General features: G+C 33.6%; 4 protein-coding genes across 10 annotated transcripts; 2 read left to right on the forward strand and 2 right to left on the reverse strand.

Annotated features, from left to right (window-relative positions):
* Positions 1-1,494: 1,494 nt before the first annotated feature.
* On the reverse strand, positions 1,495-4,947 carry LOC132803918 (uncharacterized). 2 transcript variants are annotated; one of them, XM_060817755.1, is made up of 7 exons: positions 4,673-4,946; positions 4,253-4,291; positions 3,970-4,107; positions 3,559-3,698; positions 3,346-3,455; positions 2,886-3,001; positions 1,495-2,209 (listed from the first exon to the last, which is right to left on the reverse strand). In XM_060817755.1, the coding sequence occupies exons 1-7, from the start codon at positions 4,817-4,819 to the stop codon at positions 1,835-1,837; spliced, it is 1,065 nt and encodes a 354-aa protein (XP_060673738.1). In that variant the 5' UTR covers positions 4,820-4,946; the 3' UTR covers positions 1,495-1,834. The 2 variants fall into 2 exon arrangements, with proteins under 2 accessions (XP_060673738.1, XP_060673739.1); XM_060817756.1 differs by lacking the exon at positions 3,970-4,107 and having other exon boundaries at positions 4,673-4,947.
* Positions 4,948-6,457: 1,510 nt separating this feature from the next.
* On the forward strand, positions 6,458-25,805 carry LOC132803738 (glycine--tRNA ligase, chloroplastic/mitochondrial 2). 6 transcript variants are annotated; one of them, XM_060817204.1, is made up of 36 exons: positions 6,484-6,960; positions 7,666-7,716; positions 7,860-7,927; positions 8,406-8,487; positions 8,584-8,647; positions 9,298-9,353; positions 9,446-9,523; positions 9,611-9,685; positions 9,760-9,830; positions 10,501-10,617; positions 10,723-10,824; positions 11,748-11,874; positions 12,568-12,651; positions 14,086-14,172; positions 15,061-15,162; positions 15,559-15,622; positions 15,989-16,044; positions 16,335-16,406; positions 16,850-16,932; positions 17,639-17,687; positions 18,678-18,740; positions 18,892-18,981; positions 19,117-19,203; positions 19,285-19,356; positions 19,461-19,519; positions 19,983-20,076; positions 20,306-20,524; positions 20,631-20,725; positions 21,658-21,748; positions 21,821-21,925; positions 22,385-22,423; positions 22,708-22,797; positions 23,322-23,423; positions 24,535-24,616; positions 24,780-24,865; positions 25,472-25,805. In XM_060817204.1, the coding sequence occupies exons 1-36, from the start codon at positions 6,706-6,708 to the stop codon at positions 25,568-25,570; spliced, it is 3,216 nt and encodes a 1,071-aa protein (XP_060673187.1). In that variant the 5' UTR covers positions 6,484-6,705; the 3' UTR covers positions 25,571-25,805. The 6 variants fall into 6 exon arrangements, 5 of the variants coding, with proteins under 5 accessions (XP_060673190.1, XP_060673188.1, XP_060673187.1 ...); XM_060817206.1 differs by having other exon boundaries at positions 6,931-6,960; positions 7,860-7,937; XM_060817205.1 differs by lacking the exon at positions 10,501-10,617 and having other exon boundaries at positions 6,480-6,960.
* Positions 25,806-27,625: 1,820 nt separating this feature from the next.
* LOC132803807 (RGG repeats nuclear RNA binding protein A-like) lies at positions 27,626-32,663 on the forward strand. Its single transcript, XM_060817356.1, has 7 exons — positions 27,626-28,186; positions 29,261-29,561; positions 29,647-29,712; positions 29,804-29,936; positions 30,698-30,853; positions 30,964-31,020; positions 32,126-32,663. The coding sequence occupies exons 1-7, from the start codon at positions 27,967-27,969 to the stop codon at positions 32,327-32,329; spliced, it is 1,137 nt and encodes a 378-aa protein (XP_060673339.1). The 5' UTR covers positions 27,626-27,966; the 3' UTR covers positions 32,330-32,663.
* Positions 32,664-42,912: 10,249 nt separating this feature from the next.
* LOC132803792 (flavanone 3-dioxygenase 3-like) lies at positions 42,913-44,668 on the reverse strand. Its single transcript, XM_060817335.1, has 3 exons — positions 44,379-44,668; positions 43,791-44,038; positions 42,913-43,486 (listed from the first exon to the last, which is right to left on the reverse strand). Exons 1-3 carry the CDS (start codon positions 44,634-44,636, stop codon positions 42,913-42,915), a joined length of 1,080 nt encoding a protein of 359 aa, XP_060673318.1. The 5' UTR covers positions 44,637-44,668.
* Positions 44,669-72,089: the final 27,421 nt, after the last annotated feature.

Genomic DNA, 72,089 nt, shown 5'->3' on the forward strand with positions numbered 1-72,089 from the left:
GTTTTTAATTGTACATTTGTTAATATATATAAAGTGGAAAAACGAAAAGAGGAACAAAAAAAATCTAAACTACCATCATGCACTTACAAAAATATATGCTTAGTGGCAAAAATTTAATCATTAAATAAAATAATAATTAATACTTAAATTTAAATCTAGAATTCTAAGTATAAATATACCTTAGTACTTGTTACATAATAATCCTTTGTATTCTAGATGAGGGAATATAACTAGAAAATACATTAGGTGACTTATTCTGTACTTATTCGAAGCACCATGCAAAGATGGTGAGTGATTTTGACCAATGTGAAACTAAATAATTGAAAAAGATGAGCCTTTTTTTTTTTTTCTCTTCTACATTTTAGTCTAAACTTACTAGTATGAACTATATGTATATACGGTTGTTTCTTTAACCTTAAAGGATAAGTACTGCTTCAAATTTTGAAGTAGTCAATATGAAAAACCACCAACAATTTTCCCATGTGATTCATCTTGGTGTCAAAATATTAATTAATTTTTAGCTTTATATGCGGTTAATTTATTAATTTAATCACCTAGAACCTTGTTTTCCTAAGGGGACTATTATCAATTAATTTCAACCCAATAAGTATGAACAAGTTAGCTTCGCTTAAGAATCAATTAATCATACATGTCAACTGATCTTAACTTTCTTCCTTTTCTAGATTTCTCTTTCACTTTTTTATCTTTATCTTTATGTTTTGTCCCCCCACCCCCCACAAATATATATTATTATTACTATTATTATTATTATTTTTTTTACCATGTAGTTTTATCTATTGAAAGAAAATTATGTAAAGATTCTGTTAATTACATCGTAATATATAGGTGATAATATATTGTATATATGCCTGAGTATAGCTAATTATTAACTATACATAGAAAAAAAAAAACTAATTAGTAATTATAGAGTGTATATATATGTGCCTTTTAGCAACAATTAGAGTGGACCCTTTGGAATTTGATATTGGTGTACTTCAGACATTGTGGTTGTATAGAAAGTGTTTTAAAAATTGAAAATAGTAGCTCAATGGAAGAAAACCACTCAGCATTCACATTTGTGAATCCGAAAATTAAAGTTCGAGTCTTGGCAACTTTTATTATAACATCCGATGATCTCATGTCTCAATACATTTTGATGGTTTTATTCTGTAATGCTGCATGGCATAGGAGTATGATCTAATACCTGTAATACTAAAAAGAGGCGTGTTTTTTTCTTCAGGAAAAAAAAAAATAAAACAAGTGATTATGGGTAGCTAAGTTTGTTTCTTATCTAATATAAGGAAAGCAAAACGCCCCTTAGGCCCCTGCTTTTTAATAACACCAGTACCGATACTGACAAAGTACTCGAAACATATGTGAATCTTTATTTTATTTTATTTTTTGGGTTCGTTAAGTTAAAAAAATTGTAGACACTCAAGGCCCATTGGATCTTCAAGAAACATGAACCCAACTTTGGGGTTCGTTTGAGAAATATCAGCTACAAGACGTTTTCATTAATAGTTTCACTAAATATCGGCTCAAAGTGTCTTTAACTGAGCTCAGTCCCAATCTTTTTCTTATTACAAAACTTTCAACCAAAAAAAATGAAAAAGTGTATTGCAAGAGGATAAAAAATTAAAAATCATTATGATAACAACGAGTAAGAGGCACCCCTTTTTTTTTTTTTTTTTTTTTGCTATTCTATAATTTTTATTCAATTTTTTTTTTTTCTTTCTGTTTCTATGGACTTATATTTGTTCAAATAGCATCCTCGATTACCACATAAATGCAGAGGGGGAAAGAATAAAAACTCCCAAATAGCCAAATCAAGTGCTCACTCTGCTCTAGCATTTTCTTTCCTAATCCACTGTTTAACTGGTCTTCTAAAATTTTGAACTTTCTGCTTCCTCGTGCCAGAATTCCTCCGAATGCTAGTGTTAGGCCTTGCTGAGGAATCACCCATATGCATTTCAGAGGTGTCTGGGGAGTCTCGCTGTTGTTGCTCATCGTATGCTTTGTTTGTCACAGTATCATTCGATGTTACTGGTAGTGGAGCAAACATACCAGGCGAAACACTAAGATGTCTTTTAGGTTCAATTAGACCACTGTTATCTTGCTGTAACTTCAATATGGCCTCAAACCTTTGTCTTCTAGTATTCTCCAAACTCGAATGAAGAAGCTCTTTGCCATCATGGATTTCATCACAATTCTAAATTCAATAGACAATGGTCATTAACTTCAGCAACTTAAAATGAAAAGAAAACAAAGATGTGCCACGTCAAACTAATAAGACATATAGCAACAAGAGTTTAAAACATCAAACTGGATACTACAAAGTTATCAATATATTTTCTGTTCCATACTTAACTGGCATAATTTTTTTGCAATAAAGGTTTATCTGTACATATAAGTCCTAAATTCAGGAGATTCAACTCTTTATCATAACTCTTCTTAATGGCTTCTCACTTGCATTTTCAAATGTTACCACAACCAGGCCACAAGAAAATCGAAATTCCCAAACAGATTGAGGCATTGACTTTTAATCATTTATTGTTTTTTATTAGTTTGTTATAACTCGGTGCAATTATAAAAATGGGTAATTTATATATGCATAGGACAGGATACAAATTATTTATATATTTGCTTTCGCTCAAGAACTAATAGGGATCACTTGAAAGCTTATAATGAACTATTTCTTCTTTTCACTTTCTTTTTTCTCTTCTCAAGGGATGAGGCATGGTTCCATGACTTAAACAACAGGATAAAACACAGTAACATGATCAACTTAAATCAAGTTAATGCACGATCTAACGTGAAAAAAGTACATTATACCATTGCATTGGATTTATCCCTTGAATTCTTTGTTGACAAATTAGATAACATACCAATTGAGAGGAATGAGATCCAACCAGGTCAAGCACATGTTCAAAGTCCCTGGTGTGAAAAACCTTGCGACAAACTGGGCAGCTTCCCATAATTTCTTCCATGGCGCCATAAGCGTCTAACAAAAAAGAATAAACTACTCATGAGAAATTAATATTTTGCAGAAGAATAGAACTGCAAAAATGTACTAGATATCACAAGTATTACAGATAACATTGCACCTCAAGCCATATATTGCATTTTATTTAAAACAACATTAGCACTATTCTTCACCATTTGAAGGAAAGCTATGTAAGTACGTATAGATAGTTGATTACCAATTAACTGCATGTATGCAATTGAAAGAAAACAGAATTGCTACTCTTCAAGAATATGAAGTTAAATACCATGCCAAAAAGTGATAAAAACAAAACACCAAATTTCATATTCATCATTGCAAAAGCATTGCCTTCACAAGCATACCTTCTTTATTTTCCATGTCTCTTATAGGATGTGTAGTTGCGGCTGATGAATCACTAGAATTGGTTTTTTGTTCTGTTTGAAGCCAGTTCCACCACCTAACAATGCACTCACTGCCACAATTCAAAAACAAAAAGGCAAAAGTGAAACTTACATGCTCAGTGCATGCAACTTCTATAAGATGAAAGCATATTAAAATTATGCGAATAGAACTACCTGTGAAAGCAATGAAAGCAAGACAGCAACTTCATAAATGGCAAGGTATTATTCTGCTCATCTTCTGCGACCAAAGGATACAAACACAATGGACAATCACCATCAGGGTGATTCATAAGGGTGAGCTTCTCCACAGCTTCCTAAAAATATAATTTGGAATTTCAATCAATTATCTTCGATGCATAAGACAGAGTGCACCCAGTAGGTGCCCAAGAATGTCAAATACTAGAACTTCACTTTTCATTCAAATACACAATAGAAACTTCTATGCATCCAGATGATTATCCAAGTCAAATTCTTCCACCCAGTAGGCAATGTTCAAAGAAAGAAAAAATAAAAAGAACAACGAATGTGCTTGCAGATTTTGGTAATAATTCAAGAATTTGCTAAGTTAAAGAGAAAAACAGTTACCTCACAAAGGGCTACAAGCATTAAACAAGAGGATAGTTCACACGCTTTTTCTTGAATATAAGATATTAAAAGCTTTTTTCTCTGTTCATCAAGACCCTTTGAATCAACAAGATCAATCCGAGGCTGTTCTATGGGATACTATCACCACAACAAACATAGAAATATAAATTCAATGGTAAAGCACAAATTACAAAAGAAATACTAAACTGTAGAATATTTTCTATATGCATAAATATGCCATATTTGAATTTCAAATACACAAAAGAAAAATGCTATAGGGTACCTGAAAACCTGCTTGGATACCAATAACAGCTTCCACAAACTACAAAGAAAAATAAAAATAAGTTAAAAAAAAATATGACGAAAATATCCAAAAACAATTTGTTTTTATTATGCAAAATCACGGCCATCGAAGCTTTTAGAGTAACACTTTCATATCGGATTCACATTTTATGTTATTAAAAAATAAATAAAGAAACAGGAAAAAAAAAAAAACCTAACTTTCTGTTTGGCTGCTGGGAAAAAATTACCAAAGAAAAAGATTTATTTTTATTTTTAAAATTTTTGTTCATGGTCGAATTAGAATTTCTAGGTAGGCAAACATGCTAAATGATAAGAAATTTGGGAAAGTATGAAAACAAAAAAGAAAAAAAAAAAATATATATATATATATATATATATATAAGATGGAGAAAGAAAAAACCTGTTTGGAAATGTCATCGGCGGTTCGAGGCTTGATGTGAAGGTGGATATGAGGCGGATACGAATCGAGAACCCAGCAATCTTCGCCGTACACTGATCGTAAAGCTTCCACTTCAGCCACCACCTCTTCTTCTTCTTCGGCCGCCATTATTTATTTATTTATTTTTTTTTCAAATCCTCGAAGAAGAAGGAAAAAAAAAATATATATCGAAGCAGAACCAGAGAGGAGGCAAAAGGAGAAGAAATAGAAGCTATCCTTTGCCGCTTCACTCTGGAACCATTTATTATTATTATTATTAAAAGATACAAATATTTGGGAAAAAAAAATTTAATTATTAAAATCGCATCATATTACGTCAGCCTATAACCTTGTCCCTTTTGACTTAAGGGAGAAAATGTAATAAATCATTTTCAACTATTTATTTTTTACTCCTTTAAAAAAAAAAACACTCTTATTTCTAATATAATTTATCTATAAGTATTTAAATTTATTTATTTTAAAATTGTTATAAATATTTAAGTTACAAAATATTTTAAAGATTTTTATAGCTTCTATGCCCCTTAGTTATTAGACTTGTGCTTTTGTTCTTTGGTTTTTCTTAGCACATTGGTGTCTAAGATTTAGTTTCTAATTTATTGTTAATTTTCAAATTATTATTTGTTTAGTTTTCAACGGATTTGAATGAAATGCATTTACACCTATAACAAAGACATTATGAATTTAAAATAGGAGATATAGGAAATTTTATGATTGATTAAAAAAAAGAATGAAATTTATTAGATATAAAAAAGAAAAACATAAATTTAACATAAATTTTAATTGTGTTTTACTTTTTTATTTATATTACTTTTTAAAATATTTTATAATTAATAAAGATATTTAAGTATCATCAATTAACTTTAATAAACTATTAAAAAATAAACTATAAGTAATTTAAAACAAAAGATAACAATAAAAAGTAAAAATAAGTATATTATATAAACGAGACCTAACAAGGGCATTATGAATTTAAAATAGGAGATAAAGGAAATTTAAAAAAAATGAAGTTCATTAAAAAAAAATGAAGTTCATTTATTGTAATAATAAAACAAAAATGAATTGCGAAATTAGAACCTAAAAGATGCTTGTGCATGTTGAATAAAAAGTGTTGCCTCAAATCTATAAGAAAAATAATTCAAAATTACAATGGTTTATTAATATCAATTTATGATTATTGAAGTTTATTAGACATAAAAAAACCAAAACAAAAAATTAATATAAAATTTAATTGTGTTTTTATTTTTTATATTTTATAATTAATAAAGATATTTAAGTATAGTCTATTAACATTAATAAACTATTAAAAAAAAACTACAAGTAATTTAAAATGAAAGATAACGTTAAAAAGTAAAAAATAAATATATTATCAAACGAGATTTAGAATGTATCAAAAATTTAATTTTAAAAATTAAAATGTTAAAAAAAAATCAAAGATCAAATGCAAAAAACTTAATAATTAGAGGAACATGGATCCTAAATAATCTATTTTATAAATAAATTATTTATTTATAAGGAAAAAAAAAAAAAAAAAAAAGGGTAAAGAGACCGTTGAAACCCATCTAGTTCCAAATTCCTCCGAACAGGCTAAGCCAAGTCTCAATTTTTCCAAACGATAAGCCGGAAAAAAAAAATAATAATAAAATTGGTAAAGAGACCGTTAAACCCTATCTAATTCTAAAATCCTCCAAAGTGGCTCAGCCAAGTCTCAATTTTTCCAAACGATAAGAGTGCAAAAACTTAATAATTAGAGGAGCATATGCCAAATAATCTATTTTTTATCACCAATTTTATTATTTTACTCTTATTTTTAAATAAATTATTCATTTATAAGTTAAAAAAAAAAAAAAGGAGGAAGAAAAAATGGTAAAGAGACCGTTAAACCCATCTGATTCTAAAATCCTCCAAACTGGCTAAGCCAAGTCACAATTTTTCCAAACGATAAGAGTGCGAAAGGAAGGGGATAGCGCGAGCCGGCTCAATCAGTAAAATCAGGCATGTCCATTCTGGCGATTCCCTTAGTCATCTCTGTTCTCAAGCCTCATGCCTCCCGCTTCACCTTCTTCCGCGCCGCCAAGCCGATCCCTAGCCACTTCTGCAAGCCGCTCTGCGTCCGCCGCCGGTACTCCTCCGGAACTTCCGTCTCCGCAATTAGCACCTCCTCTGCTCCACACCATTCGTCGACGGAACCGAATTCCGAGCCTCAGAAAAGCTCCATCCTCACTTTCCAGCAAGCCATTCAGCGCCTTCAGGTCTCTATTCTACTATTTCAATTTCAGTTTTTTTTTTTTTTTTTTTTTTTTCCTTCTGTTACTGTGTTTGAATTCTATTCCAACTTGTTTCTATCCTTGTATGAGAGACTGATTTTGATAACTTTCTGTGGAACTTTGAGTTTTTGGGTAAAATTTGAAATATCAATGAAACAGAAGAGATTTATGAAACTTGAATGGAGAACTAAACAAAATTTTCAAGTTCTTTGGTTGTTAGAAGTTGGCTCTAAGTTTTCAGTTTTGAAAACACTTCAATTTGGGGTTATAAGAGGAATGCCAAGGTGGTCATTTGCCCACAATCTATGGTTTTGAACATTATCGATGCTTTAGTAAGTCTTGCAAAGTTTGATTGTGTTTTTCATATTTAAAGTTGAAGGAATTTAAGAATAAACTTATATGCGTGTTTATATATGTTCTTTGTGCATTAATATATTAGTTTTACACCCTTAATGCTGTATGTATTTAATCAACCTCGGAGAGATATACATTTCTACTTAAGTTGCTGATTTTTTTCTGTCTGCAATGTTGAGTGAGACATAAAAGATTTTATTTTTATTTTCCATTTTCCATTTTCCATTTTCATTATTAGTGGTATTCATCATATTTAGACTTCTTATTAAAGTGAGAAATAAGTTGCTTGTTTCCTCATTTTTATATTTTATTGATGCCTATTTATTAATGGTGTAGGAATATTGGGCTTCAGTTGGATGCGCCATAATGCAATGCAGCAATACGGAGGTAATGTGGTGTTAAATCTGTGTTGTGTCTTCTACTTATTGAAACGGTTTTAGGCATTAAGTTTATTGGTTTTAATTTTCCATGTTTTTAGATTTATGCCAATGTCTCATTTGTCTTACTGGAGTTTTGGTTATATTGATCAGGTTGGTGCTGGGACTATGAATCCTTTGACATTCTTAAGGGTTCTTGGTCCAGAACCGTGGAATGTTGCGTAAGTATGCGTAAGTTTGTAGTAATTTATGTGTTAGTAATAATATTCAGTAGATTTTATATTGATTCCATTGAAGGCTTATTTTGCAGTTTATTAATTATCTTCTGGAAAAACACCAGTTTAAATGAATGTGTCGACAAGCTGTTTTTCAGGGAAATAAAAATTCAATGTAAACTAGAAAAAGAAAGAAACAAAGTACTAGAAACATGAAGTATTACATGAATGTTTCGAATGCTATTTGCTCAAGAAGGAAAAAAACAAAGTGAAGTTATGTTTTATTACCATAATAAATAATCTGGGATCACTGTCAGAAAAAATGAGAATGAATCAAAGTTAAACGTCAATGGCTTGGATGTATGTGGTTCATTCAAAATAGAATGGTTGTAATGGTCACCAGTCCATTTTTAGATTAAAATAAGTAGATAAAATTGGCTCCCTTTTGTTTTTGTTTTAAAATGGAGTAACTTTTTGATGTTAGGTATGTGGAGCCTAGTATCCGACCTGATGATAGTCGTTATGGGGAAAATCCCAACAGGCTTCAACGGCACACTCAATTTCAGGTCTAGACCTATTTTGATTTATGCAATTTAAGTGCTGTATTGAGCTATTTCTTATTTTGATCCATTTGAATTTTCTTTGTATTTGTATCATCTCAGGTTATATTAAAGCCTGATCCTGGAAATTCTCAAGACCTTTTTATCGGCAGCTTATCAGCTTTAGGTTGTGACTGGATTTCTTCTTCTCTAGACCATTGAATTACATAATTTAGATATATGTATTTGGTGTGTGTATCTGTGAGTGGTAATAAGTATTTCAGATGTTGGTTTAAAGGTTTCAAAGACTCCATTGGCATCTGATTGTACTTGTATGCGATGCTCAGTAGTTAGTTACTGGATACTATTTAAGTCATTTGACATGATATTCATATTATAGCTTCAAATTAGTGATTATTTCCGTCCGACATAATATTTGTTTACTCATGTGCAAATACCAATATATGTTTTTATTTTCAGGATTTCCCTTTCGTACACCTGCTTTATACAGACTTTTCCTGATATTTATCTATTGAAAAAAAAAATGGAATCTTGGTAGTCTTAGATTCAATAATGAATTGGACTTGGTCCTTTTTAGGACTCAATGAGAGTAGCCTCTTGTACCACATAATGTTGTTTGCTAGTGATGAGGATTCTCTAAAAATTAGATTGTTGAAAAACTGACCTTTACAGAGATTGAATAGAGCTATGATTCATTGAAAAAGGAGAAATATATCCCTTTTTCATGTGTATGAATGATGAGATCTTTCATCAGAGCTTTTCAATTTATTCCCTAGTTCATTTCATCACTTAAAATTTCTGTGCTGTTCATGTCAGGTATTGATGTTCGTGCACATGATATACGATTTGTGGAGGACAACTGGGAGAGTCCGGTAATATTTATTCGCTTTCAATTTAATCTGTTGTGCACAATATGATCATGTCTAGCTGATTTGTTTATTCTCACACTAGAAATCTTTTTTAGGTTCTTGGTGCTTGGGGTTTGGGCTGGGAAATTTGGATGGATGGAATGGAAATTACTCAATTCACCTACTTCCAGCAGGTTCTTCTTCTAAATTGAAAAAAACTACAATACTTTTTATGTTTCTTTGTAACGTAATGATCTGAACTTTTACATTTCTTTCTTCAGTCTGGAAGTCTTCAATTGTCACCAATATCTGTTGAAATCACTTATGGTCTTGAGCGTATCCTTATGTTACTACAGGTTGGTTATATCTGTCTCCTACTTTTGTTGTTTTTGCTATGCTGTCTTCTTAAATTGGTCTGACTAATTTGCAGGGAGTTGACCATTTTAAGAAAATTCAGTATGCTGATGGAATTACATATGGGGAGCTGTTCATGGAAAACGAGTAAATAGTCTACTTAAAACTACTGATTGTTCTTGTTGGTCGAAAGTTTGCTTTCAAATGTAGTGTGTTCAGCTGTGTTAATAGTTTTAAGAGATAATCATTTCTGCATGCTTAGCGTTTTTCTCTGAGCCTGTAATTGAAAAGCTATTTTTTTTGCTTTATTGGTCTTGTTACTCATTTTAGCCACACATTTGGTGTTTCTCCATGAGTTCTATGCATGATCCTATGAAATGGCACATCTCCATATGGTTTCATGCCAAAACGGTATGGTTTTACCTTTTCTCCTCCCAAAAAAGCTTTTAAATTTTGTACCATTAATACCTTACAAGGTAGAGATACCCATTAAAAGTTTGCTTTAAAGAACAGTTTAAACCATGGTTGAAATTCCAGTTCACCATGAAGAGACAAGTGGTCATTGGATTCATCACTGTTTCTTCACATAACATACCAGCTCGGAGTCTTGGATCTATGGTTTGTACCTTTGCAAAATATCACTAGTATTAATTTTCCAAGAGCCGCTAACCAAGCAAATTATCCCAATCTTGGACGGAAATGACTTTTTTGGACTTTATTGTTAAGGACAAATAACTGAATATTCTTGAGATTTAACATGCTTCAGAGTTTTTTTGTTAGGGAGAATACATATGCATATTATATATGTTTCTTTCAGGAAGGAAATGAGTGCATATTATCTAGAGCATGCTGGTGTGGATCATATTCAGAAGCACTTTGATTTTTTTGAGGAAGAAGCTCGATCATTGCTTGCTTTGGGTCTTGCAATCCCTGCGTAATTTCAAAATTTTTTGTCCCTTTTTCTGTTTTCTTACTTAAAATAGATATCTTTTTATGTTCTTTTCTCCCTGGTTTAAATTTCTCCCCAAATACATGCTAGGTATGATCAGCTCCTGAAAACATCACATGCTTTTAACATCTTAGACTCCAGAGGCTATGTTGGGGTAACAGAGCGTGCTCGATATTTTGGTCGGATGCGTAGGTGAGGTCGATTTCCTGGTTATATCAGAAATAAATTTATATAATATTGTTAGAGTACATTATACATTTTGGTCAATTAAAAAATTGACACAGAACAGGGAATATATTTCTGTTCTAAAATGGTATTCTCTAATAATTAACATAAGGTTTACTAATTAAACATATAATGATTACCCTATATCAGGAGGATGCAACATTATGTTTGGAAAAAGAGCTTAATTAACTGATAATGTTCTTAAATCAATTCCAGAAGAGTTATCAATTAAACAATATCTGAGTAAGCTCAACTGACAATGTTTCTGGCTTCTTTATGGGCATCCATTTCAAAAGAGGTCAAGGATATTCCTGTTTCTGTCTTTATTAATTTATTTTGAATTGCAAGGGTATGATTTGGAATTTTAGTTTAGCTTTTTAATTACTTTTTGGAATTCTGCATCCTTTTTAATATTTGTGTATATATATATATATATAATGTTTTTGATAATGTTATGTTTCCTATTAGAAAAATAAAGATATTGAATATGGTGGAAACTGACTCTCAACAACTTTATTTCAAACGCCTAGAGATTAACTTCTAGCATGCAGTGTCAAATTTAGAGTCATGTGATTCACTAACCAAACCTGATGATAATTGATCAGTGTATTCTATGTTAACAAACTTCTCTCCTTAAAATGAGAGAACTAAATTCTGTGCACTGGTGAATATCCTTGTGAAACTGGGGCATAATATTGCTACTGTATTTTAATTATAGTGGATAACATATTGATATTATAGAATGTTGACATGCAACAAACCTTTGATTGATAGCTTTAATATAATAAAATTTTTGGTCCATACTTAGATGAAATATATTAGAACCCAATTCTTTCCTCATTAATTCTCTGATGTTCTATGTCTATTCCTACCTTTCTTGTTCCTCTCAGTTTAGCTCGTCAATGTGCACAGCTGTGGTTGGAGACAAGGGAGTCCCTTGGACATCCATTGGGTGTTGTTTCTGAACCTGTTCATCAAGCATGTCCTAAAGGGCTTGTGGAGACAGCAGCCAGGAGGGTCAGTTTTCATTCATAGATGACTTGATGCACATTTTATTGCCTGCACTATTGACCCAACTGTTTTTAAGCCAATAAAGCCCCATCCTTTTTTTTATAGGTGTTTTTTTAACTGTAAATTCACTATTTTTATGATCATAAAGTTATACAATTAATAACCATGTGAAATCAAATTTCTTGTTTAGAACTTATATTAAGGACATAAATTAGACAATTCTTTTTTCTTTTTCTTTTTTTTCTTTTTGTTTTTGAGTTATTTGTACTTTTGTACTCTTTATTTTGTCCCGAGTTTCATAATAGGTCACCCATGTGACCAACACATTTTTATTTCTGTCAACCCCGCTAATGTACTTTCTGTTATCTACAGAAATGAATTTTTGTACTTGTATGATGTATCCATGTGCCAATCCCAAAGTTTAGGAACTTTTTGAGGCTATTATTCTGAAATTTGGGAAGTAGAAGAATCTCACTTATAAATGATACATGCATCTGATACCTGCACCTGACTCTGAGCAACATAGGTTCAAATTCGCTCATTCTAGATAGAGAATAGCCTTATCTGCTTATATGTGGTTTAGTTGAAATTTTATAAATTTGCTTTGTTCATTATGTCACATCGTGTTGTTCATAATATTACTTTGCATCAGTTATTTCTTAATGTTTAATTTTTGTTTATGGTTAATGAATGTCCCAGGTGCAAGATGATTCAAGGTTATTTGTTCTTGAAATCGGCACTGAAGAGATGCCTCCTCAGGATGTAGTCGATGCAAGCCAGCAAGTATAATTTATTATCTCGTCAAGGAATCATCCTCTCTTTCTGCATTCTTTCATTCCATTTAAATATTGTGAAGTGATTGATGCATGGCTGGGGAAAAAGAAAGATTAGAGGAGAGAGATAAGGGAGAGAAATGCAGATGGTGAGAAACTTGGTGTTCAGTGACATATTTAGTCATTGATCTTAAAAATTACAGATAAGAACTAATTTTGGTATAAAAAATTAACAAAAACTTGTTTGGCAGTTGCTTTCTTTTTTTTGTGAATAAAAATGGGAGAGAGGAGAGGAAGTTTAGAGAGAGAGAGAGAGAGAGAGAGAGAGAGGAAGAGGAGGAAAAGAAACAAGTGAGATGAGAGAGAGGAGGATATATTGGAGAGCACATGGTTCTTAAACTGAAGCTAGAGACTGAAAACTCCTTGAAGTGGTTTTCAAAAACACCCACTTTATAAAAGAGTTTCTAAAAACAAAAAATGAAAATGTTTATCATATATATTTTTATTTTTGGTTTTCAAAAGAACTAAAGCAAACACAAAGCTCTAAATTTTAAGATATAATGTTTACTCATTTTTGAGTATATGAATGTGGGAATTATGAGTTTTTTTAATATGGACATTTATTAGGTTTTGTTTTCTAGGAGGATTTTTAGTTGGTTTTGTTTACTTATTTGGTTAGGATTGTCTACTATATGCATAAGTATACCTAATTTCAACCCTAACAAACAGGTTTTGATGATTGACTAATAAGGATGTATATTTTCTTCCTTTGGTTTTGTCTCACCCTCTCCCCTCCTCCACTCCTATTTTTGGTTCCACAGTCCTGCATCAGTTGGGTCTGGTGGGAAAATAGTGGTATGAGGTTGAGGTAGGTTTTAGGTTCTATTGTTGCCAATGAGAAGAGGAAAATATTTATTTTTGTTATACAAGATGCATTTTGCTATTCTTTATTTTCTGCAATAGCTTCTACCGATGCCTATCCTGTTATTATTTCCTAGTTTGCATGTGAAGCTTCAGTTATGTGTCTAAAATTATGGGCTATTTTCATCTATGACTATATAAAGATTGTGCTGAGCTGGTTAATACGGTTTAAAGCAGTATCTGTTTCCTTTTTACTTCTTTTTTTTTTTTTTTTTTTTTTTTTGGGGAAGTGTTCTGTTAATCTTCTTCTTCTCTCTCTCTCTCTCTCTCTATATATATATATATATATGTATATATATATATATATATTTATATATGTCTGTCTCTTTTCTCACCCTTTTAATTAAGATAACATATGCATTGTGTTTTAGCAACTTTCTTTTGTTTTTGGCAGTAGTCGCAAGATTCTTGCACAATGTTTATTTTGTTGACCTTTTTCCCTTTGTGGATCACTAGTAATGTTTAAGTTATGTTTTCTTTCTATCATAGCTCTTCTCTGACTGTGCTGAGCTGCACATTGCAGCTGAAAGATTTGATGTTGCAGTTATTAGATAAGCAAAGATTGCACCATGGAGAATTGCAAGCTTTTGGCACACCTCGTAGACTGGTGGTAAGATAACCTTCCTTGCAATGATAAATCTCGATTATTTTCAATACCTTCAATCCTTTAACATTTTTAGGACAGGACTTGTTCAAATTTATGTATGAATATAAGCGGCTGAATTGTGGACACTTATGTAATGATAGACAGGGTGGCAAGTTTATTTATAAAGGGAGAATCTCTTAACAAATTCAAATTAATGCCTTTAAGAGGAATAATAATAGACTTTTTTGGATAAACACAGAGGTAATGTCAATGTTTTTGGAATTATATAAGCATTCCAATTGAACGTCTATTCGATTGTTTGGTTCAAAAATAATTAATGAGAATGATAATATTTTAGGGATTATTCATTTCACCAAAATGAAGGAATGAGCATTTCATTCCTAGTTTTAATCTCTCAAAAAAAAATTTCTCATGCTTTCTTTTCATTTTCTTTCTCTAATTCCTTTTCTTAGCTATCTGTAGCTTCTCTATGATTCATATTTCTAGTTAGAACTTATAATTTTTTTAGCACAATAGACAGTTGACACTTCTCTCTTCTGAATAGAAATGACGATTAACATAATCTGAACACAAAACAATTAGACTTGATGCCTTGTTAAATAACCATCAATTACAAAGACAAAAGCTATTAGGAAGTGGTCCACCTATGCATATTAAACTAACACCATAGTTAAAACAAATGAAATGTGTAGAAGGAAAGGCCAATGTTCTCCCCCTCTCCCCCGGTCAATTTGTGTGCTTCATGTGCAATTGATGTATTATTATAACACCATCTGTGCGTTTCTTGGTGTTAAAATTGATCATATGTATAACTTACATTGATATCGTGTTGATTCCTAATCCTTTTTAAAATATTCGTAATTGTGCCTTGTGGATAATTTGAACTTCTAGATTTTTGTTGAGAATCTTTCCACCAAACAAGAGGAGAATGAGGTTGAGGTTCGAGGACCTCCTGTTTTAAAAGCATTTGATGAAAAAGGAAATCCTACAAAGGTATTACCAGCACTCCCTACTTTTCCTTTCTAAAAGGCTTTTGTTCTTCTTTTGGAAATTTCTTTCTACTTATGAGTGCTCTGTAATTCGACAGTACCATCCTTAGGCAGTGATTGCTTTTTGAGAATGCAAATGCATTTACACAAGCACAATTCATAACTGTTTTCCTTTCCTTTTTGTGTTTTTTATTTTTATTTTTGTACTGTTTCCATTATGGAAAGGTTTATTCTGTGTGTGATCTGGTTGCCATTTAATTTGTGCTACTTATGACAGTAAAAATAATATACTCCTTATTGGCATCATTATTCATGTCACTGCTTCTTGTATGCTAGTTTAATGTATGCTTTCTTCTTTCCTCATGAATTAAAGTTAATATGTATGGTCATTTCATCTCAGGCTTGTGAGGGTTTTTGCCGTAGATACTCTGTAGCACTGGACTCATTGTATAGAAAGGTTGACGGTGAGTCTATGCTGATGATAAATATGTTCATGGTTTTGATTCATTTCCTTTTCTTTCTATAGATTTGTTTTATGTGATTTTACCATGTAGCAAAGGTTTTGATTTATTTACTCTATATTTGGGGTTTGGAATCCATTATTAAAAAGAGAAGAGAGAGAAAAATCCCTAACTCAGCCATTGAAAGTTATCATTTTTATGCAATTGTTTTCCCACAGTTTTTTCTTTGACCAGACAATGGAAATTAAAGACCTTTAAATTCTTTTTAAACTCCAAATATAGTCCTATGATGTTTTGCCAAAGAAAGATTTTCCTTCTTATATCATATACGGTTTGGTCACTGTTCAGGATGTTGTTTTTGTATTGCAGGGAAAGCAGAGTATGTTTATGTTCGTGTAAAGGAGTCATCTCGACTTGCTTTGGAGGTTTGCTAATCTTTTCTGTCTCCTAGTACTGTTGCTGAACTTGTTCTTCTTTCAGCAGAAAGTTATTTTTTATATTTTAATCTATTTACGGACTGGAAGGCAATGCCCAATATAAATATCTGTGCAACGTACTTCATGTATCTATTCAATGAAGTCAGAACTTGATTTTCTATGAAATCATCATAAGTTTTTAACATCACCTTAGGCATTGTTGGAAAAGGAATTTCATGGTTTACCATTCTACCTGTTAATTTGAGGTGGGATAATGTTCTATATATATTTTATGTTAGGTTTTGTCTGAGGATTTGCCAAATGCCATTGTAAAAATAGCATTTCCAAAGTCAATGCGTTGGAACTCACAGGTATGTAAAATTTGAATTTCCTCCAAATGTATTTTTGATTGACAGATTCTTTTATATAAATTCATAATTACCTTCTTTTGTTTGTTGAGGCAATCTGTCCAAGGAAGCGAGTTTATATACTGGTTTCTTAAACTTGAATAAGATACTTGTTCTATTTCATAACATGTGCTTCTATCTTTCGCAAGAATAGTGCCAATTACCTAAATGCATAGAACTACCTCTATAGGCTAATCTGTATATTTGTGACTAAATCTGCTTGCCTTGTACCTAAGTTTTTTTTATGCTTGTGCATTGGCTGTAATGGGGCTCTAGTTATAATGCATTTTTCTTTTCTTTCTCCCCCAAATGACTTGCACACATTCAATTGCCCCAAGGGGGTGGAGCCAATGATTTAGGCATACTCATGTGGATGGTTTGTTTGTGTATTTGTAATTATGATGTAGGTTATGTTTAGCAGACCCATTCGTTGGATTTTGGCCCTACATGGAGATGTAGTTGTGCCATTCACATTTGCTGGAGTTTTGAGGTAACTGGGGTTACTTTCATTCATGTCTCCTTATTCTCTTACTAATTTTTTTTTTTTGGGCACAGATTAGTTTGTTTTCTTACAACTGCCATTGTATTAATGGTAGTTTTTTGATGAGGATTTTGGATTATTTGCATGCATGCCATCCGTATCATATGGTGGCTATATCCAGGCCTGAGATGATCTCCTCCCATCACTAATACTTATACCTGTGTATTGTTAGAACATGCTTGCTGTTCAATTTTTATGTAACTGGTGAAGGGGAGTGTTTTATTGACATGAGGTGTTTGACATGGTGGCTAATTATGCATTCTCCAACCTTTATCAGAAGAAAAAATAAAAAATAAAAAATAAAAAAGGACATACTGGAGGGATTTTTACCTGAGAAATTCTGTAAATGATCCAACTCTTAAGAGATTTAGTACTAAAAACTGGCAAGTGATGGAACCAAGTTTTATAAATTTAGTTTAAGGTCTGTTTAGTTTTGTGATATTATTTTGTAATGTATGGATATCTGCTCACTTTTGTCGATGTCTTATATACTTGTAATTGAAAAGTGTGGTTATCATTTTTTTTTATTGTTGTTATTTGTGTTTAGAAGCTAATATATTACAGTAACATATATTTTTATTGTTTTGCTTTTATGGTTTTTGTATGTACGATAGTGTACTTATTAAAATGAATGTTCTTTCCCCACTTTTTGCAGTGGGAACATGTCTTATGGTCTCCGTAACACTCATTCTGCTACTGTGATGGTATGTCAGAGATTCTTTGTCCTTTATGTTGAATGTCATGTTCAGTTTCCTTTACATTTCATTTAGAGTTCATTAAAATATGTTATATAAAAAGTGGCTAAAGATAACCCCCTCTGATTGAAATGTCTGTTCTAGCTATTTTACTTTTGCTATGGCCATGGGATTTTGCTTAGAGTTGTTGACAAGGTACAAAGTTGAGAACATGCATTTGAAACGACAAGTTTTAGTCTTTTCCTTTTATCTTTTCGGTAAATATTCATCTTACAATGAAAAAAAATACATTAAGACAATATTACAAGGCATCCTTGTATCTCAAAAGCAGGACAAGAAAATAGCGTATTTTTTAAAGGCCTTCTAAGAAGAACTCCCAAATGATCCCTAAACTTGATTAGTCCAAAAAGACAAGACCTCTTGCTAAATATTCAAAGTTCTCCCGTTTCTTTCCAACTATATCATCCAGAATGAAGCCAAACAATGTATAATTCCATGAAATCTTGCTACTCCCAAAACCTTTACAATTCCTCAGTAGCACTGAGGGGTTATCCAAGAGATGCCAGCTTCATTCATCAACTAAAGCCACATATTTAACACCACATCACAATAATAACATTAACTATTTGCATAATTCCCCATTCTCTTGATTAGAGATTCTTTCTTCCTTGTGTACATGATATGGATGCAAAATCTGTAATATTTAATATTTGATCCTTAAACATGTGCTCAAATTCATGAACAAGTGGTTCTTCACGATTAATTTCTTTTCCCATTCAATTTCCTAGTGATTTTTTGCCTTGCTTTCCTCTTTGATAGATTTTATCTCAACAGTGTCTTTGAGATTACTTCTAAGAGCTTTGTACCATACCGCTTCTGTTTAGTAATTCTATTACACCTGAGACATGTAAACGGTGCTAGTATTTTTATGTTTTGCACATCATTTTATGGTCAAGCAACTTGGATGCATATGATATAATTCCATGAAATTTTTCACAGGTAGAAAGTGCAGAAACTTATGCTGTTCGGATGAGGAATGCTGGGATCACTATTGAAATTGAGGTATTAATGCCATAAAGTAATTTAGTATCTTAATTTTACTTTTAGGATATCTCGTCATATTATTCGCAAATACGATGCATAATATGTTCTAGTCTCTTAAATTTTAGATTACATTTAGAAAGTACTGCTCAACAAATCATTTTACTTGCAGGATAGAAAGAAAACAATTTTAGAGCAATCTAGTGCATTGGCCAAAAGTGTAAATGGACATGCTGTTATTCAGGAGGGCTTACTTAATGAGGTAGGTCATATGTTTTTCATGTTGAAATCTGTATGGAATAAAAATAATTTTGTGAAGTCTGTGCCCGTAATAGTATAGGTTGTACGTTCTACTCACTCTTCAATAAACTAATTACTTATTGAAAAACTATTGTAGGTTGTAAATCTAGTTGAGGCACCTGTTCCAGTCCTTGGGGAATTCAAAGAGTCCTTCTTAGAACTTCCAAAAGATCTTTTAACCATGGTACGTTGTATGCGCATGGGGTACTGTTTTCTGTAAGTTGTTTAAGGAAGCAGTTTGTTTACTCTTAAACTATCTGTGCAGGTCATGCAGAAACATCAAAAGTATTTTGCATTGAGTGATGAGAATGGGAAGCTATTGCCATACTTCATTGCTGTAAGACGTACAACTAGTTCCATATAACTCAATTGTTGAATTCACAGTACCAGAATCATAAGTTGTTTGCAAGTCATGTAGTAGTGATGTGGGTTTTCTATCAGGTGGCAAATGGAGCAATTGATGAGAAGGTAGTAAGAAGGGGAAATGAAGCCGTACTAAGGTGACAATGAATCTTACTTTTTCACTTTTATTCTCACACAGAGAAAAGAAAATCCTCCCTGACATAAAGAAACTTTATTCTGTAAAGCTAAGATTACTTTTATGAACATGTTAGTAGCATCTTCAGTATGTTAAAGTTAATTATTTTCATAAAAAAATGCTGTTAATGCTCTTAAAAGTCATTAGTTTTATTGAAACTCAATGAAGAGTTATAAAGTAATTAGAGAAACAGTAGTCCATCCTACTTGTGGGGAATTATTAGTTTATATGTCTTGATTATTGGAATTTTGTGATGTCAAATAATCTAGTAGTGCTTGCTTAAATATCGTCCTGATATATAACATTTGTGTGTGATGTGGTTGCTCCCATGAATCAGACCTTTGTGAATACTCATCTTCCATCATATCTTTTAGATTCTTCTATAAGTCTTTAACAGTAAACCAACCTTTCCATTGTCTGTGCAGAGCTCGTTATGAAGATGCTAAGTTTTTCTACGAGATGGATACAGGAAAAAGGTTTTCAGAGTTCCGAAACGAACTGAAGGGGATCCTTTTTCATGTAAATTTTCTTCCTTTCCTGAAGCAAACTGATTTTTATTAGTTTCCGTGTTTAAACTGATAACATAAAACTTTCACAAGCCTGAGTTGCTCATATCCCAAACCGAAAATTGAAAAATTTCTCTCTTGTAATGCTCATGTTTGAAAATGCTTAGGTAAAGACATGTCTAACTGAAAAATATTATTTGTTAAGTTTCAAAAAGATTATTTAATGATGTAAAATGAAACAGGAGAAGCTAGGAACAATGCTGGACAAGATGATGCGAGTACAAGATATGGTTACCAAGCTAAGCTTGGCACTGAAAATTGATAACAATGTACATCACATTATCCAGGATGCTGCATCACTTGCTATGTCAGATCTTGCTACTGCTGTTGTTACAGAGCTTACATCCCTTTCTGGAATAATGGCTCGTCATTATGCTCTTAGAGATGGCTATTCAGAGCAGGTTGTTTATCTTGTTTTAATTCTTGGCCAATGAAGAATTTTGCTTCGCTTTTCTTTCTGATACACTAATGCTTCTTTTCTTTGTTATTGCATTTTTGTAAATGCAGATTGCAGAGGCTTTGTTTGAGATCACTCTTCCCAGATTTTCTGGAGATATACTTCCAAACACTGATCCAGGAATAGTGTTGTCCGTTGCTGACAGGTCAAATTTTTTACATGAAACAAAACTTTTTTTTATAATTTGAATAGTACATGATAACCAATCAAAACTGGGAAACAATCAAAACTGGGAAACAAGATTCCAGTAATATCCAAGAAAAATCAGCCTCCTCTACTAATAGCAGCCGCAGTTAAGAAGCCACTTCAGATTGGAAGAATAAGTTGTTAATATAGTCTTAATCCTTCTTACATATTATGTACCATCCTTGCAACCAAAAACATTTTGTCTTCTTTTTCGCAATGTTTTATATGTATTGGACTTTCCATGCATTACAAGTGTAGCAGACACTTAAATCTTAGTTAGATGTCTACCTGCCTTCCGTAGGATATGAGAATATTCATACGTTGGAGAAGAAGATTCATCTATCATAATTGAAATGAGATTAACACATCAAAACCTTGAAAGAGTCCACAGTCGTTCTATAATACCCTTGAGGTAGTTCTAACAATTAACACATATTTATGTGCTTAATCCTTTAGTTGAAGCAGGTCTATTAAGTCACAGGTTCATTTTCTAATCCGTTTTGTTTGCAAATAAACTTTTATCGCAAAAGTTAATTGTCTATTGTTAGAAGCGGAGCATACTTTGAGTTTATAGTTTTTGCTTAGGATATTGAAAGATTACAACTTTTTTGTTAGAAGTTTATTATTTTTTAATCATCATCATCATATTGTTATTCTTGATGGTGGTGGTGGTGGTGTAACTAAAGAAGAAATGGTGAAGAGATCAGGTGGCTTCTAAATCAGTCATGAACCTAGCATACCTAATACCAGACGCAAAGCCCTGAGCTGCAAGGCTTATTTTTCTCATCCTTCCACATTTCATCTCTTTTCTATGTGAAGTCACTTAACTGCATGTTTATGATCTTTAACAGAATCCTTTACTTTCTAATTACCGAATTATGCCTTTTGCAGATTAGATAGCCTTGTTGGCTTATTTGCTGCTGGTTGTCAGCCTAGTTCTAGTAATGACCCATATGGCCTGCGAAGAATCTCATATGGTCTTGTAAGTTTCATAAGATTATGATGCTTTGGTGATAAACTAATTGACTGAACAATCACAATTTGTTCACTGTAGGTCCAAGTGTTGGTCGAAAAAGATAAAGATCTGGACTTAAAACAAGCTTTGCAACTAGCTGCTGATGTCCAACCTATTAAAGTAGAAGCTGGTATTGTAGATGATGTAAGAACATTATCCTCTCATAGTTATTTCATAAATATGATTTCTTCGATGCCATTTTTGTATAAAGTTATGGAGGGAAGGATGGACCATGGAGAGCGGAGAATGACATAGAGATCATAAGTCAGGAGAGCCCTGCGATTTAGAATTTCTTTGTAATCAATATGTTCCCCTTGACGGGTTACCATAAGCATTTCAGTGAAGTTTTTTCTTATTTTCTGCATCACCATATTGCCCATGCAATATAATGAATAAAATTTAAACCATTTTATTACTTTTTCATCATTTTGTACTCAGTGTCTTGAGAGGTCAAGTTTGGTGCTTTCTGAGATTAAACCCCAGTGATGGCATCTGCAGTGGTTTTGGTTATGCGTTCAGTGATATTACTATGGTTTATTATAATTCTGCATTTTGACTAATTTTGTAATGTACGTCAGATTAATTTTAATATGTTTTCTTCAGGTACATCAATTTGTCACTCGGAGATTAGAGCAATTTCTGGTACATATAACTTCTTGTTTTGGAGTTCCTTTTGAATCTACTTTATCTTTAGTCGTACATGCTTTGCTGGTGATCTTTTTCCCCACTTTAAATGGTATAAAGTAATATGAAACTGAATTCAGAGTGGAATGTTATTTGTGGCATTATTCTCATTCCGATTTCCTGTTCAGAGAGGGGAGTTAGATACTCTGATTTTGCATGTCAATCTCTCATCTGCAGGGTAGCAGGTAGTGTTCTTGAAAATGAGATTATATATATGCTCATATTACTTCAAAATTTTCTAGGTTGATAAGGGAATAAGTCCGGAAGTGGTTCGTTCCATCCTTGCAGAATGTGCAAATTCGCCTTGTCTGGCAGCAAAGTCTGCACATAAAGTAAGTATCTTGGTTTGCTTTTCTGGTTTGGTATATATTTGCCAATTCTACTGGAAATTTCTGCACATAAAGTAAGTATCTTGGTTTGCTTTTCTGGTTTGGTATATATTTGCCAATTCTACTGGAAATTATCTTTCGAGATATCATCAACCTCATGATAATTCCCATGGGATGATGGGAATAAATTTCTTGTGAATCGTCATGACCTAAGATGTAAGTTTCATTCAGTTTACATATATCAGGGCCTGACCTGTTGAACTTAGTTCATTATTTTTCCTTTGAGATATGAAGATTCTTGGTTCAATAAGTTTATTCGTAGAAGTTTACTTAGCCTGGTGCTTTTCTATGTCTTTTTTTCTTCCCTTCTTCTTTTCTTTTTTGGGAGGATGGGGGAGGGGGAGGGTGTATAAAGTAGTTTGCTGGGAAGCAAGTTCAATGGTACCATGCAGAGAAAATCATCTTTTCATTTTTAATCATTTTTATTAAATGGTATTAATTTTGATGTTCATGATAATTGGTTTTAGATGGAAGCATTGTCAAAGGGCAAGCTTTTCTCAAAGGTTGTAGAAGCTTATTCTCGCCCAACTAGAATCGTCCGTGGAAAGGATGTAGACTCTGATATTGAGGTATTGCTCTTTATTTATTTATTTATTTTTCTTTTTTCTTTTAAGTATAAAATCCTTGTCTTTGGTAACCAAAATTATGCTATTGCACTTTTTTGTCCATGTCCTGAATGCTTTACAAATTTTCCATGTATTCATTACTCATACGAGTGGAATTTAAAATCCGTTGTGGAAATGAAAATAGGAGATTGATATTGCATGCGTCCTTAGGAGGATTCAGGAAATCCTATTGCATGTGACTGCATTCTTCTTTTTGTTTGTTTTTGTCAACTTCACCAGGACAATTAGCACTCCATCTGAATTACTTACTCCATAAATTGTTGATCTTCTTTTGGTGGTTTTCATCTGCAAATATATTCTTTTGGGAAGTGCTAATAGAAAGAACGAATATGTTAAGAAATTCTTGAGCAATTTTATGTCAAACGAATATGTTAAGAAATTCTTGAGCAATTTTATGTCAGTGCAAAGTTGTCATGATATATATCTATATATATATATATATATATATATATATTAACTAGTTAAAATTCCATGAACGAAGTAGACAGCAAAGCATGTCACATGATTAGACATAGAGGACCTTTGTTGTAATATTTTTGTCTAACTATACAAAACACACACTGGTCATACTTCATGTTGATGTGGTATGGTTAAATTCATATCAGCATTTAGTCAGTTGTTTGTTGTTGTTGGTTAGATTGCTATATTTCTAGTACTGTTGTCAATACTCCAAGTATGTAATTGCCTCTTCAAACACTAATACACGGATAAAGATTGAAAAGAGAACGCGGGAACAGCTCACAAGATCTAATTAGATATTTCAATAAGTGGTTGTGTACATGTAAGATTACATAAACAAGGCAGTTAAGTATATCTCTGCACGTATGGTCTTTTGTTTTATGAATTACTTTTCAATGTGGGTTGCTACTGTAACTGCCATCTGGTGATTCGAATGTATGAAGTTTTTGCTTACTTTTTTGTGGTTGCTTGAAGATGTCCAATCTCTCTATAAATAAACAATAAAACAATGAAAGAATTTATTATATTATTGTCAATTTGAAACTTTTTCTTTTGCTGGTAAATCTTCTCTAAATGAATGAAAATTTTCGATTAGGTGGATGAATCTGCCTTTGAGACAAAAGAAGAGAAAGCTTTGTGGAGCACTTTCTTGTCAGTTAAAAGCAAAATATGCCCTGGTACTTTCTGCTTTCTCTATTATTACATTTTTCGTCCTGCTGCTGTAGTATGTTGCATGGAGATTTTGCCTTTCACAATTTTCTAAAGAACCATTAAAATAGCGCTGGGTACTAATTTTAAGTAGCCTTGATATTTAACTTGTTTACTTTTAACCTCTTGCAGGTATTGAGATTGATGAGTTTGTGGACACATCATCACAGCTCATACAACCGCTTGAAGATTTCTTTAATAATGTCTTTGTTATGGTGGTAAGTTTCCTTTTCCATCCACTTTTGCATGTAGTCTTTACCTTTTAACTTACATGAAGCATAGGAAGATAAACCGCAATTTGGCCTTAGGGAAGAAGAAAAAGCTGTTTCTTAGAACTGCACTACGAGATGGGTAAATGATTTCATGACAACATAGGTGCCTACATGTTTGAAGAATTCTATCAAGAACTATCGATGGCTGTCTAAGCCTAGGGATCCAATATAAAGACTTACTGCAACGATTTGAACCACAAAGAACTTATATTGTTTTCTCGAGATCATATTTTGATGAATTTTTCATATGAAAATACATAAAATAAGCAAGTGCAGTTTCAATTAACATGCTTCTAATCAACTACAATATTAAAAACAAAATGATTTTAGTAAGACAGAAAATATCTAATGTAGGATGCTGGATCATCTTATTCCAAGTAGTAGCTGATTTTCAATGTATTGATTATTCTTCCCTGGATGGCTGATAACAAGCTTAATAGTAAAGCTGCAAGAAACTAATACATCCATACATATATTGTTTATTTTGTTTGGTTTGTTGTTTTCATTTCCGATTACTTGTTTGGTTCCCAATATTGTTTTTTCCATGTTCAGGAAGAAGAAAAAATCCGGAACAACAGGCTTGCACTGCTAAAGAAAATTGCTGATCTTCCTAGAGGTATAGCCGACCTTTCAGTTTTGCCAGGATTTTGAGTTTTAGCAACCAAAGATTTATATTTTTCTTTGTAAATTATCAAAAGCAGAGAAGTAGAGGAAACAAAACAAACTAAATCTGAATGATACAATTGTTTTTGCCGGCCTGTATATTTTAACTTTCATTTGTAGAGTTACTTTATATTAACTTGTAAAAAATTCTATTACATTTATTACAAATAATGTAATTTATTTGTAATATTTTATCATTTAATATCGAATTAATGTTTTGATTTGTGTCTGCAATTGGGTTTGGCTTTAAAAGATATTTTCTATTCCTCTAGTTTGAGGGGATTGTTCGAAACTATTTATTAGGCATACCAAGGATCCTTTCATTTATAAAGAAATGAAGGATAAAATCGCAATTTAGGTTAATCAAATTGTATCATATCCAACATTTTAGATCCATTGGTTACATCATGCCTTATCATTATTATTAACATAAAAACAATCTCATTACTTATTAATTAATACTAATTTATTTATATGATATAGAATTTAAAATAAAATTATAAAATATGGCTAAACAAAAAACAGTCACAAAATATAATATAGCTTCATGCTAATAATCTTTTAATAATGTTTATATAAAATAAGTTAAAAGTAAAGTTGTGAAGTACTTCATGTATGCTTTTATTTATACATAATTAGTACTTGAAAATTTTTAAAATTAGGTTCTTATTATTATTATTTTTTTTTATTACTTCTTATTTTTGATTTTGCGAAAATTGCCAAAGTTAATATAATAATTGAATATTGGTAAATTGATAAAAGTTTAAGCATATTTTTTCTTTTAAATTATTTCATATTTAATAATAAAGCTTTTTTTAACAATAATTGTCTCGAAGGTATATTATATATTATTTTGATTAATATTTTTATTTTTTTTTTGGTTTAAAGTGATCAATATAATTATAAACGATGTAAGGAAATTAATACTAATTAGTGAGTAATGGGATTATGTCCAAATTAATAACGATGGAATAATATAACTTTAACATTGGATCTAAACCACCGACATGACATAATTTGGTTAACCCAGATTATCTTTATGCAATGTCCTTAATTTTTTTTTTCTTATTAATCTAAAATTTAATTCATTTATTCCTTATTATATATATTAAATATTTTCCTGTCTGTTTCATTCCTATACAAAATCGCCCTTTCATTCCATTTTCATGTAAAATTATTATTCAGACTCTTATCTTCATTTTCCTTTTGAATTATTTTTAACAACTTCAAATCAAAGTGATTTACTCCAAGTGTTGCTACTTACTTATGGTCCTAATTATTTTATTTTCTCCTATTTTTAAATGTAAAAAGCATATTGGGATCACGATAAAGATTAGTAACAAGAAATGGACAATTTTTTTTTTTTTTTTTGAGATAACAGAAACGGACAAATCAGATGCTTAAACACATGGTACATGTAAATTCACTATTATTATTATTATTATTTTTTGAAACCACATTAATGATAGGGGTAAATTGAAAAGGACAAGAACAAGAACTACTTTATACATGATATTTCCATTTTCCAATTAATAGGATAAAAGGTCCATAACATCTAAAATACCGCAAAAAAAACTCTTTAATCAACGGCCAAATCACTCCCTAATGTAAAACTATTCAAACCTCTCCCTTCATTTTCCTTTTGAATTATTATTAGCAAGTTCAAAATCAAATTGATCTACTCCTAGTCTTCCTCTAGTCTGCTACTTTACTTGCTATCCTAATTATTTTATTTTCTCCTATTTTTTCAGCTCCATTTTCAACTAATAAGATAAAAGGTCCGTAACATCTCAAGTATTCCCCCAAAAAAACCAAAAAAAAATCCTTTATCAACGGCCAAATCACTGCCACGTGGTAGATAACAACCATTCTAGATAAGCTCATTAAAAAAAAAAAAAAAAACACTCTGTCCTCTTTCCTAATGGCACATCTGCAATATTGTCGGAAACCCAGACCGAAAGTTTAAAGTTCCCACACTTCCCATATCTACTAAATTTAAAAAATATATATATATATATATATATATATATTAATAATATTTTGGCAGACCACACGAGCTCCGCAGAACACAACACCAACACAATAAATTGAGCGTACAATTGAGATTAGGTTCCGCACAATCTCTCTCTTTCTCACTCTCTCTCTTACTCTGCTCTTGCGGCTAGGGTTTTTCTCTCTCTTACACTCGTGAAGCTTCTCTCTTTCTTTCGGATCTCTCTCTCTATATATATAGAAATATATATATGTTTATATACGTATTTGATGGAGTCGTTGTTAAGGTAAGAGGTTCTCCGCCTTTCACTGTTTCACAGTGAGGAATCTCTCTCTGAAACTTAGGGTTTTTGCGTCAAGCAGAAGCATATATATATATACACACATAGGAAATGGCGACCGCAAACCCATTTGATTTGTTGGGGGATGATGATACCGAGGATCCAACGCAGCTTATTGCATATCAGCAGCAGAAGGTGGCGGCGGCTGCGCCGGCCACCAAAAAGGTTCCGGCTCAGAATCAAGGCAAGCCGGCGACTCAGGCTCAGGCTCAGGCTCAGCAGAACAAGCAGGCTAAGCTGCCCTCGAAGCCTGTACCTCCTTCGCAGGCTGGTGAGCGCTTTTTTTTTTTTTTGTTTTAATATAATTTTTGGGTTGTTGTTGTTGTTGTTGCTGCCTATGCGGAATGTTTGTACTGGTGCTTTTTTGCTTGGAAAATGGTTTGTCTGTTTAGAAAATTGTTTTTTTTTTTTTTGTTTTGGATTGTTCTTGAATGGTGCTTGCTTTTGAGATTTGGGTTTTAATTTATTCTGGGTTGTGTTCAGTTTCGTTTATGTAAAACAAATGGAATATTTTGTCTGGATCATATGCAAATACTCTGCTCTTTTTTCACATGCACCCAGATAGATATATGACAAATAATTTCATGTTGGATAATGGTGGATTGTTAGTATTACATTTTTTCGTCTGCTTTAATAATTATGTATTATTTGTTTTAAGTGAAAAACCGAACCTTTATTTTATATATATATATATATATATATATATAACGGCTCTGTTTTAATAGTTATTGAAATATCTGTTTATGTCAAATGATACTTGGATTGGAGTGAGCTGCACCTTTTACACCGAGCATTTATTGTGTAATGCATTTGAAAAACCATATTGAACCTCCTAGCAACTCTCTAGGTGAAACAGAAAGGTTCTCTTCTGCTTTTGTTCTAAAACTGGTGAATCTGTAAGGGGTGATAATGTCAGAAATTTCACTCTTTGGGCACATCTAATTGACAGACATTTTTCAAGGAATTTATCTAGAGAATTGCATAACTCAATTGGCTTTGGCAGTTTACGTTGTTTTCTTTGATGAATCTTATTCCAAGAAGACCGAAAGTGATATTTTATTAATGTTATACGTGTAGAGTGGATGGATACATATAGATGGTGCTTATTTGTTAATGAGTCTAATTTTTTATGTTCTATGATGGACATAAATGTTTGTGTGTACCTTTGGGATCTATCTCAATTTTGATTTTCCATTTTCTCCGAATAGTATTCAGCTACTCGTATACTGATTCATTTGTATACCAGGGAAAGCATATGCTACTCATTCAAAGCCATGCTTTTCCTGTTTCTCAAGTAGCATTCTTCCTCGCTCACTTGTGTGCTAATATTTGTTTTTTTGAGTAGTGAGGGAGGCCAAGAGCGAAACCGGACGAGGAGGTGGACGTGGTTATGGTCGAGGCCGTGGCAGCGGTGGGTTTAATAGGGGTTCTGCTGATAATGAGAACTCTTTCAAAAGCAGTGGTGGACCTGCTGGTCATAATGCCTCTGAGGAAGGGGAGTCTGGCAAGCTCTCTGAAAGGCGTCCCTATGGTGGATCTCGTGGTCCTTACCGCGGCGGTCGTCGTGGTGGATTTGCTAATGGGGAAGTTGATGATGAGGAACGCTCTCGTAGAGTGTTTGAACGTCGCAGCGGTACTGGTCGGAGGTGAATAATAATTGCTATTGGTTTTAATATCTTGATGAAAATTTTTCTTAATTGTTAGGCACTCAGCTTATTCTCGTATGTGCAGTGGTGATATCAAACGTGAAGGATCTGGCCGTGGGAACTGGGGAACACAGACCGATGAACTTTCTCAGTATGTACATTCTTTGATGCCTAAAATTTGCCTTTTTGTTTGTTGTTTAGAGCATGTCAACCTTATTTGTTCATCATATTTTTATACCCAGGGTGACTGAAGAAGTTGTCAATGTGACTGAGAAGAATTTGAGTGATGATAAGCCTGTAGGAGATGAAGGTGCTGAAGATGGCAACAAGGAGGCCCCTGCTGATGAAGCTGAAGAGAAAGAACCTGAGGATAAGGTATACTTTTGTTTCATTGTAAATGCTGTCTAAATCCAAATTTCTCCTATGTTTTAGTTCTATGTTTTTTAATGGTCTTGAAAGGTGCATATCATCTGCAAAGCAGACAAATTTTCCTCAGATGGTTGGTATAAAGTTCTTTGAGATTGTTCTATAGCCTTCTTAAAGTGAAATTGAATACGGGCGAAGTATTACTAAAGCAAGGTTCTTGTTCATTTTTTCCCTTGTTATTTATGAATTTAATAAGCAAATGCAAACAATAGAATTTATTGATAGTTATTTGTAAGGGTTTCCTCATTTTTTTTTTGTAGGTAAAAGGTAGAAATGGATGAGACTGATCAGTGTTTTATTTATTTGATTAGTTTATTTTCATTTCTAGGATCCATACCTAGTGAATTATTTGGTTAATTTCGCTTTTTCACTGATTAAAGGTTGGGCATTATTTGTTGTAGATGAACAGTTTCTTAAAATCTGGGTATTCCTAGGGGTAAGGTGGAAGTTGTGCATTGCTGCAGTTAATAATTTTCAAACTTCTTGATTTGAATACAGTCAACAAATGATTAGTCAAATGAAGAAAACAGGAAGTTGTGCATTGCTGCGGTTAATAATTTTCAAACTTCCTGATTTGAATACAGTCAACAAATGATTAGTCAAATGAAGAAAATGTTTTTCCCTGATTTTTTTAAGTGCCTCCTATCAGTTCAATATTTTAGGTTTAAGCTTTGTGAACTTATTTATTCTTCCTTTTGGTTTCTAAATAGGAAATGACATTGGAGGAGTATGAAAAAGTGCTGGAAGAGAAGAGGAAGGCGTTGCAGACACTTAAGACGGAGGAGAGAAAAGTGGACACAAAAGAATTTGAATCCATGCAACAGCTTTCAAACAAGAAAGAAAATGATGATGTCTTTATTAAGTTGGTAAATCCTGTGGGCTTTCTCTATTAGTGTTGAGGCTCTGATTTATTTTGTGAACCAAAGAAAACTATTTCCTTAACTGTTTTATCTCAATTTTTTTTCTCTTTTTCTAGCGCTCTGACAAGGATCGGAGAAAAGAGGCTGCTGAAAGGGATGAAAAGGCCAAAAAGGTTTCACATGTTCTTCTCTTGTGGTTTTTTTCATTTATATAGTGTTTTGTTGTGTGTGTGCCTCTATGCTTTTCTAGACTGAAATATAGTCTCCCCATTTCGGTGTTATGCTAGAAGACTTTTTTTTTCCCCCCTTATCCCCTAATGTTCAAATTGTTATTGATTTCCATCATATCTCTTTTTCCAATCGCACAAGTTTTAATTCTTTTTTCTATTATGGCCTGCAGGCACTAGACTTCACAGAAAGAATGATTTTTAGTTTTTATTTTTTTAATGTTGGATGTTATAACGTTGTCAATGTGAATGCTAAGCATAGGCTTATGCAATTGTGTATAATTATAATGTTCCTATTCTGCTGTTCTCTAGTATTTTTAGGTACTTCTTGTTCTATGATACTGGGTTGAGACAAATTTTAAGTGTTGCACATTTTTCCATTTTTGACCATAGTTTGCACATATAAGTCAAGACTCCTTCCCCTGCCTAGAACAATAGGTAATGGTAAGGTGTCTTATAAAAAAAATTGTTTGAATGAAACACTGGGTAATGATATATATATATATATATATATTTTGGTTGTATGTTCCACTTTATTTTGCAAAAATAATTAGCACAACCAGAATCTCATATCCTTAAATTGCATGAATATCTTAATGTCAAACAGTACCATCCAAAATCCATGAATGTGGAACACGAAAATTATGTGCTGTGAGATGCTGTGTATTTATGATATCACCTACAGCTTTCTTAAACTATTTCAGATAATGCCCCTATAGACAACATATACCATCTTCGTACCCCTAATTTGTTATGTCTGATGGTTAAATTTCTTCAACACTAATGCCTTGTATTTGTTGTGGTGACCAACAGTTTTTAAGTGATATCGGCCAATTATTTCCTAGCCTACCCTGAAAGGAACCCTGAAATAGTTCCTCTTTGGTTTCTGCATTCTTTGAAATTGCATATTTTTCCCAATCTCTTGCCATGTGCTATCATCTGACATTGATCTTTCCATAATAGTTACTGCATATTAATTCTTTTCTTGATGATTACTGAAGGTTTTTTTTTTTTTTTTTTTGTTGGTTTTGGCTTGTTGTGGTGGCTCTAGTCTGTTAGCATTAATGAGTTCTTAAAGCCTGCTGAAGGAGAAAGGTATTACAGCCCAGGAGGTCGGGGCCGTGGTCGTGGCCGTGGTTCCAGAGGAGGGTTTAGCGGAAACTACCAAGGAGGGTTTAGCGGAAACTACCAAGGTAATGCAGCTGCCCCCTCTATTGCAGATCGTGGGCAGTTCCCTACCTTAGGTGGCAAGTGAGAATCTCAAGAACCCCCAACTTAAGTCTCGTCATTTAGATTTTTGGGTTCTTATCTTTTGATCTGAAAGTAAGTAATTTGACTAAATAATTGGATTTCCAGCATAAAAGTTTTTTTCTTTTTTTTTTTTTTTTCAATTTTTATGCATTAAAATGTAAATCCCAGGCTATTCATATGTTCCCTTGTAGTTTCTTTTCTAGTGTTTTAAGATGTTTTTTGTTGTTTTTTATTTTATTTTTGACTTTGGGGCGTATGAAAAGGATTTATTTCACTAAAACCTCTGTTGTTGACCAGTTTTGTTATTGGAATAGATCCAAAAGACTTTTTCTGTTTCACCTCAAAAGCATACATATTTATGTTTTTCACCTAGGAAAATTTGTTTCACACATTGTTTGGTGCTCTCTTGGACGTGCAATATGGTATGCAAAAGCTTGTTTTGCTGTATGAATATAATAGCTTTTAGGATGTGTTTATGCTGAGAATCCAAACAATTGGATGGTGTTTTAGTTTTGATTCTTTTACACCGATCAATTGCAATTGTCAAAAATCTCTCTTTGTTTGCATACCTTTTCGGCTTCTTTTTTCTGCAATATTACTTATTTTCTCTTATATAGTTTCTTTTTCACTCTTCTTTTTTTATTTTTATGTTTATTTTAACAAAGGAAGAGCTAATTAATTTCTATCCGACTTAATCAAGAAGGCCGTTCCTTTGATTTATAATTAGTTATACTATCAAAGATTGCTACCTGGACTACAGAAGAGAAAAATATATTTGAACATACTAATAAACAATAAAAAATATTTCTTTTTACCTTAGGGTCGGCTTAACGTCAGAAATAAATAAATAAATAAAAGGTTGGTGTTGAATGTTGCTCTGATTGGTGAGCGGTTCTTTGCAAGAGAGAGTTTGGTAAGGGGGGTAAAGTCAGTCAACCTGAATCCATAAAAGAATGCTTGATTTTATTTGGCAGGACAAAACGAACGACTATAATGGCAAAAAATAAAAGAAGGTGAAAAGCCAAAAGCTGGAATTAGAACATTATCAGCCTTATTTTTACTTGGATAGTTATGTTCCAATGTGGTAGATATGGTTGATGCCAATAATATCTCTTCAATTATCTCAATTTTCTGTTATAAGTTTATATTCTTGTTTATTATTCTAAAATATATATTAATGTAATTATCTCATCAATTTTCATTACTAAGTTTTGTTTGGTTTGCTAACTATATTTATTTGTCAGCGTGCTGCCAAGTCCAAATACATTAATAGTTTTGATAATCATAAAATTGATGAAAAAGAATATATATTAGGTACAACTATTTTTTATTTTATTTTTTACTTTATTTTGCTAAATTGGAAATTCATTGAAACCAAAAAAACAAGGCTTGACAAAACAACTTAAATTCGGATGCTTTACACAATCCTGAATCATACAAAAAGGACACACGAGTAGGCAGCCAGCTTGTGTCCACAGGTCCAAACACATAATGAGAAGATGCCCACTGTGGGCCAACCTATTAGCAGTTCATGGGGCCCCTGTGAAAACAAGACTTCTAAAATTGAACTAAACAAAGCAATATCATCAAAAACAGGCCCAGAACTCCAATGGAGAGTCTTTATCGTTCCTAACTAAAGCTTCAGCAACTGTGAGGGCATCTGTTTCAAAGACCATCCTTGTCCAACCAAACCTGCTTGCCACCTGCATGGCCCTGCCAATTGCTTCCAGTTCTGCCACTTCAGGTATTGTAGCCTTGGATTTGGAAGAGTGGATATGCTTCACGTTTCCTCTGCAATCTCGAGCCACCACTGCTAGAAAGCTTCTACCATTTTTAATCGCAGCATCCGAGTTCAGCTTGATTATCCCTGCTGGAGGTTTTTCCCACCTTCGGTTGGCTGCTAGAGTTTTCTTGCTCTTTCCTGTATCACACGAGAATGATACATATTAGTTGAAAAGAAATTGATCAAAACTTTAATTTATGATATCCAATTTCAAAACCAACATAGATGAATGCTAAAATAGCACCCAAAAAATAATATATATATTCATATATTTTTTTTGAAAGAAAAAAATGTGGACTGTTTTAGAGAGGTTAATTGCACCTACTAATATCGTAAACCATTTGAGCAAATTAAACAGTTTGGTTCTCGAATGAACTTTTCCGTATTCCTCAAAAGACGGATTGATATGATCTAAGCCACCACAAACACGCATGTGCTCATTATAGTTACTCATAATTTTTTTTATTTTTTATTTTTTTTTACTGAAAGTTGGAATTCATTGAAACCAAAAAAAAGGCTTATACAACAAAGCTTAGATTCAAAAGGTTTTTTCGGATATATTCGCCCAAATCATGCAAAACAAAAAATGAAAACGGAAACCAATTCTGGTCCATAGGCCTGTACACCTTTCGGCTCGTCGCCCAGTGACAAACAAAGTGGAACAAAAAGAAAAGTTACTGAAATTAGAAAAAAGTAGAGCAATGTCTTGGAAAACAGCTCCGAAGCCCAGTGAAGGGAATTTATGTCATTCATTTTCAGCAAAAATAATAATAATAATAATAATGTCCTTTTTGTGTAAGAAAGATTAATATATACATATAATCAAAATTTTACCGGGTGTGAATAGTCTGTATCATATTATGGTGTGAATCATTTCAAAGATGATGGTTTTTTAAAAAATTATCGTCAATATTTATTTTTGTGTGATAGTAATAATAACGATTTTTTTTAAAAATCATCTTCAATACTGAAGTTCACATGATAAAAACGTCCATATCATAGACTAATTATATATATATATATATATATGGATGTTTAAAATTTACGTGCATGCCCTTTTAAGGATGTGTGTTAAATTTTTTGACATTCATCGACAAAATGTCCAAGCTCAATCTAGAAAAGTTATATGTAATATATAAGATTAATATTATGTTAGTCTGATGGTTTTACTATTATAATTTTTATTATTGAAAAGGTATTAGATATAAAAGGTATTCTATTATATTCTGTATTGTTTCTAATTATCACTTATAATATAAACTCAATAATTTATAGTCATGTAAATAAAATATGTGTATTTGTAATATTATGTCATCCGTGTGTATTGGTTATATTATTTTGTCTCCCCTTTACAAGCCCTTAAATTATTTGAAAAATTGAGATGTAAAATTGCATTATGAGTTTTCTGGGCCAATATAGTTTCAATTTACTCAAATAAAGTTTCAATATTTTAGTAAGCCTATGTTAAGCCACCAATGTACTTTTAAATTTCAAATTTAAAAGCGGTCTAATCACTAATAAATTAAGAATGCACTAATGTTAAAATTATTAAATCAACCAGATTATATGTATGTAAATATATTTTTTTTCTTTTTCCCAACAAACTCTGAGCACATATATGTGGAAAAAGCAAGAGGTAATATAAATAACATCTTAGTACTATTCCCAGCCAAAAAAAAAAAAAAAAAAAACACAACTACTAATTTCATTTTCAAAAGATACATATATGCAATCGGTCTTTCATCAAATCCAAGTCAATTTTTTAAATTTAATTTATTCAACCTTTTTAAATTTAATTTTAAAAGATCGATACAGTTCAAATGAAAAAAATTCCAAATAAAAAATTGATTTTTTTGTTTGGTGAATAATAAGAGATTGATTATATATATATATATACACACACATATTATATTTATGTCATATATACGCACATATATCCAATAAATGATATATATAGATACAACATATGGTGCCTGAAAAGCACCAACTTTGCCCACATTTCAGCGTGTAAAAACAAAATCTTGAGGCAGTTGCATATGCTCATGACGTTTTATAAATTGATGTGCAAGTGTAAGCCTTATAATTATATATGAACGAGTTACGAGCCGGTATCATAGATAACCCAAAATGGCTTCGGCGGGAGAGACATGGCCACCGTCTATAAATTCAGATTTCAGAGGTCAAAGTTAAAGAGCAAGGGTCCACCTGCAATTTCACCTACTTGTTCTATTTCGTCTACGTATCCACATGCTTTCGCCCTCTTGATTACACCCTTTTCAATTCTCAATGAATAATGCAAACTCTATACGACAACACGGAAATCCGTGAATAATGTTTTTGTATTCCAATTACATTAAATATCAAACACAAGTGGATTGAAAATGTTGAAACAATTGGCTACCAAACAAAACCACTTGCATTCTATTCAAGTATATAACAACAAAACTATACATATGTTTAAATATCTTTTCCTTCCCTTATTTCTTAAGAAAAATCTCAACTTGTGTCCGGTGAATTTTTTTCTTTTTTTTAAATTTTTGGTGAAAAAAACTATGTGTGTGTCTATATATGTGCGTGAGTGACGTAGAGAAAGAAAATGAACGTTGTTCTGTATCATTTTATAAATAATGAAGGAAAATGAAGAGCTGGCACAGGCATTCTACTCGGCTTTTCATGTTCATACATTTTACTAGAAATAGAGAATACAATAACACATTTATTCCCTAATGAAGTTGGTCATTATATCAATATATATATATATATGTATGTATATACGTGTGTATGTGTGTGTGTGTTTGTGTATTATATGTAGTATATATAGACATTCACGGGGCATATCTATGGGGTCTAGATGGATCATCCACCAGCCTTGGAAGTTAGAAACCAAATGTAAGTTCAAATCCCTTCATGTATACTACATTTTAACCTATACATAGTTACATGATAAACCATTTTCTTCCTCTTATGAGAGTGCTTATAAGAGTATAATGAATTTTGAGGATAGATTAGAGTGTTAATCTTTGGCGGATTTGAAAGATTGATGCTGCCTAGTGTAGTGTCTAGGAAGCATATGTGTTTGATTCATTGGGGCTCCATTATGTCGACTATCAATCGAATTTATAAGCTCGTCACAATTGTTTCTCATGAAAGGAACAATAAAACGAACACAAAGAAAGCATCTTGGTGCATGTAACTTCACCAGCTGAAGGGTGATACTTATAGTTTTCATATTAATATTGCATGGTGTCGATTTTTTTTCTTTTCAAATCATTTTTCTCTTCCTTCCTTTCTCGTTTTTATGTTTAGTTATTTAAATTTTTTTTTTTTTGGGTTCTTTTTTGCATGTGCTCTAGTAATAATCTAATCAATATCATCGTTACTAATTAAAATTTGGCTAATTATTATTACCACTTTTTGCATGTTTCTCTATGTGATTATTGCTTCAATTTTCCGTTCCCATAAAAACATCTAGTGTCATTTAATGGCAAGATCTCCATCGAAGTTTTGAATTAATTATCTAATTAATTTATTGTTGATTCTTTTTAATAAATTGAAGTATTTTGATGTGGTAGCTATTAATATCAGGTAATTCATTGTTTTGTATAATTCTCATTAAATGATCTTTCCAGGTAATTAATTGTTTTGTATAATTCTCATTAAATGATTTTTTTCCAAATTTTATGTTCATTTTTCTCTCCCTTTCTTCCTTTCTTGTTTTTATGTTTAGTTATTTATTTATTTATTTTGTTTTTGTTGTTCTTTTTTGCATGTGTTCTAGCAATAATCTGAACCAACATTGTCGACTACTAATTAAAATCTCACTAATTATTATTGCAACTTTTTGTATGTTTGGTTACGTGATTGTTGTTTAAATTTTCCGTTCTCATAAAAACATACGATGTCCTTCAATGGTAAAATCTATGTCGAAGTTTTGAATTAGCTAGCTAATTAATTTATTGTTGATTCTTTTCATCAAATTGCAGTATTTTGATGTAGTGCTAGCTATTAATCTCAGGTAATTAATTATTTTGTATAATTCTTATTAAATGATTTTTGTTGTGATAAAGAGAAATGAATATTATGCTTGGTTATTCTCGAACCCTGATTATTAATCTTCGTTAGGGTTGAATTTTCTTCATCAATATATATATATATATATATATACTCTATTTCTCTGTTTATTAATCCTTATTATTTCTTTCTTTCTTTTGTTTTTCGCTTCCTATAAGTTTTTCAATGGTATAATTTGATAAGCGTTAGGAAATTTTTTTTTGTTGTTTTTTTTTTTCTTTTTTCCTCAATACATCCATTTTCTACTAGTTTAATTAAAATGATCTTATTATAACTATTGGAATTATATTATATAAGCGTTTAGTTTTCATTTTATGATAATGCACATATAATGGGATATTGGTATAAGAATTTTGATATATGGAATTTAAATAAAAATTTAGAAATTGATTTTTGTTTTTAAAAAAGAAAGAAAGAAAGAAAGAGAAATTGGAATCTTTACTCTGTTTTCGTAAGAAATCTATAATTATAATTTTAGAATATATACATTTTGTTCTCTTTTTACTCATATAAATTTCTAATATTTCTTCGGGTATCTTTCAATATTAAATCTGACTTTATCTTGTAGGTTGGAAACATCAAAGATGATTTCGTAAAAAATGCTTGTTCTAAAGAGTATTCCTAAAATTGTCAACTAAGTGCTTTCATGAAAATAAAGATTAATAGAAAAACACTTTTTGTTTTTTTTTTGTTTTTTTAAGTGAACACAATTACTTAAACTTTTTTAATTTAGTGATCATTTCAGGAAGACTTAGAACATTGATACATCTTTACTCTTTTCTTATTTTTATTTTTATATTTTACATATGACATCTTTCATTGGATTATTTCTAGATATTATTTCAATAAATTTTATGAACTTTCCATTATGAATATAGAAAAAACCGTTAATTAACTTAGTAGTCACACATGATTTATAGAGTTTTATATTATGTATGTGTATATATATATATATATATACACGGCCATCCACATTCTTTACAGGATAGCCGCCAATTTTAGGTAAGGTAATTGGATTTGGGAAACACTCTTGCACCGATGAAAATTGGGAGATTAACTTTGTCAATGTCTCTTGATCTTGCTTCTGGAAAATATACATATATATATATATATATATATTGAAAGAATAAGAATCATTTCAATATTCTGTCCGGATAGTCTAGTGACTTTTGTCACCACTTTATCATGTAGTGTTCAATTTTATTTGTTATATATGAATTGTATAGGATCACATTTATCAAATTTATTCATTGAAATGTGTAACTAATCTAAATTGACACAAATTGTTTAAGAAACAATATAAGGGTGTTGGGGAAGAAAAATGACTAATTCATTGAAAAAAAAAAAAAAAGAAAAAAAAAAAGAAGAAGAATAAAGTTAAAATGGCAATGTAAAATTGGGGTGGAAAATGACGATTGTGCCACAAACTTACCCATTTTTTTCAAGCGATTGCAAAAGGATTACAGCCCATTCAACACTATACGGAGCAAATAACAAATTGACAAGTGTTTTAAATGAGGAAAAAGCGTTTGTCTTGGTAACATGGATCTTCCTTCTCCATCTGACACGTGCCCAACACCTGGCATACTGTATTGTAAAGCGTTACGCTCTGTGTCGGATCCGCCAGCCGGATACGTACCCATACCCGTAGAATACTGAAGTAGGGGGTACTTATGTGTGTTGCTCGTGTCCAATCTCTCCGTCTGAACCAACTGATTGATTGACGTGGCATCTTGTTACTGGATGATATTCTGAATTTAATATAATAAAAAACAAAAGTAACTCCTATAAGACGATAATAGAATTTTCAATTTCATTTTTGATCGGGGAGTTTAATATCACGATTATGTTAAGATTATGTTTATCAAGGGGCTTAGCAAAACTTAGCCGTTGAAATTGACAAAGACCAGAGAGTCATATGCTGTGCTGCGTCACATAGGATTAATATCTCCCTCTTCCTCGTGAAGTTTTCTATTTTTCACGGTTGAATTGAGAAAGCAGAAAAGCTTGGAATGGAGATTAAGAAGGAGCAAGGAGAAGTAGAAAGAATGCAGAAGCTAAAGCTCAGCTCGAGTTCAACATCAAGTGGGAAATTTTTCATATAATAAAATAAGGAACCTGTAAGCAATATTTTCTTCTTTTTTTGACCGTAAATTCGTGAAAATAATTACTTTGTTCTATTGCCCATTTTAATTTGTCAATTAATTGTATAATTTTGTTAAAATTAAATAAATCTCTTTGCAATTTTCATTGCATTTAATTAATGGGCTAGTAATTCACTGTTACTTAGGGAACAATAATTGGAACGTCAAATCAAATCTATCTTCAGTTTTTTTTTTTCTTATATATATATATATATACATTATATTATATTTTCTTCCTTATGTGTTGCGAATATTATATTTTCTTCCTTATGTATTGCGAATATTATTGGAATATTGCAATTTGATATGCAAAAAGAAATGGGTCTTTTTATTTTGTAATTGTGAAAAATGAAAATCATTCTTGATTTTCTTAACGATCATTGATATATTGTTGAGTGCCCTTTCTTATTAGCAAAAATAAATAAAACGAAATAACTTTACACTAACTTCTTATTGTGTACCACTACTTTTGCTAAGAAAAGAACTAAGAAAATATGACCATAAACTTGTCTTGCCAAATTAATATATTTGCATCTTCCTATAGATTTCTTCAAAACAATGTACGTGTACGTAATAGGCGTTTGTTTTCTGACTTATCCGAATTGTCAAATTGCCCCAGGTTTATTTCAGTTTGATCTCTTTAATAATTTGTTCTAAATGCATATCCAAATTATACATTTAATATAATCAAGTCCAAGTCTTGATACTAAATTCATTAACCAAAATGATTTTAATTATGCAAGAACAATACTAAATTTTTATTATTAGAAAATGCCAATATTATCTTTTTCAAATAGCCTAGTTTGACAATTATTATTAGTGATAACTTCAAAATCTAGGTTCAAGGTTGATGATGAAATCCCCATCCCTAATTAATCAAAAAAGGAAAATGCCAATATTACATAAAGTGTCATAAAGTCATATGTATATAAATTTGGATAAACTACGTTTTGATATTTTTGACTTTTAAGATTTTACAATTTAAGCATTTTAACTTTTCAACTCAATAATTTAAATCTTTTTTATTTTTATTTTTTAGTTTGTTACAAATTAGGCCTTCTTTGCTTTTGATTAATAAGCTTTAATAGTAGTCTTTAGTAATTATATTAAATTTCAAAGTACATGATACTAAATTTTAAAATTTTAAATCTAGTTTTCAAAATTTGCATTTTTTTAATTTCAAAGTGATGTGCACCAATATATTTTTTTTTAAAAATAAAATTATTGAGGAGTAAAATTCTCAAAATAGTTTTAATATTTTACATTTTAGTATTTTTTATTGAAAAATTGATACAATTTAATGTGCGATTGTCTGTTAAACTCGATAATCAAAAATCAAACAAAATCAAAATTGTAACAAAATTAAAAATAAAAAATATAAATTGTTGAGTTAAAAAGTTGTGACAGGAATTATAAAATCTTAAAAGTTGAAAATAGTAGAATATAACTAACCCTATAAATATTGTCATTTAAATTTTCGTATGTATAAAGAAGTTTTAGAGGGAAAATATAAAAAAAGAATACAGTACATTTAAATTTAGTTACCTAACCTTACTAATAACTTCTTCTGCTTTTCTTGAATTTTCAATGTTGATGTTAAACTTATAAGTCGTTAGGCATTACTTCATGCTAATTAAGTTACAAACTCAATTAATGAACTCAAGAATTAAGGAAATACTAATTTGATTGAGCACAAGAATTTGGTGAGAGAAATACATAAGATGAAGGTTCATTAAAAATCAAGAAGTTGTTCCTCAGCAATAGCTATACCAATTAATGAAATACTCCATTTAAATTAAAGAATAAAAAATTCTTGACGGTGGAAATAAAAGCAAATATTTTAGGCCTATGATATTGTTCCTATGAGATGGCAGTCTAAGCAGGATCTATCTGACTGAAGTCCCAAAAATTTATCAACTAATTAATGTTGATAACAATCTATATCTTAAATATTGCAAACAAAGATTTAGTTGCTGATAATAATCCAATTAATATTGTTGTTTTTGACTAAAAAAAATTTTGTTTGTTCACTACTGTTAATTACATGCAAATATCCTTTATATATTATATATCGATTGTTTTCAAAATTTTAAGAGAAAATAATGTTCTCATCTTCCTACGTCATATGGTCGAGAATTGTACCATGACCACTTTGACTTTATGTGTGTATTTGTGTATGTAGGTGTGTGTGTGTGTGTGTGTATATATATATATATATATTTGATATGCTCTTGTTCTATTGATTTTTTTTTTTTTTTGTAGCTAGCTATATCTGGCTCTGTTTTTATTAAATAGACATTCATATAGTGAAGCAGAAAATCGAATAAGAAAACAAATAGAAAAAACCAAAACAAGATCGAAAATATGGATTGAACTGAAACCGATATATTTCTTTATTTAACAACATTGCCTCAAACATGCATGAAAAGACAACTTCGAAACTAGCATAAAACATTTATTTTACCAAGTCAACGAAAGGACCACCATGATGACTAAAAGACTAAAACATAAAAAATGAAAGAAGAATATTAAAGCCGTCATAATTACCTTAATTAAATTAATTTACCCCAGTAGTACTACCATTTCTTTTCATGGAATATTATTCTTAACAGTATCAATAAACCTTCCCTTCATAATATCATTTCTTGAAATGAAATCAAGAAAATCCTGAAAGCTGAACTCTTCGTAGGCTTTTGGGTGTTGTTCATCAACAAGTTGTGGTGCTGGTCCAATTTTCTTGCTCAAAGCTAGGCTATGGAGACTAGCAATGGAGAATCTCTGGTTCGCCATGTTAACTGTTGCTCGGTGAACAACACCTTTGTATTGCCCATTGCTCATCACCTCCATTTGATCTCCAAGTTGAACTATAAGAGCTCCTTCAATGGCCGGGACCGAGACCCAGTTTTTGTTGCTGTCCATGACCTGTAGCCCTGGACAGCTTTGGAGTAAGATTGTTAGGGAACCGTAATCGGAATGTGGCGGTATCCCAAGGGTGAGCTCGGGTTGGGGACAGGGAGGGTAGCAATTCACAGCTAGGACTTGTGCACCATTTTCAACTTCTTGTTCTAAGTAATTAGGGTTTAACCCTAAGCTTTCAAACACAAGTCCCATGAGTTGCTTTTGTAACACGTGAATTGCTTTTGTGTAGTTTCCCATCTTCTCCCTGACCAAAGTACATTATCATAAGACCCTTTTTTTTTTTTTTTTTGGGACTTACACGTTGAGATTCATAATATTTTTATTAATGTCCACATAAATTTCAAAGATATTCAATCTAATCAGTTTAATTTTAGGAATAAAAATTTTAAAATACATAATCCATTCTTTATTATATTTTGGTCTCTTATAATTAAGGGTAAACTTTAATATGAGTGGTGTTGTAACACCTATATTTAAAATAATATTTTGGACAAATATTATTTAAAGATATATATTTTTATAATTAAGGGTTAATTTGCTTTGCTTACTTGTAAGTAGGAGGATTGGATGGCCAAAGGTGGATCCAATCAGAGATCGGATGGGAATAGTGCTTGACAAAGTCTCTCCAATAGTGAACTTGGTCCACAACATGATTTAAACTTGTTCCATACCTTACAGGTTCATGAGTATAATCAGAAAACAGAAGCATTTTTTCCTCAATGGGCAAGTTGAAGAACTCAGTTGCAGCTTCCATGGCATGGTTTATTACTGAATGAGGAATTCCATGATTAATCACCTATAATCATAAAAATTATTCAAATTAAACGTTTTGGGATCATAAAAATAATCGAGAATAATCATAACCATGCCTAAAATAATAATTCATGCATGCATCAAGTCTGGTACGTAACATCTATTTATCGCGAATAAAAATATAGCCTAGTTAGTCTAAATGGAAATTGCTAATTTAATTAACTCATAGTTTGATATTAATAAGGAAATTAATTTCACAATTCAAAAAAAGATTAATCCATAGAACATGTCTTGCTAATATTGAGACTCCATGATAATGGAAACTGAACAAGTTATGCAAATATAATATATATATATATATATATATGAATATACAAATATACCTGAAAGAACCCTAGTTCCTTAGAAGCCATCCGAATCTCATGAATCACATTAGGTCTAAGAGTAGGATGTTGTAAAGAGGAAAGGTCTACAATGGGAAGATTAGCAGAAGGGCAGTATTTAGTTGTAGGATTTGGGCGTTGAGATGGAGGAAGAACATAACGTTGAGGGACATGAGAAACCCCCAATTGGCTAAGTGTCATTGCACTAGTAAATAAACCTCTTGATGATGATGATGAACCTCCTTGAGCGCCTTCCATTTTTATTTTTCTTACTTTCACTCTTTGATAATATTGATCAATCTTTCTCACAATATGTTTGAATGAGCTTGCTTCACAATTGGGGATGTCCTATTTATAAGCTCAAAATCGAACCATACCCAATTTTTGGAGGATCGATTTACCCAAGTTTTGCTTCTTGTATAGTTGCAATGTATTGGAGATTATAAAGATGGATGACTTCCTAAGATTTTTTGTTTCCAAATAAATGAGAGGCCCCACTCTTGGACTTTTTGTACAAGTACTGAAGAGCATAACTAAATTGAGTGTGCAAAATTCATGGCCAAGTGGGTCCCAATGACATGTAGCCGTACAGGTTGGTTTCACGCGCTACATTGGAGTGTGGGGAGTTGCTCGTCATAATTCTATTGTCATAGATGACTAAGATGAGGCAGTAGTACTTTAGAAAGAGGAATTCACGTCCTCTGTTCTAACCCTTATTCCCTCTGTTTTCATAGCACGTCCAGATTATCTTAGACCTTTTTTTTTTTATATTGATTAACTAGAGACTTAATTAGAATGTTAAGGAATTCCAATACCGATATAGAAGATGAGGCATTTTTGAGATATAATCTATATATATATATATATATATATAAATTCATGAATTTCTTTCATATGCATAAAACATTTAAGTTGTATGTGCAATTTGGTATATTGCTCCACAAATTGGAAGGCCCAATTAATCTGTAATCATTGGTCGACAAGTACAGTCATTGCCATAGAAAACATATTATATTGTTAAAACTAATCCATGGTGTTAAGTAATTAACTTGACTAACTATATACCAAATTAATTTCAACAAATTGTTTAGGGGTTTATTGGTGCATATACCATGGTGGTCCTTTTGGTAATTTAGAAACGAGTTGACTACTTGCTTTACCTCAATGCTTCCGAATCCAAATTGTGATTAAGATATAACAAAGGCTTCATGCCTTCGAGCCTTACCTTGATGATCATAAAATGGATTATAATATATATATATATATATATATAAAATCAAAATCTAAATTAAAATCTAAATAAATTAGCTAGGCCACTTTAAGTGATCAGAATGATCACTGAAACTTTTCCATGATTATATATATATATATATATATCTTCAGAAAAGGTTTTTAATGTCGCATTCTATATATAATTCTTGGCCTATGTTTGTCCAAAAACGTTAACGGTGATGCATATATATGGAATCAATGCTGTTGAAAAAGAGAGAAACATTTCATTACCAAAAGGGATTGAATATCTAGCTCAATCTAAGCTACCTATTGGTTCAATGGAATCCACAGCTTAAAGCTGAGGCAATTGGAAATTAAAACAGTTTTTGCATATAAAAAAGGTATATATAGCATAGCGCTACGTTCTTTTGAGGCCCTATTGGCCTGTGTGTTCTCTATTTCTGGGCTTTACACACACTTCACACCTAGCTAGACAGCTTCCTATGAATTGGTTCACCAACTAAGTTAATTATATAATATAGCATCTTCTAGACAGCTTCGTGAAGTCTTGAGCAGTATTTTCTATTTTTCACATTACTTGCACATTTCTATTAGGACATGTCTAAAATTTCTTACCAGAACTCTAGACAAGTCCTGATTTTAAGGAAACCGTATCGGACCTTCTAATGGAAAATCCGATAGCATTTTCCTAAGAGTTGAACTTACCACAAAATTCCATGCACAGAAAACACATTTGTAACAATATCTCCTTATTTCTCCCACCTTACTACAATTTATTTTCATGAAGTTCACCCTTTCAAAAATTAACAAGGAACCAGTGCAATATTATATAAATGCATGCATACAGTATACAAAGCATTAAGGGTTTACAAATAATTATGGAATTTAATATGACAAAGTATAAAAGAAAGTAGTACAAGGTAGGAAGGAAAAAGAAAGAAAGGACTCCTTGGAATTCGGCAGCAACTAAAACATTGAGCTCGCGCTGGTCGATCACATCTACTAACCTGGGTCTAGAGGAATGAATTTAAAAAAAAAAATGAGATGCTAATCATCCCCGTAAATGACCCAATACTATACACTAATAATAATAATAATAATATAACAATAAAATGATCTTGATTAATGAATAAATACTAAGTATTTTGAAATAATATTTTCTCTCAAAACCCTCACAGTTCACTCCGTTGGAAGTGTTCCCCTTTTAAAATATTTTCACAAAACCTAATAATCGTATGCCCCAAAGAATCACAAATAATTAATTAAATAAATTGCACATAAAATACAATAAATTAAAGATCTAAAATTTATAATGGAAATAATAAAAGATAATTTTAATAACAATTATTAAAATTGTAACATGATGTCATAAATAAACAAACCAAATCACAAATAAATCAATAAATAAATAATAGAGCTCATAGTAGAAGAATTTAGCACAAATCAAATTAACTAAACAATAATTGAATCAATGAAATAATCAAGAAATACTATTTAATAAATAAAATGCAATTGATATGCAATAAAAAAAAAAGAAGAGAGACATCAATTAATTAAATAATAAAATCACGATTAAATACCTTTAGTTTCAAATAAAATTTGAAAACATTAATTATTATAAATAGGATAAAACACAATTAAATCCATTGAATCTTTAAATATGATTTTGAAACAGATTTTTGTCAGGACCCGTCCAGAATTCCTTCCCCGGAACCCTAGACAGCCCTGATCCCAGGGAAACCCTACCGAACCCTCCAACGGAAAATCCGACAGAGCCTCCCCTAAGGGATTTACTTACCACAATTTACCTGCACTGAAAACACACTTCTAAAATTATCCCCTTATTCCTCCCACAGTACTACAAATCGATTCCACAAATTGCAGCACTTAAAAAAATAAATACAGTAATCCAGTGCAAAATAAATACAACAAGAGTGAAAGAAATATTACAACTGCAATAAAAGAATAACAGGGTACTGCCGAACTAAAACAGCGAGGAAGATCAAGTCCGCTCCGAATGAACACCGACAACCTGGTACCTAGAGGAACGGAATTTAAGAGTGTGAGATGCTAATCATCTCAGTGAGCGACCCTACTACTATACCATATAATATCACAGTAATAAGTATAAATAATAATTATTTGGAAATAATATTTTCTCTCAAAACCCTTACAATTCTCTCAGTTGGAAAGGTTCCCCTTTTAAAACAATTTCACAAAACCCTTTATCCATATTCCCCGAAAACCAAGACATCAATTAAATACCAGAAGCGGTAACAATTATATTTTTAATTCCAATTCAGTTTCCAAACATTTTATTTTTAAAACACAGTTCTGAAAATCATTTGATGCACCCACTATATACCAGTGGCGCCAACAGTACCCAGCGTCCCAAGGTACCGCCAGACAGGAGGTTATAGAAAGAAACCGGCATACGGTCGCGTGGCGTCCCACAGCGCCGCTGCTAACCTGGTGTCCCGGCCAAAGGGGGGTGGCCGCCCTCTCCGATGGCATCCACAGGACACCCTCATAATATCAACCGCGCGCTACTCACACCCACCTGCGCGCTAATCACAACCGTGTGCACACTAACCATATCACATATACCATATCACATAATCAGAACACCAGTACGTGCACGGTGCATCTAAAAATTATAAAATCCATAAATTTAAATCATAAAACAAATTTCACATTTTTCATAAGCATAGCGGGCATAATCCATCCGCTTGAACCGGGAAATTCTCCACAATTTCCTTATAATCCATACCATAAATTCCTCCATGATTTTCAAATCCACCAACTCCCAAATCCATCAATTCAAATATCCACATTTTTTCCAAGCATAAATAATTTCTCGAAATATCATAATCAAATCCCATAATATTTTATGGGCATATTTCATAAAAATTGAAACCACCAACATAACCAAATATTTTCCTTGAAATATTTGAAAATCAAATCGTGCCCAATTTACCATTAAAACCACACCAATTTCAAAATCCTCAAAACCATAAAATAATTCCACATGGCATAAATTGGTGAAATACACATTTTCTTAAATCCGATAAATTCACAAATAATTCCACAATAATTCAAATAAATATTTGACACATAGAAATTAAATTCCAAATATTTAAATCACACATTATATATTCACCAATTAAATTCCCAAAATTAATTTGAAGGTGGGTCACTCACCTGGAGCACGCAATTAACCCATGATCCACTACGGGATCAATTCTACGACTCACCGGTGCTCCTAGAACAAAATTCACAGACAGTCAAATAAATTAATATTTTATTCGGGTAAATAATACCCGGTACCCGGGGGGTCAAAACACAAACGATATCTAGAATTTACGAGTTATATACCGAATCGAAGCTCGAGTGATGCTAATCACAGATCCGGTCTTAATTTTCGATGATCGTACCCGACGGGGTTTGAATTTCGTCGGGAAGCTTTTCGGGTTTCGGCTCCGCAATTCTCCCAAACCGTCGCGAATTGGCAGAAATGGAAGTCGGATTTGGGTTCAGGAGGTCAAACACTGCGGACTGGAGCTGGCCGGAATTTTCGGGTACTCGCCGGAACAGTAATTTCCGGCGGGCCGCCACGTCACCGGCAACCGTCGCCGGAACAGTAATTTCCGACGGTGGCCGTTTGCTGTGAAATTTTGCAGATTTGTAGATCGTGAGGAGAGCAATCCAACGGGACCGACGGTGAGCAAAACGGAGGTCGGACGGCGGAGAAATCACCGTTTGAAGATTTTCGACCCCTCGCCGGAAAACGCTCCGATCCCGGCGCGTCGGTGGTCCGATGGCCGTGATTTTTGGTGGGTAGGCCGGACTTGAGGAGAGGATGCTGGGTGTATGGCGCGTGTACTGTACATCGGCTGGAATAGTGCCGATTCGCGGTGGCCGGCGGTGGAGGGGGAAAAATCGCCGCCAAACTTCGGACGTCCGATCCGGGCGCGTCCGGCGGCCGTTCGCCGTGAAATTTGGAGGTTTTGCCGGAAATGAGGTGGGCAAGCTTTCTGTCCGGTGCGTGTACAGTAACTCGGCCGGAACAGTGGCAAAATCCGGTGGCCGGCGGTGGCTCTCTCTCTCTCTCTCTCTCTTCTCTCTCTTTCTCTCTCTTCTCTCTCTTTCTCTCTCTTCCCCGAGAGTTTTTCAAAATTAAAACCCTGCGTGACACTGTTCATGCCACGTGGACCAATCAGAAACTGACACGTGGCGTTTCACTGTTCACCGACCCAAAAAAATATTAAAATAATACGGTATCCGGTAAACTTCAAACGTCCATAACTTTTTAACCGGATGTCCGTTTTGAGCGTGCCGCTAGTCTGTGAACTCGTATCGACGAGCACTTCACAACCATGCATGAGTCAAAGCTCAATTCCCCATAAACAAAAAGTCAACTCCGGCACCCCTTGGACAGTTTGGACCGCAACTTGTTTCATCCATAACTTTCAAACCGTAGCTCTGTTTTCGACGTGCTACCAGTCTACGAACTCGTGGCATCGTGCACTTCGCCACGGTACCCTGGTCAACTCGAAATTCCCACCGAGTCAAAAAGTCAACTTTTGACCCCTTCGGTCAACGGTCAACCTCGGTCAACGTGCACGGATTCCGGTGCGATTCGGGACGGGGTGTTACAGCCTTCCCCCCTTACAAAAATTTCGTCCTCGAAATTTCCGCGCGTCACTGGAACAAACAAGGGTTCTGATCATGCACCTGCGCTTCGGGCTCCCATGTCGCTTCCTCGACTAAGTAGTTCCTTACCAACCAATCCATGCCCAACACTACTTCAAGTCCGGATAGATCCAACAGGATCAGGTCTGCTTCCATCACTTGATCTGTGAAATCGTCGGGCGTAGTCCTGGCTCCCTGCTGCGTCATAGCAAACACCCGACCTTGACTTGTCTGTTGGGGTCTCCTTCCTCGCTGGCACACCGATCCGGGTACTGGCTCTGATACCACTGTCAGGACCCGTCCAGAATTCCTTCCCCGGAACCCTAGACAGCCCTGATCCCAGGGAAACCCTACCGAACCCTCCAACGGAAAATCCGACAGAGCCTCCCCTAAGGGATTTACTTACCACAATTTACCTGCACTGAAAACACACTTCTAAAATTATCCCCTTATTCCTCCCACAGTACTACAAATCGATTCCACAAATTGCAGCACTTAAAAAAATAAATACAGTAATCCAGTGCAAAATAAATACAACAAGAGTGAAAGAAATATTACAACTGCAATAAAAGAATAACAGGGTACTGCCGAACTAAAACAGCGAGGAAGATCAAGTCCGCTCCGAATGAACACCGACAACCTGGTACCTAGAGGAACGGAATTTAAGAGTGTGAGATGCTAATCATCTCAGTGAGCGACCCTACTACTATACCATATAATATCACAGTAATAAGTATAAATAATAATTATTTGGAAATAATATTTTCTCTCAAAACCCTTACAATTCTCTCAGTTGGAAAGGTTCCCCTTTTAAAACAATTTCACAAAACCCTTTATCCATATTCCCCGAAAACCAAGACATCAATTAAATACCAGAAGCGGTAACAATTATATTTTTAATTCCAATTCAGTTTCCAAACATTTTATTTTTAAAACACAGTTCTGAAAATCATTTGATGCACCCACTATATACCAGTGGCGCCAACAGTACCCAGCGTCCCAAGGTACCGCCAGACAGGAGGTTATAGAAAGAAACCGGCATACGGTCGCGTGGCGTCCCACAGCGCCGCTGCTAACCTGGTGTCCCGGCCAAAGGGGGGTGGCCGCCCTCTCCGATGGCATCCACAGGACACCCTCATAATATCAACCGCGCGCTACTCACACCCACCTGCGCGCTAATCACAACCGTGTGCACACTAACCATATCACATATACCATATCACATAATCAGAACACCAGTACGTGCACGGTGCATCTAAAAATTATAAAATCCATAAATTTAAATCATAAAACAAATTTCACATTTTTCATAAGCATAGCGGGCATAATCCATCCGCTTGAACCGGGAAATTCTCCACAATTTCCTTATAATCCATACCATAAATTCCTCCATGATTTTCAAATCCACCAACTCCCAAATCCATCAATTCAAATATCCACATTTTTTCCAAGCATAAATAATTTCTCGAAATATCATAATCAAATCCCATAATATTTTATGGGCATATTTCATAAAAATTGAAACCACCAACATAACCAAATATTTTCCTTGAAATATTTGAAAATCAAATCGTGCCCAATTTACCATTAAAACCACACCAATTTCAAAATCCTCAAAACCATAAAATAATTCCACATGGCATAAATTGGTGAAATACACATTTTCTTAAATCCGATAAATTCACAAATAATTCCACAATAATTCAAATAAATATTTGACACATAGAAATTAAATTCCAAATATTTAAATCACACATTATATATTCACCAATTAAATTCCCAAAATTAATTTGAAGGTGGGTCACTCACCTGGAGCACGCAATTAACCCATGATCCACTACGGGATCAATTCTACGACTCACCGGTGCTCCTAGAACAAAATTCACAGACAGTCAAATAAATTAATATTTTATTCGGGTAAATAATACCCGGTACCCGGGGGGTCAAAACACAAACGATATCTAGAATTTACGAGTTATATACCGAATCGAAGCTCGAGTGATGCTAATCACAGATCCGGTCTTAATTTTCGATGATCGTACCCGACGGGGTTTGAATTTCGTCGGGAAGCTTTTCGGGTTTCGGCTCCGCAATTCTCCCAAACCGTCGCGAATTGGCAGAAATGGAAGTCGGATTTGGGTTCAGGAGGTCAAACACTGCGGACTGGAGCTGGCCGGAATTTTCGGGTACTCGCCGGAACAGTAATTTCCGGCGGGCCGCCACGTCACCGGCAACCGTCGCCGGAACAGTAATTTCCGACGGTGGCCGTTTGCTGTGAAATTTTGCAGATTTGTAGATCGTGAGGAGAGCAATCCAACGGGACCGACGGTGAGCAAAACGGAGGTCGGACGGCGGAGAAATCACCGTTTGAAGATTTTCGACCCCTCGCCGGAAAACGCTCCGATCCCGGCGCGTCGGTGGTCCGATGGCCGTGATTTTTGGTGGGTAGGCCGGACTTGAGGAGAGGATGCTGGGTGTATGGCGCGTGTACTGTACATCGGCTGGAATAGTGCCGATTCGCGGTGGCCGGCGGTGGAGGGGGAAAAATCGCCGCCAAACTTCGGACGTCCGATCCGGGCGCGTCCGGCGGCCGTTCGCCGTGAAATTTGGAGGTTTTGCCGGAAATGAGGTGGGCAAGCTTTCTGTCCGGTGCGTGTACAGTAACTCGGCCGGAACAGTGGCAAAATCCGGTGGCCGGCGGTGGCTCTCTCTCTCTCTCTCTCTCTTCTCTCTCTTTCTCTCTCTTCTCTCTCTTTCTCTCTCTTCCCCGAGAGTTTTTCAAAATTAAAACCCTGCGTGACACTGTTCATGCCACGTGGACCAATCAGAAACTGACACGTGGCGTTTCACTGTTCACCGACCCAAAAAAATATTAAAATAATACGGTATCCGGTAAACTTCAAACGTCCATAACTTTTTAACCGGATGTCCGTTTTGAGCGTGCCGCTAGTCTGTGAACTCGTATCGACGAGCACTTCACAACCATGCATGAGTCAAAGCTCAATTCCCCATAAACAAAAAGTCAACTCCGGCACCCCTTGGACAGTTTGGACCGCAACTTGTTTCATCCATAACTTTCAAACCGTAGCTCTGTTTTCGACGTGCTACCAGTCTACGAACTCGTGGCATCGTGCACTTCGCCACGGTACCCTGGTCAACTCGAAATTCCCACCGAGTCAAAAAGTCAACTTTTGACCCCTTCGGTCAACGGTCAACCTCGGTCAACGTGCACGGATTCCGGTGCGATTCGGGACGGGGTGTTACATTTTTGTTTAAAAAAATTTCGTATCGAAATATCTTGACGCACCATACTATATATTAGTGATGTCCGACGGTACCCAGTGTTCCAAAGCACCGTCTGACGGGAAGGTTAAGAGAGAACCTGCATCCAGTCACCATGGTGTCCCACCGGGCCAATGCTATCAACAGTTGTCAGGATCAGTCCAAGATCCCTCACCGGAATCCTAGACAAGTCCTGATTCCAGGGAAACCCTACCGGACCCTCTAATGGAAAATCCGACAGAACCTCCCCTAATGGTTGGACTTACCACAAATTCCTTGTACTGAAAGCACACTTCTATATACACCACCTTATTCCTCCCATCTTACTACAATTTAATTTCACAAATTTGGAGCACTTCAAATAAATAACAGGGAATCAGTGCATAATCAATTAAATAATACATCCATCATAGTATACAGAGCGTTAATAAAGTTTTAAGTATGATAATTAATACAACAGAGTAGAAAGAAAATTACATAATAAGAAATGAAGAAAAGAAGACTTCTCGGATTTCCAGGAACGATCAAATTGTCGAGCTCACCCTGATCGAACAATGTCTACCACTTGAGCCTAAGGGAATGAAATTTAAAAATATGAGGTGCTAATCATCTCAGTGAGCGACCCAGTCTACTAACTACTAATAATTAAGTAATTAAGCAATAAGTAAATAAATAAAAAATAATTAAATATATAAATATATAAATAGTTTAGTAATAATAGTTGAAAATAATTTTTCTCTTAAAACCCTCACAACCACTCAGTTAGAAATGTTCCTTTTTTAAAACATTTTCAGAAAGCCCGATATTTTATTCCCCAAGATTTAGAAAATAATTAATCAAATAATTTACAAATAAAACACAACAAATTAAGAATCCAAAATCAGAATGGAAATAATAATAGAAATGAAAATAAACTTTTATAACAATTACTAAAAGATTAATAACATATCATAAACAAATAATACAAAAATATCAATAAAACTCATATTAAGACAATTCAAGAAATAATTAAATAATTAGAATAAATCAATTAATTGAACAATTAAGTAAAGGAATAATTTAATCAAAATAAAACACCTATTTAAAATAAATGGTAAGAATAAAATAAAATGAAAGAAAATATAATATATTAGAATTGATTTCAAAATACCAAAACAATTTGAATAATAAATTCGTAAAAATATTTTCATAAAAATTGTGTAAACTTTTAAATTTAAATAAATAAATAATAAAACACTGTTAAATACATTTTATTAAAAATAAGATTTTAAAATATTTCATTTGAAAACCATTTGATGCACACACTATATACCAGTGGCGCCAAGGCACCCAGCGTCCCAAGCACCGCCAAACAGGAGGTTAAAGAGAGAAACTGGCATACGGTCACATGGCGTCCCACCGTGCTGCTGCAAATAGGCGTCTTGGCCATGGCAGGGGGTGGCTACGGCCGATATCAACTTGCCGACCCTCGGTTCGATGGCAACCATAGGACAACCCATAAATCACCTGCGCGCTACTCACACTCACCTGTGCGCTAATCATATCCATGTGCGCACTAATCATATCCACACATACATACCAGTACGTGTGTGGTGTATCTAAAAACTCGTAAATTATAAAATCAATATTTGTATAAAATACCACCAAGTTTATTTTATCCATTTAAACCCATAAATTTTTCATATTTTTTTTTTTAAATCATCATCATAAATTCCATAAATTTCAAATCCATCAATCTAAATTCCATCAATTCAAATATACGAATTTTCCAATGGCATAAAGTCAAATCTTTAATATTCCAAGGTATAAATATTTTTAAACATAATAATTCAAACCCATATCTTCCTCAAATTCTCAAAAATTAATTTAAATCAGCATATCCTTTAAACCCACATAAACTTCATAAATAATTAATTCCACAATTCATCAATATATAATAAATTTAAAATAAATAATTTCCTTCAAATCCATACAATCAATCCATACCAAAGTAATATTAAATCACATATATTCATATAGTATTAAAATCATATAATTATGCACAATAAATCTAATAATAAACATAACAATAAATTAAAGGAATTAAAACCGCAATTCCTTTAAATTCACAAATATATTTTTGGCACCAAAACACACATTAAAATTATCATAAATTAACAATATAAAATTAAAGAATAATTTTATTAAATCACCAACCCATAAACACATATTTTTCAAATAATCAATTAACACAAAATATATAATTAATCACCCAAAATAATTTTGAAGGTGGGTTACTCACCTTGAGCACGCGTATCAATCAATAACCTCCACAGGATCAAATCCACTACCCACATGTGCACCTAAAATATCAACGTTACATAAAATCAAATATATTAATATTTTAATCGGGTAATTTACAAATGGGTATCAAAATTTATGAATGATATACCGAATCGAAGCTTGTGAAATGAGGATTACGGATCTGGTCTTACTTTCCGGAGATCGGACTCGAGGTGGCCGGAATCTCGTCGGAAAGGTGTCAGGTTTTGGATCCTCGGATCTCACAAACCTCGGAGAGTTGGAGGAAACCAACCTTAGATCTGGGTTTAGGGGGTCAGAACTAGTGGGAGAATATGGGCGGCGCACCTAGGAACTCGCCAGAAAATTGATTTCCCGACGAGCTGCCGTGGTCACCGGAATCTGTCACTGCCGGTGGCACGTCTGGTGGCCACTGACCGTGATTTTTGGAGTGGATGGGACTGGCGGTGAGGCAACTGGATGCCGAGATACGGAGGAATATGGGTTTGAAGCAATCGGCGCCGCTACAGGAAAAACCTCAATCCGGGCGCATCGGCGGTGTCAAGGTGGGGTGGCGCGTGTAGGTGGGAACTGACCAAACGGTGGTGGCCGGTGGTGGTGGTCTCTCCTTTCTCTCTGTCCTCCCCTCTTTCTCTCTCTTCCCCCCCTCCCCCCCCCCCCCCCCCCCCCCCCCCGGCCCACATGTGTTTTGGCCAAAATAAAACCACCCATGGGTGACACTGTTCACTCATGGGATTGATTGAAAACACAACACGTGGTACATGCTGTTCACTCTAGTCAAAATATATTAAAATATCACGGTATTCGGAAAACTTTGCATATCCGTAACTTTCAAGCCACATGTCCAAATTGGGCGTACTGCTAGTCTATGAACTTGTATCGACGAGTATTTCATAACCATGCATGAGTCAAAGCTTAACTTTGCAAAAGTCAACTCTGACATCCCTTGGACAGTTTGGACCTCAACTTGTCTTGCTCGTAACTTTCAAACGGTAGCTCCGTTTTTTATGTGCTACTAGTCTATGAATTCGGGATGATACTTACTTTGAAATGGTGCCTCATTCAATGCAAAATTCCATCCATAACAAAAAATCAAAATTTTGACTCTTTGGTCAACGATCAACCTCGGTCAACGCGCAAAAATTTCGACATACTTTGGGACGGGTGTTACAACAGTCACCTGGCCATGGAGGGGCGGCTGATGCTCATTGTGCATTGTACCCTGCCAGCCCTCAAGTCCAATGGCCTAATCATACGCTCTAATCATATCCATGTAAATACAGTACAGAACATCAGTACTATATGAATGCATCTAAAAATCATAAAATTAATATATTTTTAAATATCGAAATATCATAAATTCCACTTTCAAATCCGTTGGTTCACATCACCTTTAAACTCATAATATTTTCACAATTCTTTTAAATCATCCTCACAAATCCATTGAGATCAAATCCATCAACTTTCAAATCTATCAATTTGAATATACGAATTTCCCAATGGCATAAGGTCAAGCCTTTAATATTTCAATGCATAAATATTTTTTAAATGTAATAATTTAAATCAATATATTTTTCAAATTCTCAAAAATTAATTTAAAGTAAAGGTATCCTTAAAATCACGTAAAATTTATGCATAGTTAAATTTCACGATTCATTAATGCATAATAAATTTAAAAGAGACAATTTCTTTCAAATCCAAAAATCAATCCATACCAAAAATAATATTGAAACCACATAAATCCATATATAATTAAATTCATACAATTATGCATAATAAATTAAATAATAACATAACAATGTTTAAGAGAATTTAAAACTACAATTCCTTTAAATTCCCAAATATATTTTTGGTCCCAAAACATATATTAAAAATTATCAAAAATTAGCAACATAAATTTAGATAGTAATTTTATTAAATCTCCAACACATAAAACATATTTTTCCAAATAATCAATTAACACAAAATATATAATTAATCACCCAAAATAATTTTGAAGGTGGGTCACTCACTTCGAGCATGCAATTCAATTAAGATCTTTTACAGGATTGATTCCACAATTCACACGTGCTCTTAAAATATTAGCATTACACAATAACAAATAAATTAATATTTTATTCGAATAAGTAATACATGGTATATGGGGGAGCTAACACAAACGGTATCCAAAATTTGTGAGTGATATATCGAAACGAAGCTTATGGAACGAGGATCACGAATTGAGGCTTACCTCCTAGAGATCGGACCCGTAGTGGCCGGAATCTCATCGGAAAGCTCTCCGAATTCAAGTCCTCGATTCTCTCAAACCGTCAAGAATTGGAGGAAACCAACCATGAATTTGGGTTTAGGGAAGTCGAATTAGTGGGGAAGGATAGGTGGGGTGATCAGAAACTCACAAGAACTGGGTTTTCGGTGAGCCACCATGTCATAGGAATCCGCCACCTCTGGCGGCGCATCCGATGGCCACTGACCGTGAAATTTGGTGGGGAGGTAGATCTGGTGATGGATAAACCAATGGGGCCGGAGGTGAGGCAAACGGAGGTCTAGTTTGGAAGAAATCGATCAGAGAAGGAAACAGGCCACTCATAGGAAAACACCCCGATCCGGGCACGTCGCCGGCGATATGGCCATGATTTTTGGATGGCCGGCCGGTTTTGATGGGTGGGTCATGATGGTCAAGAGCGTGTACTGTTTTGGCGGTCGAAAATGGGTGAACGGCGGTTGGCCGATCCTCCACCCTGTCTCTCTCTTTCTCTTTTCCCCCATCTCACACGATTTCACCCAATTAAAAAGCCTCCCACGGGTGCTACTGTGCACTCATGGGTTCACTGGATTTTGACACGTGGCACTACTTTCACACACATACAGATCAGTGAATAGTAAATGCTATCTCGGGAAAATTTCACAGGTTCGTAACTTTCAAACCACATGTCCAAATCATGCGTACCGCTAGTCTATGAACTCGTATCGATGAGTATTTTACAACCATGCATGAGTTAAAACTCAATTTTACAAGAATAAAAAGTAAACTCGGCACCCTTGGACAATTTGGACCTCAACTTATTTTGCTCATAACTTTCAAATTGTAGTTCTGTTTTCGACATGCTACTAGTCTATGAACTAGTGTCAATGTGTACTATGCAAGGGTACTTTGGTCAACCTATAATTCTATCCGAATCAAAAAGTCAACATTTGACCCCTCTCGATCAACGATGGTCAAACCCGGTCAAGCTCGATCAATTTTGAGAAATTTCCGATGTACTTCGGGACGGGGTGTTACATTTCTGCATGAATTTGAATGAGACACAGATTAATTAGCATTTTGTTATTCAATGGTCAACGACTAGATGAATTGAACTTTCTATTATTTTAATTGCTTTAATTTTGATGACTTGTTTGAAGGTTGAGATTCTAAACCTTTTTAGTTTGGGGCCATGAAATGAAGACCAATTTTCAAGACACTGACACAGTAGATAGCATCTATAACTTTGTCTTGATACAGAAGATCCTATAGATACATTTTTTGGTAATTTTATAATATGGAGAACAATATTGGTGTTATGGTAGACCTTATAACAAAAATGCTCATAGTCCCCAATTCTGTTTTGGTCTCTCTTTGACTTTTTATTTTTTATAGTACATGTCAACTAGGAGAAGGAAGATTTTACATATTCAGACAAGGAAAATCTAGAAAGTAGGGGTTAAACACGAGTAATTATTGTTTTCAATACGATCTCTAGTAGGACGGAGTCTCTTGGATTTGAATTCAAGTTTTAAATATGAAACGCTTTTCTAGGTGCTATTTGATTACTCTAGCAACATAACAACAGCCAATGGTGTAAATTTTTTTGACAAATTTACATTTTTATCTAAATGAAGTGGTTTAATTACTTGGAAAATTTTCTAAAAACAAGGGCTAAATTATCAAATTTAACAAAACAAACATGGTCTTAATTTAATTAAAAAAAAAGGCCAAAATTTACATTTATTTAATCAAAATTTTCACATATCTACCTTATATCAAACGGATACTTTCAGAAAATAATGATATATTTGCTAAATTGTGCAAAAATACCTTGAGGTGAGAATATAATAAGTATCCCATTTCTATTCAAGTTCAAAAACAAAAGGGTAGCTAACTGTCCATGCAAAATTAAAATCATTTGGTCAAAAGCATATAAATGTGGTGCCTCAAAAGCATAAACAAAATAAATTTCCCCCAAATATGAGTGTCAAACATGTATAAAGCACCCAAAAAAACAAAGCTCTCAAGAGAGATAGTATATATGGTGCAGAAAACCGGAGCAAGCCCGGTGGAAAGCACATGATCCAGTGTGTCTCTGTTTTGTTTTGGTGCTCATGCAAACAAACAACACGCAGATATGGAAAATATGTCATACCCCTCTTAAATTTTCCACACACAACCACCAATCTCTCAAAACGCAACAATCAATTAATTAATTAAATAATCCAGTCTTCACCTAGCTGCTCTTAATTTTAAGTCATTAATACCACAAAGTACAAACATCAACTGGCTTATCCAAACACGTACCTACTGAATTTTTAACCAATAAAATGTATATGCTTACTTCCGTTGGACTGCAAACATTGAACGGATATTTTTGGTATCAAACAAAACCAGCTATAGCAAGTATGTTCTGTTCAAAATCAATATTACTATATAAGAACAAAAACTGTGACGTTTCAGAAACATAAACGTTGTTTTCTATCCCTTTGTAATCAATATATAAATATAGCGTACACGGACTTTACTCGCTTTTATAAATACTGATAATTCTACTCTTATTTGCATATAAATATTATATATATTTGTGTATATACATATATGGTATATGCAAGTAGACTAATGGTCTTAAAGCCCATCTGCAATATTAGCTAGGTTGGCTAGGTTGGGGTTGGATCAATGCTATATATATATATATATATATATACACACACACATATATATGTGGATCCAGATCAGCTTTCCTTCAAGCTGGAACAATGGAGAGAACAGAAAGAAAGCAGAGATCATTCAGCATTTGGGCTCTATGTACGTAATATATGTATGTATCTTAATTTTTGCATGGCCTTAATAAATTCCATTTCTAGGTTTTTTATTTTATCTTTTTATTGGATTAAGAATTAGTTCTTATATATGTTCATGTTCGGGTCATACATATCACAACATCCAATGGTAAGTAATTAACCGTATCGTGTCCAATGTAATCTATCCGATGGTACGCCCATAGTATTTTAGGTAAATATCATTATAGCCGCTTTTGTTAGTTTTCCTGAATTGATTTTGATAAAAAAAAAATAAAAAAGAATTAAGTACTCAACCTCCTAAACTAGGCATCGATCCCTTTTCAATTTTTACTTTTTTGCTTTGTCAAAATATTGTTGGTACTCTTTTGCTTCGCCTTTTTTGTTTTGTTAAAAAGAGTTTATGAAAGACATCAGCTTAATGCTAAAGCTTATCAATATTGTGAATTAATTAGGAGACAATATAATATAATGTCATAATCATATTAAAGGCTTTTAGATTTAGCCCTCTAATGTCTATAATAACCTCAATTAAAATCCTTGTTTGTGTCTTCAAAATGCGTTAAAGCATTGTAATTGGTTTATATATATATATATATATATATATCCTATAGATGCATTTAAACCTAGAAAATGTAAATAAATAGAATTAAAATAGAAAAATTTTTGAAACTAAGAGAATATTTATAATCAAATATTCAAAATTAAGTAACATGAACCTCAAACGAGTTCATTTTCAATATTGCAGCAGATCAAGTTATGGCCATGAAGCAGGCCAAAATGATATCGATATTTCATTATATTTAACTAAAATTAAATTGCTTTAATTATATATTTTATGTCTAATATTTTTTTTTTTTTTTTTTAAACTTCATTGGTTCAGAAATACGAACTCAGATAATCCAAGATTAAACTTCATGAAGGTGAATTTCCACCGTCCATTTAAAGAGGTAATGGTAATGTCACCGGTACCGTTGATGCATGGTTGAGCCGATGGTGATCAAATTCATAAAATGTTGAAGCCAGTTGGATCAAATTTCTTGATACAGGCGAGAAACACTGAATCATACGCGGGATCATCGAACCACCAACAGACATGTGTTTCAATGTGAGTCAATGATCTTGTCACCACATAAAAAAAAAAAAAAAAGGAGGAAAAACATATAATTAACCACATGCTTTAAAACCCATTATAGTTTCCATTTCTCTTCAAATTGAAAATTGGAAGTAAGTTTTTCTACAATATCTCTAGGTCCAAGATTATTTTTTCTCTTTTTTTTTTTTTTTTGTTTGGTTTCGCTCTCTAATATACTGGTAGGCATGAACATGACACGAATAATCCACATGGAAAATTCAGCAAAAAGAACAAAATGTAATGAATAATTTTATATATTTTCATAAAATTCACTTTCCACCCATTTCTCACACGAGCACATTATTTATTTTTATCGTATTTATCCATAAAAAAATAAAAATTAAAGAACTACCATGTAATTTAGACCCTTAGGCAAATTTAGCGTGCTAAATCTGATTTTTTTTTTCCCTTTATTTAAAGTAGAAAAGCTAATATATGCACCATTTTGCACCCACACTAAAAGTTTTACTTTGTTTATATAGAAGGTTAATAATGTAAAACAACTTTAAATTTTACATTGTTTCTTAAATGAGTCTTAAAATCCATCAATACTAATTGATACATAACTAATGCTAAAGAAAATTAATACTGAATTCATCTTTTAACCATAGATGATACATAATTAATGCAAAATTAATAGTGTTAAATTAGTTTTATCACTCTTTTTATGCTTCATGTTAAAAGAAAAAAAGAAAAAAGAAAAAAATCACCTTTAGTATTTATTTTATGCAATCTTCTTTGAATCTCCCTAACAATTTTTTTCTTATTATATGCCTATAACTTAAAAAAAAAAAAATTCAAATATTATATTTTTATTAAGCCTTTGTTTATCCAAATTAAGCCATATATATATATATATATATATTAAAAAAAACAGGTTCTACACTATTTTTATTTTTTGCCATAAACTAAGTTGTTTATTTATTTATTTTTTTAAATAGTCATAAACTAAGTTAAATGTACTGTGTGAGTTTTTATTTACGAAGAATTATTATGTTTGTGCATGATTAGATTTTTTTTTATTATTATTTTTTTTAATTTTAAGTTATAGGCATATAATAAGGCTAACCCTTATCTTTGGACTTAGCATTGACCACATCAATGAGATTAGGTGTAACTCTAACATCCGTGTTAAAAGTTGCTCTATGAACAACACTTTTGTGTTGGTCATTGCTCATCACCTCTTTTTGGTTTCCAAGTTGAAAATATACTCATTTATTGATCAAGATTGGATTTTGGATTGGATTGGATTATTTTTCCACATAAACTTTGGTTCAATTTAATTGGATTAAATTTAAACTAATTCATTCGCATCTAATCTAGTTCAATGCAACATGCAAATTGCACAAACAACCTTGAAGTTTGTTATTATTTTGATTTGTGATCTAAAAACCCGAAGAATTAATTTTGAAATTGTTAAAGACCAGTAATCAGAATGTGGAGGTAACCCAGAGGTGAGAATTCAGAGCTAGGAATTGTAAGCCATTTTCGACTTCTTGTAAGTAATTAGGATTTAGCCTTAAGCTTCTTAAACAAGTTCCCTAAGTTGCTTATTACCTAAAAAAGAGAAAAAAAAAAAAAAAAGTTGCATGAGTTGCTTTTTTAATTCGTGCATTGCCTTAGAAGTTTCCCATTTTCTCTGTCTCACGTAGACAAGTATAAACACATATAATAAAGTATGTTTACGGCTTATTTATTGACATTGACACGTGAAAAACGAGCGTTAAAATATATAAATTATTTACGATTTTATTATATATATATATATATATAGAGAGAGAGAGAGAGAGAGAGAGATAGATAAAAAGAAAATATACATGGCTTAAATTACGTGATAGTGATAGTGCTTACTGTTAAGTCTGGTCAAAGGTGAATCAATTTTGAGAAAGGATTTGAATAGGTGCTTGATGAAATCTCTCCAAAACTGAACTTGATCTTTGTCAAGATTTAAACTTGTCCCTACCTTATAGGTTCATAAAATAATCAGAAGGAAGAATCTAATCTTCTCCTCCATAGGCACATTGAAGAACTCTCTTGCAGCTCTAAGGCATCTTTCATCACCATAGGAGGAACTCCTTGAAATCTGTTTGAAGAATAATAAAAGATTAATCAAGATTAAACGACGTAAGTACAAACTAATCATATACATAGGTACTACAATGATTAATATAAGAATACATAACAGGACTAAAAAAAATTAAAGCACAGCAAAAAACATGTCAAAAATGGTATTGTACGATTGTCTTTATTATATAAAATATGTGAGGAAATTTACACCTTTGTATGCCATATCTTGAAAAGTTGCATTAAAGCGGCAAGCTTAACAAGGATATATGATAACATATGCAAATACCTGAAAGAACCCAATTGCCTTACAAGCCATCCGGATCTCATTGATCAATTGAGATCTTAGAGAAGGATGGTGTAGAGGAGAAAGGTCGAAAATGAGTAAAGTAGTAGGATTGGGGTAGTGTAGGATTTGGACGTTGTTCTGGGATTTTGACAAACCCCCAGATGGTTTAGTTTCATTGCACTTGTAAACAGTCTACTTTCTAATGGTGACCAACTTCCATTTCTACCTCCTTTTATTTATTTATTTTTTTCCTATTTGATCTTCCAAAAGCCAAATTTGTGAATATGATTTTGACCAATTGGGAGAAGTGGAATACATGATATTCCCTATTTATAAGCTCTCTCTTTTTCTTTTTTTCCCCGCTCATTTTTAATCTCTTCCTAAGGTTTTGATTCTTGTATAGTTGCAATGTATTGGTATTTAGATTTGGGTAATGGTTATTAGAATATTGAGTAATTTCTTAAGAGCTATTTGAACATGCATAATAAATGAGCAGTAAGCTAGTACAGAGGTGCCAGAAATATATAAATGCCATAGACTTCTTATAGCAACACACGTAAATCCGTTTATTGAGGACGATTAGATTGGATTGGATAAATTTATTTCAATTCTTATCCTATCATAGTAGAGTGTTCATAAAATAGTCTTATTTAAGACAATCCAATTTCATTCACCTAAAAAAAAAGACATGGTTTGTAATTTTTTCTTTTTTTTGGAAAATACATGAGAAGTACTTGAAAGTTAAATCTGGTGCTGCAAAATTCCATGGTACTGTGGGTCGCAGGATCTTCAAACATTGCTGGAATCTGAATTGAATCTGATTTTTTTTTTTTTTTTTTTTTTTTTTTTTTTGCGGGGTAATAGCTGGAATCTGAGTTCTATTACAAAAAGTGGCACCACGTAGGAGGTGAATGCATTCACGCGCCTGATAAAGAGAGTGGAAATTGGTCAACTTAGGCATGTGAGATGGGAGCTAAGTACGAGTATTTTGTCATTTTATAAGAGTAAATACTTTGCAACTAATTAACATAAAGAAACGGAAAAACAATAAATATAATATATCCATTTCATACGAATATACTACAGGCATTAAAGTTTTAAAAAATATATATATACATATATATATATATATTAAAGTAAAAGTGACAAACTAAATATATGAAATGAAATATATACAAATACGTAAGAAAATTAATGTATCAAATAATATTTAAATTTCAATATATTATACGTTTGATATTTCTATTTGCTCCCAATTTATAAATGGATCCTGGCATTTTCGATTTTTCTGGTTCGTATTGAAATCAAAATTAACATTAAATATGCTTATTGAAAAAATAAAATAAAATATAAATTTCAATTTGAAATAGAAGCAAAATAAAGCACTAGAACTATTGAGGAGGCGTGAAGCATGTTGGCCCTCTTGAGAAGATCTTGAGTGTGTTTGGTTTGAGAAAGAAACAAACCACCAAAAAACCTTTTAACTTCAAGACCAAGGAAGTAGTGAAACAGACCAAGATCTTTCAAGGCAAAAGTCTTCCCCAATCTATGGATACACCGAGAGATGAGAGAAGGGCTGGTTCTTGTGATCAATACATCATCCACATGAATTAACAAAATAATAAGATGGTTATTATCTTTGCAGACAAACATAAAAGGATCTGCATGATGTCAGAACCCGTCCAAAATTCCTCACCGGAACCCTAGACAAGCCTTGATCCCAGAAAAACCCTACCGGACCCTCCAATGAAAAATCTGGCAGAACCTCCCCTAAGGGTTGGACTTACCACAAATTTCCTGCACTGAAAACGCACTTCTATATTCATCCCCTTATTCCTCCCACAATACTACAATTTGATTCCACAAATTTACAGCACTCCAAATGAATAACAGTAAATCAGTGCATAATTAACAACTAAATGTCCAATACAGTATACAGAGCATTATACAAATAAATGTGGAATTAATAAAATGACAGATAAGGAAGCAATACAAGATGAAGAGGAAAAATGGAAGAAATGCTTCTTGGATTTTCGGCAATGAGATGAGACGTCGGGCTCGCCCCGAACGATCAACGTCTCCCAACTTGGACCTATGGGAACGGAATTTAATAAAATGAGATGCTAATCATCTCAGTAAGTGACCCTATCTACTGAACACTTTTAATATTAACAATATAACAAATAAAGGGATTTAATTAATCAATACCAAACAGTTAAATAAATAAATAATAATAAACATTTGAATGTAATAATTTCTCTCAAAACACTCACTATTCACTCCGTTGGAAATGTTCCCATTTTTAAAACATTTTCACAAAACCCGACTGTTCGTATTCCCTGAAAACCAAAGAATCAATTAATTTAATAAATAATAGATAAATACCCCAAATATAAATAAAATGTAATAAAATATAATAAATAATTTTTGAACACTTTGGGGTTTGAAATTTCTATCCGAAAATTTATACTTGACGCACCACACCATATATCAGTGATGCCCTCCGATACCCAGCGTCCCGAGCACCGACTGGCGGGGAGGTTAAAGAGAGAAACTTGCATACGGCGCTTCGGCGTCCCGACAGCGCCGCTGCTGAAATCGTCATCCCGGCCATGGAGGGGGGCGGCTATGTGCACTATATAAAACTTGCATGCCCTCGGTCCAATGGCAACTCACGAGAGACATAATAACTTGCGCGCTAACCACATATACAGCCAGAACACCAATACTGTATGAGTGCGTCTAAAATAATTATTAAATTAATTATTACCGTACCGATTTTTCAAAAGTCACCGTGGGAATTATACCAGTTTTCAAATTCACCATCCCATATTTTCCTTTAATATTTCCGGTACGAAACCATCGATAACAATATACCAATAATTTTTCTCGTAGCACAAAGTCCATCAAATAATATTCCACGGGCATAATTATCAAATTTAAAACCACCAATTTAAACAAATATTTTTCTTAAAATATTTAAACCAATTATGCCCAAAAAAATAATATAAAAATCCAAACACAATTAATTGATGAAAAATACTTTGCTCATGTGTAATAAATACAATTAAATCACAATAATAAAAATCGGGGATTTCTTAATAACCCAAAATTCCGTTTAGCACCAATAAACATATACGTACTTATAAAATAATATTTTTCCACAATTATAATTAAATTTCCAACACATGAGCATAATTCCAGATATCAATTTAACACCAAATAAATATAATTAATTACCCCAAAATACTTTTAAAGGTGGGTCACTCACCTGGAACACGCAATTAACCTAAGATCCTCCATGGAATCAATTCCACGACGCACACGTGCTCCTAGAACAATAATTCATACACAGTCAAATAAATTAATATTTTATTCGGGTAAATAATACTCGGTACTCGGGGGGTTAAACACAAACGTTAACCAAAATTGACGAATAATATACCGAAACGAAGCTTATGGAACGAGGATCGCATTACCGATCTCCATTGAGCTCAATTCAACCAGCGGTGGCCGGAATTTGGTCGGAAAGCTTCGGCCGGTCTTGATCTCCTCGTATCTCGCAAATCGATGGGAGTTGAGTTAATCGGAGCTCATAATCGGAATTAGAGGGTCCAAATTAGTAGGAAAGGACTGGTTGCACAATCGGTGGCTGCTGGAAAGGACTGCTTGCACGATCGGTGGCTGCTGGAAAACTGGCAAACCAGCGACACACCGGCCGCCGGCGTTGGAGGCCGATCCCGGCGAGTCCGCTGGCCATTCAGCCGGAGATTTGGCCTCCGGTGTCGCCCAGCTGCGGGCTTTCACGTCGACCAGTGCATGTGGCCGTTCGGCCACTGAAATCCGGCCAAAACGATCGGTCAAAGAGAGAGGGGGAGAGAGTCAATGGAGAGAGAGAGAGAGAGAGAAATCCTTACTGGTGCTTGACGGGCTCGGGGAAGAAGGAGAAGGGAAGGAAAGGAAACGAAAAGAAGAGAAAGGTGTTTTCCCACGTGGGGGAAAAGAAAAAAAAAGAAAAAAGAAAAAAGAAAAGAAATAAAAATAAAATAAAATAAAATAAAATAATTAAATAATATTAAAAAATAATATTATTATATAAAATAACAATAATAAAATAATATGGTATTAAGCATGGTTGACATGTGGCACCTCATCATGGTGACACATGGTCACATTTATTAAGTCACACGTGGCACATTGTTACATGTTTAAAAATAATATTAAAATAATACGGTACTTTAAAACTTTGCAGGTCCATAACTTTTTAACCGTACGTCGAAATTAGGCATGCCGCTTGTAACACCCCGTCCTGAACCATGTCGGAATTTTTGCACGTTGACCGAGGTTGACTGTTGACTTTGACCGTTGACCAAGGGGTCAAAAGTTGACTTTCTGATCCGGATGGAATTCTAGGTTGACTGAGGTACCGTTACGAAGTACACGTTGGCACGAGTTCGTAGACTAGTAGCACGTTGAAAATGGAGCTACGGTTTGAAAGTTATGAGCAAAACAAGTTGAGGTCCAAACTGTCCAAGGGGTGCCAGAGTTGACTTTTTATTTATGGGGAAATGAGCTTTGACTCATGCATGGTTGTGAAGTGCTCATCGATACGAGTTCACAGACTAGCGGCACGCTTAAAACGGACATCCGGTTAAAAAGTTATGGATGCGTGAAGTTTGCCGGATACCGTAATATTTTAATGTTTTTAAGTCGATAAACAGTGAAATACCACATGTCGTCACCTGATTGGTCCATGTGGATGAGCAGTGTCACCACTGTGGCTTTTATTTGACAAAAATCTCGGGGAAGAGAGAGAAAGAGAGAGAGGAGAGAGAGAGAGAGAAACCGACCGGCCGCTCGAATCTTCAAATTTTTCGGCCGATTCTCGTTACACGCGCCGGCCAGATGGAAGCCTTTCCCCATTTCCGGCTAAACCCCAAAATTTCACGGCCGTTGGTTGCCGGACGTGCTCGAATCGAGGCGCCGAAGCTCGGCGTCGATTTTTCCCTCCACCGCCGGCCACCACCGTTTGACCCCTTTCCGGCCGTTTTCTGGCCACACGCGCCAGCCACCCCTCACCACCTCCTCATTTCCGGCCAGCCCACCAAATTTCACGGCCACCGGACCTCCGACGCGCCGGGATTGGAGAGTTTTCCGGCGAGGGGCCGAAAATCTTCAAACGCTGATTTCTCCAACTTCCGGCCTCCGTTTGCCTCACCGTCGGTTCCGTTGGAACCCTCTCCCCTCGATCTACAAAAATGCCAAAAATCTTAGCCAACGGCCACCGCACGCGCCGCCGCCGGCGACGGTTGTTGGTGACCGCGGGCGACTCGCCGGAAGTTACTGTTCCAGCGAGTACCCAGTCGCACCGCCGGTCCTTGTCCACTGTTTTCCAACCTCCTGAATCCAAATCCGGCATCCTTTTCCGCCAAGTTGAATTCCGAAAGCTTTCTGGCGAGATTCCAGCCGCCTCGGGTCCGATCACCGGAAAGTAAGATCGAATCCGTGAGCTTTGATTCGGTATATTATTCGACCATTTTGGTTAATGTTTGTGTTTGATCTCCCGGGTACCGGGTATTATTTACCCGAATAAAATATTAATTTATTTGACTGTGTGTGAACTGTGTTCTAAGAGCACAGGTGAGTCGTGGAATTGATCCCATGGTGGATTATGGTTTAATTGCGTGCTCCAGGTGAGTGACCCACCTTTAAAAATATTTTGGGCAATTAATTATGTTTAATTGGTATTTAAATTATGCTCATGTGGTACAATTTAGTTATGGTTTTATTGTGATTTAATTTATTTATTATGCATGAGCAAAGTATATTTCGGTAATAATCGTACGTGGTTTTAAGCATTATTTTTGGGCATAATTGGTTTAAATATTTTATGAAAATATTTGTTAAATTGGTGGTTTAATCTTATAATTATGCCCACGGTATTTTATCTATTGAATCTCGTATTACGAGAAAATTATGGTTTATTTCTTATCGATGTTTTCGTACCGGTTTGTTAAATAAAAATATGTGGGATGGTAAGTGTGAAAATTTAATATATTTCCCACGGTAATTTGGAAAACGGTACGGTTGGTTTAATAATTATTTTAGACGCACTCATACAGTATTGGTGTTCTGGTGTATGTACACGTGGTTTAGCGCGCAAGTATTATGTCTCCCGTGGTTGCCATTGGACCGTGGGCAGGCAAGTTTGATATTGGCCACAGCCGCCCGTCCCTTGGCCGGGATGACGGTTTCAGCAGCGGTACTGTCGGAACGCCGAAGTGCCGTTTGCAAGTTTCTCTCTTTAATCTCCCTGCCAGTCGGTGCTCGGGACGCTGGGTATCGGAGGGCATCACTGGTATATGGTGTGGTGCGTCAAGTGTAAATTTTCAGATAAAGTTCCAAACCCCAAAGGTGTTCAAAAATTATTTATTATAATTTATTACATTTTATTTATATTTGGGGTATTTATTTATTTATTATTTATCAAATGGTTTGATCCTTTGGTTTTCGGAAAGTACGAATATCGGGTTTTATGAAATCGTTTTAAAAAGGGAACATTTCCAACGGAGTGATTGGTGAGAGTTTTGAGGGAAAATTATTATTTCCAACTGTTATTATTTATTTATTAATTGTTGGTATTAATTCAATTCCCTTATTTGGTATATTATAAATATTAAAGGTGTTCAGTAGATAGGGTCACTCACTGAGATGATTAGCATCTCACGTTTTTAAATTCCGTTCCCCTAGGTCCAGGTTGGAGACGTTGATTGTCCGGGGCGAGCCCAACGTCTTAGTTCGTTGCCGAAAATTCAAGGAGTATTTCTTCCCTTTTTCCTCTCCATCTTGTATTGCCTCTTATCTGTCATGGTATTAATTCCACATTTATTGTATAATGCTCTGTATACTGTATTGGATGTGTAGTTATTATTTATGCACTGATTTACTGTTCTTTGAAGTGTTATAAGTTTGTGAAATCAATTTGTAGTAACGTGGGAGGAATAAGGGGATGTTTATAGAAGTGTGTTTTCAGTGCAGGAAATTTTTTGTTAGTCCTACCCTTAGAGGAGGTGCTGCCGGATTTTCCGTTGGAAGGTTCGGTGATATTTCCTTGGGATCAGGGCTTGTCTAGGATTCCGGAGAGGAATTCTGGACGGGTCCTGACACCGCTAGTCTATGAACTCGTATCGACAAGTACTCCACAACCATGCATGAGTCAAATCTCAACTTTGCATGAATAAAAAGTTAACTTCGGCACCCCTTGGACAGTTTGGATCTCAACTTGTTTTGCTCATAACTTTCAAACCGTAGCTCCGTTTTTAACATGCTACTAGTCTACGAACTCGTGCCAATGTGTACTTCGTAATGGTACCTTAGTCAACCTAGAATTCCATCCGAGTCAAAAAGTCAACTTTTGACCCCTTGGTCAATGGTCAAAGTCAACGGTCAACGGTTAACCTCGATCAAAGTTGGAAAATTTCCGTTGTACTTTGGGACTGGGTGTTACAATGATTACATTTGAACCCATACAAATCAAATATGTAGATAATTTATCTAACCAAACCTTTGGTGCTTGTTTAAGCTCATATAGAGACTTTTGAAGAAGACAAACATGTGTTGGTTTGCTTGGATCACAGATACCTGGTGGTTGTTCCTTGTACACTTGTTC

This window comes from Ziziphus jujuba, chromosome 5 (genome assembly GCF_031755915.1).
Source record: "Ziziphus jujuba cultivar Dongzao chromosome 5, ASM3175591v1".
Classification (NCBI taxonomy): Eukaryota; Viridiplantae; Streptophyta; class Magnoliopsida; order Rosales; family Rhamnaceae; genus Ziziphus; species Ziziphus jujuba.

Coding starts and splice junctions, on each gene's coding strand:
- LOC132803918 (XM_060817755.1), bottom strand. CDS start 4,819: ATGGCGGCCGAAGAAGAAGAAGAGGTGGTGGCTGAAGTGGAAGCTTTA. Junction 4,108..4,252: donor GTATCCAAGCAGGTTTTCAG/GTACCCTATAGC, acceptor TTGTGGTGATAG/TATCCCATAGAACAGCCTCG. Junction 2,210..2,885: donor GATCTCATTCCTCTCAATTG/GTATGTTATCTA, acceptor TATTGAATTTAG/AATTGTGATGAAATCCATGA.
- LOC132803738 (XM_060817204.1), top strand. CDS start 6,706: ATGTCCATTCTGGCGATTCCCTTAGTCATCTCTGTTCTCAAGCCTCAT. Junction 6,961..7,665: donor AAGCCATTCAGCGCCTTCAG/GTCTCTATTCTA, acceptor TTAATGGTGTAG/GAATATTGGGCTTCAGTTGG. Junction 21,926..22,384: donor AAGCTGGTATTGTAGATGAT/GTAAGAACATTA, acceptor TGTTTTCTTCAG/GTACATCAATTTGTCACTCG.
- LOC132803807 (XM_060817356.1), top strand. CDS start 27,967: ATGGCGACCGCAAACCCATTTGATTTGTTGGGGGATGATGATACCGAG. Junction 29,562..29,646: donor CGCAGCGGTACTGGTCGGAG/GTGAATAATAAT, acceptor TCGTATGTGCAG/TGGTGATATCAAACGTGAAG. Junction 31,021..32,125: donor GGGATGAAAAGGCCAAAAAG/GTTTCACATGTT, acceptor TGGTGGCTCTAG/TCTGTTAGCATTAATGAGTT.
- LOC132803792 (XM_060817335.1), bottom strand. CDS start 44,636: ATGGAAGGCGCTCAAGGAGGTTCATCATCATCATCAAGAGGTTTATTT. Junction 44,039..44,378: donor AGGAACTAGGGTTCTTTCAG/GTATATTTGTAT, acceptor TTATGATTATAG/GTGATTAATCATGGAATTCC. Junction 43,487..43,790: donor TCCAATCCTCCTACTTACAA/GTAAGCAAAGCA, acceptor TACTTTGGTCAG/GGAGAAGATGGGAAACTACA.